The sequence below is a fragment of the Oncorhynchus clarkii genome, chromosome 1, assembly GCF_045791955.1.
Source record: "Oncorhynchus clarkii lewisi isolate Uvic-CL-2024 chromosome 1, UVic_Ocla_1.0, whole genome shotgun sequence".
NCBI lineage: Eukaryota > Metazoa > Chordata > Actinopteri > Salmoniformes > Salmonidae > Oncorhynchus > Oncorhynchus clarkii.
In genome coordinates this window covers 46,499,286-46,571,374 of record NC_092147.1, presented here as the reverse complement: position 1 = coordinate 46,571,374, position 72,089 = coordinate 46,499,286, and the positions used below count along the sequence as shown (strand labels likewise).

Sequence of the window (72,089 nt, the reverse complement as noted above, 5' to 3'; positions counted from 1 at the left end):
CTTGCTTAACCTCTACGAGATCGGTGTCCCTAAACCGGTTGCTCAATATGCGATAATGTGACTAGACAACTTGTATACAACAGCCAACCTTCCGGGACATAGACATATCTTATTCGGGCAGAAAGCATACATTCTTGTTAATCTGACTGCAGTGTCCAATTTACAGCAGCCATTACAGAAAAAAATACCATGCTATTGTTTGAGGATAGTGCACAACAAAACACTTTTATCACGGCAACTGGTTTGATACATTCACCTCTGAAGGTAAATAATGTACTCACATTGAGTAATCTTGCTCTGATTTGTCATCCTGAAGGTCCCAAAGATAAAATGTAGCATAGATTTGTTTGATAAAATCCATTTTTATATTCAAATGTAGGAACTGGGGTCTACAGTTTGACACCACTGCTGTCTCTGGCTCCACACCCACCCTGCCTATGCCATCTAGATGTGTGAAAGTTAGTGTATTTTCTGTAGGGAAGCTAATGATTCATCATGTATGACATTCCTGGGAGTGTTTAAACTTAAATGTTTTATTACCTTAGCATTTTATATGTTCTCTATAATTATGTACTTGAATATGTATAAACTGACCAATTCTGCACATTTGGGCAAACTCCTGGCAGACTTGATACAAAATATTGTGTTGTGATGTAATTATTCACTTAATCAGTCTGAAACGTTACACACACGGCTGCCATCTTGTGGACAAAATATAAATTACACCTAGGATCCTAACTCAAGGTAATGTGTTATATTCTCCTACATTCATTTCACATTTCCACAAACTTCAAAGTGTTTCCTTTCAAATAGTATCAATAATATGCATATCCTTGCTTCAGGTCCTGTGCTACAGGCAGCTAGTTGGGTATGTCATTTTAGGCCAAATTTGAGAGATTGGGTGTGCCTTTCGGGCGGCGCGCAATTGGCCCAGCGTTGTCTGGGTTTGGTTGGGGTAGGCCGTCATTGTAAATAAGAATTTGTTCATAACTAACGTGCCTAGTTAAAGTAAAGGTTAAATAAAAAAAATAAAAAGATTCTCTGGTCTGATGAAACCAAGATTGAACTCTTTGGCCTAAATGGCAAGTGTCACATATGGAGGAAACCCGGCACCATCCCTACGGTGAAGCATGGTAGTGGAAGCATCATGCTGTGGGGATGCTTTTCAGTGGCAGGGACTGGGAGACTAGTCAGGATCAAGGGAAAGATGAACGGAGCAAAGTACAGAGAGATCCTTGATGAAAACCTGCTCCAGAGCGCTCAGGACCTCAGTCTGGGTCGAAGGTTCACCTTCCAACAGGACAACGACCCTAAGCACACATCCCCCAAAAATGCCCTAGTGGCTTCGGAACAAATCTCTGAATGTCCTTGAGTGGCCCAGCCAGAGCCCGGACTTTGAACCTGATCGAACATCCCTGGAGACTTGAAAATAGCTGTGCAGAAACTCTCCCAACCTGACAGAGCTTGAGGGATTTTGCAGAGAAGAATGGGAGAAACTCTCCAAATACAAGTGTGCCAAGCTTGTAGCGTCATACTCAAAAAGACTTGATGCTGTAATTGCTGCCAAAGGTGCTTCAACAAAGTATTGAGTAAAGGGTCTGAATCCTCATGTAAAGGTATTTACATTTTGGGATTTTAATATATATTTTTTAAATCCATTTGCTTTTTCATTATGGTGTATCATGTTAAGATTGAGGATTATTATCATTTAAAAAAAAATCAATTCTAGAATAAGGCTGTAACGTAAGAAAATATGGAAAATATCAAGTGGTCTGAAAACTTTCAGAAGGCAATATATACAGCCTAAATCAGTGGTTCCCAAACTTTTTATAGTCCCGTACCCCTTCAAACATTCAACCTCCAGCTGTATACCCCCTCTAGCATCAGGGTCAGCGCACTCTCAAATGTTGTTTTTTGCCATCATTGTAAGCCTGCCACACACACACACTATAGGATACATTTATTAAACATAAGAATGAGTGTGAGTTTTTGTCACAACCCGGCTCGTGGGAAGTGACAAAGAGCTCTTATAGGACCAGCTCAAAAATAATAATATAATCAATCATGTTGCTCTTTATTACATATAAAACCTTATTTGTTCATCAATATGGTGAATAACTCACCACAGGTTAATGAGAAGTGTGTGTTTGAAATGATGAAAATAACTATGCAATGATGGGTTGTATTGGAGACAGTCTCAGTCTTAAATCATTTTCTACACACAGTCTGTGTCTGTATTTAGTTTTCATGCTAGTGAGGGCCGAAAATCCACTCTCACATAGGTACATGGTTGCAAAGGGCATCAGTGTCTTAACAGCTCAATTTGCCAAGGCAAGAAACTCTGAGCGCAGCCCTATCCAGAAATCTGGCTGTGGCTTCTGATTAAATTCAGTTTTCACAGAACCGCTTGTTGCAATTTCGATGAGGCTCTCTTGCTCAGATATTGGTAAGTGGACTGGAGGCAGGGCATGAAAGGGATAACGAATCCAGTTGTTTGTGTCATCCGTTTCGGGAAAGTACCTGTGTAATTGTGCACCCAACTCACTCAGGTGCTTTGCTATATCACATTTGATATTGTCCATAAGCTTGAGTTCATTTGCACACAAAAAATCATACAATGATGGAAAGACCTGTGTGTTGTCCTTGTTCATGCAGACAGAAAAGAGCTCCAACTTCTTAATCATAGTCTCAATTTTGTCCCGCACATTGAATATAGTTGCGGAGAGTCCCTGTAATCCTAGATTCAGATCATTCAGGTGAGAAAAAACATCACCCAGATAGGCCAGTCGTGTGAGAAACTCATCATAATGCAATGGTTATTAAAGAAGACTTTAAGCTTGTCTCTCAATTTTAAAAAATGAGGAAAAAACGAGAAAAAAACTCACCTAAATGCGTAGCTCTGTTGGAACATATAAATGTACTGTTTGAAAATGTGAAGATCTATATTTAATTTAAAAAACATTTTTTAATATAAAAACATGTTTTATGTGAATCACATTTTTATTTGGTGTACCCCGACGGCATTGCGCTTGTACCCCAGTTTGGGAATACCTGGACTAGAGCTACAAAATCAAATTTCTCCGGGTGATTTAATGCTTAATTAAACAATCAAAATAGTACCAACATCACAAAAACGTTCTGCAGAAAAATCCACAAAAAATGTCTACGACTGTGAAGCCATTCCCGTTAAACCTGCGTAGACTACAGCTATCCAAGTAATGTTTTTCTTTTTAGCTGAACTTTGCATCAATCAGAGAATTGTGTAATTGTCTAATATAAACATTTTTACTCATAGGGTTAGCCAAATGAGCATATGGTATTTGGTCCATCATACTCTTGTCAGTGGCATTAAGTCGAAGTCTTTTGTATGGTTGGATATTGGCCTGCAGTAGGTGTCATTAGTACTGTTCTTAATAACAATTACAGAGGTTAACAAATACTAACATATGTGCTATTGTCAATTATCTTCAGTTATTGTCAAACCCCTGATCTGTTTCTCATGTCCTTGTCTCGACACCTGGCTTATTTTTGCCTGGTGTATTTATCCCTGTCTTTCCTGTCTCTCTGTGTCGGTTCGTCTTGTTTGTTCAAGTCGAACCGACACAGAGAGAGTGTTTTTCTATTCTCTTTTACTAGTCCTCCCGGTTTTGACCCTTGCCCGTTTTTCTGGACTCCATTCCCGACTGCCTGACCCTTCTGCCTGCCCTGACCTCGAGCCTCCACGACCATTCTCTTGCCTACCCCTTTTGGATTGATAATAAACATCTTGGACTCTAAACATCTGCCTCCTGTGTCTGCATCTGTGTCTCGCCTTGTGCCCTCATAGTTATATTTGTAGACATAGAACAGATGTAACCTCGCTCTCAGTACAATAGTATTTCTCACTCAAGCTTATAGAAAATAAATATTGATAAGCGTTAGATAAATGGTACACAGGTAAGATGTGTGTGATCTTAATGGTCATTCGCTGTTGTGATGGACAGTGTGAGCAGTCCTTATGATCATAAACAAACCAATCGTATTTGATAGTTTGCCAAATTCAAAAGGCCTATTCCGAAGAGTTGCATTTTCCACAAACGTTTATTTTCACTCTGAAAAGCTGGAAAAGAACTTGTCCTTGATGTAACACATAATATAATATTAACTTTGTTGATAGGTTTGACATTCTCAGAAATTAGCAGTCGCAGAGTAGACCTTCTCGTTCCAGGACAACACAAAGACGAAATGTAACCGCTAAGTTTAGGGTTAGTCTTCTTAGGGCAGGAGTCCAGCGCTTCACTGCTGCAGGCGGTAAGAATATTTTAGTGCTATAGATTAATTTGCCACCGTTGTTGTTGTTGTTACATTCGTAAGCAGTATGCCCTTATTCAAAACCATATTTTTTTATTAACATTTGCCTTTTAGATGTCACTACCGCTCAGAGAATAGTGGTCCCAAGAGCATGAGCTGATGAGCTGATGAGGGTGGTCCCTCAAGAGAATTTCTCTGGCTGCTAATGAGTGCCATCCATTCCTCTGCAATATTTGAGGGACCTGATTGGCAACAATGCCTTTCTTGCAACTCTCAAGGTGAGTTACACTTTTACACCAACAAAGGCACGTTTGTTTATGGCAATATGTAGGACTTCAGTAAGCAGTGATTTTTGTATGTTATGTAATGTGTCCTTTATTTACTGTTTATCTTCTGTGTGACAGCACTCTATGATGGCGTATACAAGCAGGTGGGCTGCATGATTGCTGTCTGTCTGGTACATAGGGGGTGTAGAGCCACAATTTCTTTCAGAGAGGCTATACAGGCACGTGTGTGGCCTACAACCTCCTGTGCCAGAACTGAAAGAAATTGTGGAATATGACTTCAGAGAGAAGTTGGAGAAGGTAAGTCACTTTATACTGTGATGGGTGTGATGTTACTGTTAATTTGCAGTAAAAAAATATTAGGCTTGTAGTTGTTTATGAATACTTTTCCACGTTTATTTGGTTTCCTTTTGTTGGCAGTCAATCTTTTTAAGGGTATTGATAATCAGTTTAGTGTTTTGGTAATTTGTCAAAAACACTGTTATTGAGCTATCTAAGATCCAGTTAGCACAAACTGTTGACGATCCACAGGAAGCGGTCATGGAGGCCTCCGAACAACTAGTCATGTTGGGTTCAATGCGATACATTTGGACATTGGAGGAGAGGGATGCCCTGGTGGAGTCAGCCACAAAGTTCTACTTAAAAAGCAGGCTCCGGCATGTTCTTGAGCCGTGAGTTTCCATATATCTAAGGAATATCATAAGCTGAGTTAAATTCTTCAGGGCAAATTCATTATGTGGCTTTTTTTTTAACTTTATAGATTCGTAGAGGGTCTGGAGTGTCTAGGTCTCCTGCCTTACATGAATAGACACTCAGGCCTCTTCAGAGAGGTTTTCATCTACACTGAGCCTCTTTTGGCCAAAGACAAAGCTTCTCTCTGCAAAGCAGAGCTCTCCCCACCTGGTACCAATCAAAAAGCAATAGAGAGCAGAATCGTATGTTTCTGAAGGGACTGACTGCTGGAGGTGGAAAGTTAGATGCAAAACCCATGATCATTAAAGTTACACGGCCCACGTCAAAATGTATCACCTAATCACTCTCACTGCTGTGGGACAGCATTTTATAGCCTTGTTCTTTCATGGCCCCCCTAAGAACGTAATAGATCAATTAAATCCCTAACTACTTTCACTTAGAGTATTGTGTTCTCCAATAAGTGTTAATTATGGACTTTAATGCCCCCCCCCTTATTTTTTCAGAGGGGAACGCATACCATTTATTAACGCTGGAGGAGGTTCTCATTTTCACTTCGGGGGCTTCGGCCATTCCTAGGCGGGAATTCCCAGTGGAGCCAAAGCTACAGTTCTTACACAAACAAGAGAATGAGGCTGCCAGGATCTTCCCGGAAGCAAATACATGCAGCATTGTTTTAAGGCTGCCAATACACCCTAGTAAAGTTCGGAATACTGCAGCCAATGTTAATTGGTGATGTGTCCCAAGAGGATTGATATATTATGAAAGTTTCAGACAGGATCGGCCATCAGCAAAAGAAAGTTGTTTAGCGAAGGTTTTCAAAAACATTACAACCAACCAGAATCGGTTGGACACAGTAATACATAATGCAGCTTTAATAAATGTATGATTTCTTAGTAGAGTGAGTAAACTGAGCATTATGCTAAGTAGTTAGGTCATGTATGTCAACTGACTATAATGTTACAATATGTTCAATGTTACCATAAATAAATCTTACAGTAAATATGGACAACATTTCATTTACTTGTGTTACGGCAATAAAAGACACTGTAGTTGGAACATAGGTTGTGGTGCAGCAAGTTGATGAGGAAAGTGGAGGTGCACTGGTGGGACTTTGAGTGAGATGACTGAGGGCAGAAATGGATCTCAGGGTGCCCAGGAACGTGAAGCTGCTGATCATCTCCATGTCAATGTACAGTAGATGGGAGAATGGTCAAGTCTCACCATCTACTTTGTTTTGCTTAGGCTGAGGCTGTTGTCCTATCACCATTATGTCAGATCCCACAGCACCTTCATGTACTCGTGATCAGGTGTACCATGGTATTGTCGTCAGCATGTTTAGGTGTTGCGTCCATTCTGGGGATACACATTCTTGTGATAATGTAAAAAATTTAATTAGTTTTACAGGGTTTACACCCAGAGGCCTGAGTCTGCTAACCAGTTTGTGGGTCAGGATGGTGTTGAAAGCAGAGCTATAAAAGAAACCACGCTCTGACGTAGGTAAAAATGCATATTTGACAAATGTGTTGGGACAATAGGCAAACTGGAGTTGGGCAAGTTAATTTTTGCTGCCATGTGCAACACGATATCTATTGTTCCAGTTTTTAAAATCGATATCGACTGGGCTGCAGTGAAGATGGTAAGAAGCTTTGATATCATGGGGACCTAACTTCTAACGTCCTTTCCTGGTACACCCACACAGACACCGCTGTCAAAAATGCCAACCAGCGGCTCTCCATCCTACGGTGGCTGAAGACGTTTTGCCTGACGTCAAACATTAACAAGAGTGTCGGATTGAAGTGCCTGGAAAAAATGTAAACAGAACCATAAGACCAGATCCCTTTTTTTAAATATTTACTGGCACAGTGGTTTTTAAATAATTCCTAATTGTAGTCACTTTCAATTAATTTATTGACTCCAAGAACCGTAGATTGTTTGTAGTTCATTACATTAGCACACAACTGACATTAAACGTTGCTTGACAATAGATTGGGATACATGTTTTAATAGCATTGGATATTTGATTGGGCTTAATGTTGCATACCTTGCCGTGTTGCGCATTCCAACCAGGTCAGAATCACCAGAATTAACTGTGATACTTGATGAATCAGGTCTTCTCTACTGCTTTATCAGCCTCTCCCTTGCCCACTCCAAGCTCCCCTTCATGGCTCCCTTCTGCAAGACACAATTGTGTGAAAATAAAGCAGAAGGAACCCTATTCCTTTGTAGCAGTACTATATAGTACTGGGTATATGCCTGAAGTTGTTATTTTACCCTAATAGGCATTGATGGAATGTAAATATTCAAAAAATGAAGTGAACGTCCACATTAAAGTCTATTCCGTTCGAAAACTGATATGTTGTAGATGTTAGCAAAGGTTTTACAAGGTTGTCACTGGACAAATTTGTTTTATGTGAGCTTTTCAGTGTCTTCATGCTAATCGTGAGCTAGCGCAGCTAACGCTAGCATTGAAATGACAGCCAGTCAGGCTGAAGAAGTTGCCTACCTTCAGCTGTTGTTTTGCTTAAATACAAGGTTTTGGGCTAAAAACGTAACTCAAAAACATGTCCTTCAATGCTGGCCGATAAGTCACATTTAGGTAGCTTGTCTTCCTTTAGTCTATGATAAAGCAAAATAGAGACAACATAGTACAAAAATCAACAACTACCAGGATTATGAGTAGGGTGTTTTTGGAGTATCTCTGTTGTCTAATCTATATATGCCTGGCCCTGCATTCAAGCAACAATCTTGCTAGCATGTAATTTACCTCGATAATGTTAACATAGTCCAATGTGTTCCCATGGCTGTTGTAGTTGATGTTTTTTCATCAGAGCTTTTAATAAAACACAAGATGGCGCCGTTCACTGCGGTTAGCAGTATGGCCGGGCAGAGGTTGAGGCTAACTATAATATAATATGGCCAGGGTTCGAGGCTACCTACGTTAGCTAAATTAGCTAGCCATTATCTGACTTAGTTTATGCTAAGCACGGCTGATCCTGGTGCTTGATTGTTAGCTGAATTTTATAGCCAGTGATGAGAAACAGATCTTTCCACTGCAAACTAGCTGATAAACATTATGATTCAGTAACAACAATTTTCAAAGACAAAATTGTTATATTGTGAAGGTTCATACTCTGCTAGCAGTGGAAAAGGAAGTTCCTTCAAACTGTGACATCTGGTTGAAAGGAGGACCTAGGGAAATTGGATGGTAAAAACATTAAAGAACGGCTAAATTAGCATGTGTCCGTGTATATTTCGCAGCTGTAGGGTTAATTTGACATGTGCAGGACCGCTTGCAGACGTTTATTTAGCACATGCTGGACCACCTGCAAGCACATTTGCACGAGCTTAATTTAGCGAGTGAAGACGCTAATTTAACGCGTGTATGTGTTCAGCTTACTTTACATAAGTAGCGTTAAAAAATATTGTTTTGACCACGTGCTTTATGACCCAAACAGCGTTCCATAGACTGCTGCAACTGGTGGTACACGACTCCAGGATTTTTGTATTCGACCCTGACTCCTGTGTTCCCAAAAACATGCTGAAACGAATGCGCACACACGTACACACCACCTCATTATTGCATTTTCATACTAGGAATAATACATGTGTATTCTAGAGAGGACTTGCATGTGCATGATGCTGCCCATTTGCTTATCAACTTATAAAAAGGCATATTTTATTTGAATACATGTGTATAAACTAGAATATTTCAGTGACATTTCTGCTGTGCGCAGCCTTGACAGCTCCCCTGGTTTTAGGCATCGCACTCTCTTCGCTGATAGGCATATTCTTTGACGATAGCTTGTGTAATTTAAATAGCCTAAAACCAGAGAGGAAGAGGCGAAGTAAACAGGTAAGTTATGTGTTATAATAATTAACACTGTAAATTTTTTACAAAAAAGAAATGAAAGACAAAACAAGAACCCTGTCTAACATGAATAAATTAGACTAATTCAATCCCTTCGACAGGCGCATAGGCCTATGTCAAAATGCAATTAAAAAAACAACAGTAGCACCAATTACACATTTACAAAAATTGCAGGGTTAACTCATGCCCATTCACAGAGACAGCGGAACAATGTTTTCACAGTTGGGTGCAGAAAAAAAGTTCCAAACAACCAGTTGACTGGTTTTAAAGAAATAAAAAACTGTGAAAACAATCAAACAAATATTTCTCATAAGATTTCAGTTTGCCTTCAAGAAAAGGTTCCTGGAGTATCCTTTAGGCGTTCTTCAAATTGAAACGGTGGGGGTACCCCTATAAGTTCTTTGAAGAACCCTTTTTAATGGATCCTCAAAGAACCTTTTGAAGAAAATTTGAGTATTTTAAAAAAAATACACCACCAGCCCAGTTATCATTATTATTATTCATTATAATATGCATAATAATAACAACAACACAATCCTCTAGTTCTCAGTATTTGTTATGATTTTAGTAGCAAAGTCCAATGGGTATATCCTCTGGCGTGTTGATGCTCTCCGTATCCATAGCCAGAATGATTTTGCAGCGAATGGTGATCGAGCAGGTTTCCTGTTATATTCATCAGAGGTGTAGGTATATGCCTCCTTGTCTGTATACCTGCAGACAGACACAAAAGTGAGCATTTTTGGCGGCTCAGGGCGGCTCAGGGCAGACGGGAGACTCTGGCGGCTCAGGGCAGACGGGAGACTCTGGCGGCTCAGGGCAGACGGGAGACTCTGGCGGCTCAGGGCAGACGGGAGACTCTGGCGGCTCAGGGCAGACGGCAGACTCTGGCGGCTCAGGGCAGACGGCAGACTCCTCTGGCGGCTCAGGGCAGACGGCAGACTCTGGCGGCTCAGGGCAGACGGCAAACTCTGGCGGCTCAGGGCAGACGGCAGACTCTGGCGGCTCAGGGCAGACGGCAGACTCTGGCGGCTCAGGACAGACGGGAGACTCTGGCGGCTCAGGACAGACGGGAGACTCTGGCGGCTCAGGACAGACGGGAGACTCTGGCGGCTCAGGACAGACGGGAGACTCTGGCGGCTCAGGACAGACGGGAGACTCTGGCGGCTCAGGACAGACGGGAGACTCTGGCGGCTCAGGACAGACGGGAGACTCTGGCGGCTCAGGACAGACGGGAGACTCTGGTGGCTCAGGACAGACGGGAGACTCTGGCGGCTCAGGACAGACGGGAGACTGGCGGCTCAGGACAGACGGGAGACTCTGGCGGCGCTGAGCAGGAGAAAGGCTCTGGCGGCGCTGAGCAGAAGAAAGGCTCTGGCGGCGCTGAGCAGGAGAAAGGCTCTGGCGGCGCTGAGCAGGAGAAAGGCTCTGGCGGCGCTGAGCAGGAGAAAGGCTCTGGCGGCGCTGAGCAGGAGAAAGGCTCTGGCGGCGCTGAGCAGGAGAAAGGCTCTGGCGGCGCTGAGCAGGAGAAAGGCTCTGGCGGCGCTGAGCAGGAGAAAGGCTCTGGCGGCGCTGAGCAGGAGAAAGGCTCTGGCGGCGCTGGACAGACGGGAGACTCTGGCAGTGCTGGAGAGGAGGAAGGCTCTGGCAGCGCTGGACAGGCGGGAACACCTGTAGGGAGAAGACGGAGAGACAGCCTGGTCCAGGGGGCTGCCACCAGAGGGCTGGTGCGTGGAGGTGGAACCGGATAGACCAGACCGTGCAGGCGCACTAGAGCTCTTGAGCACCAAGCCTGCCTAACCTTACCTGGTTGAATGCTCCCCGTAGCCAGGCCAGTGCGGCGAGGTGGAATAGCCCGCACTGGGCTGTGCTGGCGAACTGGGGACACCATGCGTAAGACTGGTGCCATGTATGCCGGCCCGAGGAGACACACTGGAGACCAGATGCGCAGAGCCGGCTTCATGGCACCGGGCTTGATGCCAACTTTAGCCCGGCCGATACGAGGAGCTGGGATGTAGTGCACCGGGCTAAGCATGCGTACTGGGGACACCGTGCGCTCCACCGCATAACACGGTGCCTCACCAGTACAATGCCCTCTCTCTCCATGGTAAGCACGGGGAGTTGGCGCAGGTCTCCTACCTGACTTCGCCACAATCCCCGTGTGCAAGAAATCTTTGGGGCTGCCTCTCGGGCTTCCTTGCCAGCTATGTTCCCTCGTATCGCTGGCTCCTCCCTCCGGCTGCCTCTGCTCTCCTAGCTGCCTCCACCTGTTTCCATGGGAGGCAATCCCTTCCAGCCAGGTTCTCCTCCCATGTGTAGTAACCCTTGCCATCCAAAACGTCCTCCCATGTCCAGGAGTCCTGACATCGCTGCTCCTGCTGCTGCTCCCCGTTACCACGCTGCTTGGTCCTTTTGTGGTGGGTGTTTCTGTAAGGGTTTTCGTCGGGAGAAAAGAGAGGAGGACCAAAGCGCAGCGTGGGAAGTGTTCATGATGATTTTAATAAAAGAAAGCACTGAACACTGAATCAAAACAAAAAACGATGACGTGTATTTACAAAACCGAAACAGTACCGTGTGGCCCAAACACTCACACGGAAACAAACACCCACAAACCAAAAGTGAAAACCAGGCTACCTAAGTATGATTCTTAATCAGGGACAACAATTGACAGCTGCCTCTGATTGAGAACCATACTAGGCCGAACTCAAAAACCAACATAGAAAAACAAACATAGACTGCCACCCCAACTCACGCCCTGACCATACTAAAACAAAGACAAAAACAAAGGAACTAAGGTCAGAACGTGACAGCTGTGCTGTTTTGTTGTTCATTTGTTCAGTCATTTCATTCTCAACCAGGATGTCTATGGAACGCCATTTGGGTCTTTGCATGTCAAAAAATATACTATTTAACACTATTGGACGTGTCAAATAACACTATTTGGTGTGTCAAAAAAGCTTGTTGATCAATCAGGACATGAATATAGCTAACTATATAGCTAGGTGTAATCATCTAAAATAGCCCTTATTTATAAGACAGTTCTTATTTTTCAGTTAAGTGTCTGCACCTGTTGTCCTTTCAAGATGTGTCTGTACTTGCACTCTGTGAAGCATTTATTTGGGCTGCAATCTGAGGTGCAGTTAACTCTAATGACTGTATCCTCTGCAACAGAGGTAACTCAGGGTGTTCCTTTCCTGTGGCTGTCCTCATGAGAGCCAGTTTCATTATAGCGCTTGATGGTTTTTGCGACTGCACTTGAAGGAACTTGCCAGATTCTTGACATTTTCCGCATTTACTGACCTTCATGCCTTGACCTTTTCACACATACCAACAAATGGGTATAATTATTCTACAGTGGTCTCTGCAGCGTACACCACTGTAGAATGTGGTTAGAACTTCAAGTTTCGGTTGATGCAACAATCAGCAATTGAGCTGCCCACACTTCTCTCACAGAAACATTTTGCACAAACACGGTCCTTACAAAGTTATGTCCAGAATGTGACCAGTTTATTTTTGGATGCAATGTTCAGACATTCACAGAAGTAGCTACAGCATAACACAATCATCCAACCTGGAAAATGTAGGCTACATTTGTCCTAGTGCTAACGGAGAAAAAAATTGACATAACAAGTGGTCATACCTTTCGTCTGACAGAAACTACAATATGAATTAGCTAATAGCAATTACTATTTATAATGAATCACATCATGGGTGAGCTCAACATTGATGTAAATAATTGAGTAAAACACTTTCTAGAAATCGAAAGTAATCCGACGATGGGTAGTTTGTGCGTGCCGCCATGTTTGTTTTTTTCGCAAAAACCAAAGATAAGAGGAGACAAGATGAGTTTTGTATGTTTATAGTATGCATGTATAGTATGCATGTTGAATGGGGTGTGTCTTCTAAGATCATTCACTTCCCTTCATTCACTTCCGGAAGTTTACCCGAAAGATGAGTGAGAACCATTCCTTCAACTCATTATAACATCTTTGGTCTGACAGATCTTTGGTCTGACAGCTGGCAAATAGCATAGCATTATCTCAGTACAACCTAAAAAAGTATTTTACACACATCATAGGTGTCCATTACAATCTATGCAATAATCACGATGCATTATTTGTCACCAGTACTTGAAAACATGTGAATAAAACTGTAAATACATTATGCTACATACATACTGTATACGCCTACAGTAGAAACGACAACACAATATACAGAAAATAAGGAACTTACTGTGATAGGAACGCACACATGTCCAAAGTTATTATTTGTAAGGAAAACAACAAGGAGGGCAATGCGAGCGCCAGCCAGAACATTTCCAATTTGTGCAAGACTGTGCAAATGTCTGCAAACATGATCTGCGCAAACATTGGTGAAGTGCGTGGGCTCTCCTCGAAGAGAGAAGTTTGTCCTGCTCAGTAAAGCCTCAAACATAAATTGTCCGCAACATTGAAATGGGCTACTTCTATGTGAATGAATGAGGAGGCGGAACAAACCTTAATTAAACTGTTAGAAAATACTTGTTAGAAAATATTTTGAAATTGACAAGTTGAAACACAGTTTATAGATAATTAGCAGGCAGCGCGTGTTAACTGTCCTGTTGCGTAATAAACACATAAAACAACTCACGCTGGGGTGACCGTTAGATATTTTAGAACTCACATATGAAAAGGTTAACGTAGGGCTATCTTCTGTATACCACCCCTATCTTGTCACAACACAACTGATTGGCTAAAATGCATTAAGAAGGAAATAAATTACACAAATTAATTTTTAACAAGGCACACCTGTTAATTGAAATGCATTCCTGGTGATTTCCTCATGAAGCTGGTTGAGAGAATGCCAAGAGTGTGCAAAGCTGTCATCAAGGCAAAGGGAAGAATATAAAATATATTTCGATTTGTTTAACACCTTTTCGCTCGAGCTTGACAAGCCCTACTGTCTGGTAACGGTATGGGAAGTAGCTACCTTTTAGCCAATATCAGGGTGACAGTCACGGTAAGCACACGCATAAAACACATGAAGCAACAGTACATCTATCAACAATACCTTTACTAAAAAATAAAGAATTGCCAGTTTTATAACTGAAAATGTACACTTATTTGTGTAAAACTAAGTGAGATAGGACTCAGACTCATCCTCTGGCTTAAAAACATAAGTCCAAACTCTCCCAGTATCATAGCTCAATTTCTTCCGTGGTAAGAAACGGAAGAAATAAAAACCTCAATCAAAACCGTCTAACTAGAGCAGAACGCACCCACTTTACATTCAACACGCCCACTACTTTCCCTAAGATCTTTATAACTAAACCAAGATAGGCCACAGCCAGTCGTTTCAAATTTGAAGAAATTAGTCATAGTTGGCAGAACAAGCAAGGAGGTAGGCAGAGCCAAGCACGAGCTAGCGAGATCCTATTGGCGCGTTCTAGCATATATTTTCATATTTCCGTTAGGGAACGCCTACTCTGTGAGACGCGAGTGTGCTGTCTAGCTCCCGCCTATCCTTTCTTTGGATTGGTGGATACTTCTCATTATTGTATCTTGATTTTAATATTCGATGAGGGTTGTTATTTAACTAGGCAAGTCAGTTAAGAACAAATTCTTTACAATGACGGCCTACTGGGGTTAACTGCCTTGTTCAGGGGCAGAATGACAGATTTGTAACTTGTCAACTCAGGGATTCGATCCAGCAACCTTTCGGCTACAGGCCCAACGCACTAGGCTACATGTCGCCCCCTTTTTCAGGAAAAACCTTCTCAAACCTCAGTAGCACTGATAAACTTAAACTTGTTCCTCTTTTCTACAGATCAACCTTTTGGCCTCAATCACTATGCCTACCTTCACATTTGCTTTGATACCATAGTGTGAGGGACCCAATACTCATCCCACTCTATATCTATAAACTCAGACTACCAATCGATCGAAGATTTATCTTTGCAGCTCTCACATTGGAGAGGAAGTTACCACTATAGATACTGATCTAAAATCATTTTACATGTTACTACCTCACGGTGAAGGTTAGGATTTTGAGGTAATCTGATTGGAGGTAATCTGATCTGTGTCTAAAGACCTATTCGCACATGACGAGTATTACTAAATAATTTTGGTTATGTAATTATAACCCCAGAATGTCCGTTATTCCAGAGCACGATTCGGACGGGACTATTTTTTTTCCAAACTGCCACCTCTAATTCTTTCTCTTTTTTCAATAAATTGACAATTCTGTCTGAAGCCTGGAGGTTCCATCAGCCTTCAGATGTGAGCCAAACAGCGCACTTGCACTTTATATGCATTTTTAGGCTATGGATGAGAAAACGAACTTGTCATTTCCAAACGTTTAGCTCAGTTGTATGCTGCTTTGCGATCTATTAACAGCAAGGGTTGCATTAAATAGACGCAATTTTTGTTTATGATGCATTTGGCTATGTTCAATTCATTCGCACAAAACGTATTTACAAAAGCATTCACTGTGAAAGTTGATACATGTACTATAGGCCCTTCATATATATACTATATTCAGCACTTCGTTTAATTTATCGAATCAGTTACTGTTTTCTTACTCAAACCGCGAGCAACATCTGTCAAACTCAGACATTTCTCAGGGATGTCGATTCGCACCGGGCAAGTATTGTCAGAGGACTTTGGAGTTTGCCAAAAAAAACAGTAGGTTATTCTGGCTGGAATTGTTACTCTCCTGCCATGTAAAAATTACTGACATGGCAGATTTGAACGGCACTAAAATGACAGATGTGCTGTTTTGTGCTTGTGCACATAATTACGTTACCCCAATAAAACGAATCCCGTCCGAATATGGCTTTAAAGCTGGGTAACTACTCCAAGTAGTGGAGAAATGAAGTGGTTAATATCATTATTGGCACAGGCAAAACAGATAGCAATAAATACTTGTGGAAATATTAAATAACGTCGAATATAAGATAAAACATCAATGTCTGTCTATTTTGTTCATATTTTAAGCAGATGGATTGTTTCCCAGCAGCCAGAGTGATTTAATTTGTCAAGCTCCGTGACTTCGGAAACACCCCTCTCCGCCCACCTCCAGTCTACTGTCCCGAGAGTGGAGTTTGCGCAATGTTATCAGCTCCGCCATTGACGGAGTCGCTGGAGAAAATTGCACATAGCCTGTCGCGTTTGTTCTTAGTAAGTATTCGACGTCTAGATCATGTATTCTCACAACTGAATTTAGTGTCGTTAATACATACGGTTGTTTACATCTACATGATTGGATTTGCATAAACTGTACGGCAGAAGTTGTCAAGCCTCCTGCATCGTTAGCTAGCTTACGCACACCTAGCCAGCAGCGAGCGTGTCGTGCACGGCTGCGTCGCCCGTGTGCTCCACTCCATGGATCCAAGAATCGCCTGGTTCCAGCCAGAACAGCTCGGCCCTGCCAATAGCGCGTGGATGAATATTTGGGAAACGACACAAGGTCTGGGCAATTTGAGTTTGAGTAATCATAACAACCACGGCTCTGCTGTGTGGAACACGCCCACCACCAAGACGAGCCCTAGTACAACGGTATCAGTGAACTGGGGCACGGGCAACGTGATTCAGAACGGAGTCCCCGACGCTGTCACGAGCAGCAGTGAGACGAGGATGCAAGGGACGATCAATCCAAAAGGCGATAATGAAATAGAACATAAATTCGACCTATTGGAAGCAAATATCAACCAGCATCCTGCGGGGAGGGGTAGTAGTGGACCTTGGGTAGTGGGTGGCACTGCGTTCGGTAGCTGGAGAGAACGAGAAAGAGAATGTGGACTTGGGAACAGACGGAGAAGAGACAACCGAGCGAGCACTTTCGGATTTAACCGCAGTTTATTGAGTATTGGCAGTAACTCTGCAGTGGACGACGCTGGGTGCCGTGGAGTTGGTTACACAGGCACGCCTTGGAAAACCAGGAACTACTCTGCAGGGATTTTGGGGTAAGGAAGGATGCCTGGGGCAGCAGAACTCCTCTACACACACGTGTCATGTTTGAACTGGCAGGATGTCAATGTATTACAGAACACAGGGAGGGACATTGGTGTGTGTTTTGCCAATAAGTTATGAGCCACCTGATAAGTTGATCTACATGAGGAGATTTCTCACACAGAATGATCACATATTGCCTGTCTTTTCTAGCTCGTCAGTGATAAAGATGACTTTCGTTGAACATCATATGTACTATTCAGCAGCAGTTGTTTACAATATGTGAAGTCTTATCATAAGACTCGTGCAAACACACATTTGGGATCATGTGAGTTGAAAGAGTTGGGTGCCCACATTAGAGTAGACTGCTATTATTATCCTCAGTTTTGTTTCCTTCCTCAGAACATGACCAGGTAGATCTGAACTGGCACCACACAAGGCTAGCTCAGCTCTGTTACATTCCAATGACTCATCTGGTTCAGACTCCACAAACTCCTTCCTACTTGACATACTGAGAAGTTCGTGGTACAAGTGTTTTTCAGTGAGAAGCGTGCATTCCTCAATTTTCCATTTATGATTTTATAATAGTATGGGCTCTTTGAATTATGGATATTTCATCGCTATCCTATATAGTTTCAGAATCAGAAGTAGGTCCTACACCCGAAACTATTAAAATGGCTAGGGGCCCATTCTATGAGCTTTTCAGTTAACCCCACCACTGATCTGAGACCTGAACATGTAGAAATGAAACCACCCTTTTCATTTTAATCTTATCTCCTCTGCTGTATTAATAGCCTAGCGCAGGGGTCTCCAACAGTACCAGTAGCTCGCAGCACACCTATGAGTAGCTTACCAAACAATTATGTTCCACTGCAAACTGTCATAAACAAATCTCACAAGTATCAGACCCTGCAAGTTCCCAGCTACTTACTAATCAATGCAACACTGACATTATCCAGGGCTTGACATTCACTTTTTTTTTTTTGCCTTTGGGCAAGTAGGACTGATTCTTTACTTGTCTGAAAGCTCAAGTCACTTGTCCCCCCCCCCCCCCCCCAAAAAAAAAGGTGACACTTTTTTTGTGTTTTTGTACGATGCAAGGAACCACTGTACAAAATAACCTTAATTATTGTCACTGGTATTGACAATGGGAGGCTGCTGGCCTCTTATCCCATGTATCATATCTTCTGCTGTTGTGGCCTTGAGCAAGGCACTTAACCCCCCACAAATTAAAATACTACACTGATGGGCAACTGATTCAAAACCATGTGGTCTGTCAACCCTCCATTTGGAGAGCTATTATCCAACCCTGCTCAAACACACCAGTCAGTTTATCAAGGTCCAGTTGATTGCCAGATTTAGAAAAAAAAAATTTTTTTACAATGTGATGTTACCCCCAATCGTTCTCCTTAATGCTGAGAGCTAAACTGAGATGCATCATGTCCCATTTTTACAGTCGGACTCACAACCTTCCAATCTCAGGGCAGACACTCTAACCACAAGGCCACTGAGATGGTCAGTTAGGCTATTCTAATAATATATATTTTTACTTTGTCAGAATTACATGGCCAGTATTGAATAGAGGAGAATCCGAGCCAATTTTGAGTGCTGCCCTAAATGCACCACCATCAAGCAGCTTAGGAAAGAGATCCTCTGTCTGTTAGCTCAGCTGCAAAAAAGGATAACATGCTTCTGAGTAAACCTCTGTAACCCAGGCAAATCGAATCTCAGTTTTAAATGCCTCCTATAGCAAAGCTGTTGCTGAGTCGGGCGGTGTTGATCTGTCCCAATCCAACGGACAGATGTAAAAGCTCAACTCCGCGGCCCACGGGAGACTGGACACTCGCAAGGCGTAGAGGATTGGGGAGGCAGTCTGGGCACACTTTCATCTATACGAAAGATCCAATCCATCTATCTAACAGCTTTGCCCCTCTTGAGACGGACCTACCAGCCCCAGGAGTCTGCACGGATCCTGGGTGTATACTAACAGCCGGCAGGTGCCCGGTGGCACCCTCCCTAACAGCCACCACAGTTCAGCAAATCGCTTCCCCATCAGATTCCATCAACACCATTATTGTGGGCAGCTCGACGGTGAGATTTTGGCCTGCTTACGATCTGTGGACTGACCAAGGTCCACTGTCACCCAGGAGCCTGTGTCCATGACATCAACTCCCCCCTGCCCACGGTTCTGGCCAACTACTCCAATATTGACACCATTGTCACTCACACAGGTTTTAACAACCTTTTTTTTTAGGCGATCTGAGAAACATTTTCCAAACACCCTCGCTAGCACAGGGAAGATAATAATTATCTATGGCCCCCTCCCGTGTTGCCGAAGGGGTTCGTAACTTTTCAGCTGACTCTTTACCCTGAACGAGTACACGAAGAAACTTTGTAATGACAGGAATGTTTATTTTTGTGACAACTTTGATTTGCTGTGGGAGCAACAAGCACTTTTTAAAAGAGACAAGATTCGCCCTAACCGCAGCGGTTCATGATTATTTCCAGCAACATCGCAAACTGTTTTGAGACTGACGGACAGGGTCTATTAGTGCTCCAGTTCGCCCTGTCAGAAATAAGCAACAGAGAATTTGGAAAGCCTATCAACTCCTGTTGAAATGGCACTATGGTTATTGTGAGTAACCTAATTTTATGTTCCTTTTAACTTTGCCTTCTAGTGAGTTTATACAAACTGTCATCTCCTACCACTCTGATAGATAAGAGACTGTCAGAAAACATGGTTGTAACATTAATTAATTAGTTATTCCAACCAATCCCCCCTACCCAGACAACAGCTTTTCATACTCTATCATAAAAGGGAATAGGGGGGGGGGCAGCAGCCTCTATTTTTTTTTTTACAAATGCTCTCAGCTGTAAGACCATTTGTTTGGCGACTTTGGGTCTTTTGAGCATCATGCTGTACTGTTTAAATTTCAGGCACCCGTGCTTGCCATAACCCCGTATAGGCCACCAAAACACAGTGGTGTAAAACTACTTAAGTAGAAATACTTTAAAGTACTACCGTAAGTAGTTGTTTTGGGTACTTTACTATTTATATTTTTGACAACTTTTACTTCACTACATTCCTTAAGAAAATATTGTACTTTTTACTCCATACATTTTTCTTGACACCCAAAGTATTCGTTTCATTTTGAATGCTTAGCAGCACAGGAAAATGGTCCAATTCACGCACTTATCAGCAGAACATCCCTGGTCATCCCTACTGCCTCTGATCTGGTGGACTCGTTAAATAAACACACATGCTTTGTTTGTAAATCATGTCTGAATGTTGGAGTGTGCCCTTGCTATCCACAAATTTAAAAAAATTGCGTATAGTGCCGTCTGGTTTGCATAATATAAGGAATTTGAAATACTTTTGATACTTATGTCAATTTTAGCGATTACATTTACTTTTGATACTTAAGTATATTAAACCAAATACATTTTAAACTTTTACTTAAGTAGTATTTTACTGGGTGACTTACTTGAGTCATTTACTATTAAGATATCTTTACTTTTACTGAAGTATGACAATTGGGTACTTTTTCTACCACTGCCAAAACACTGCCCCACTTTCTTTACTGATTTAACTGAATTATTGTCTTTGAGAACTATGTTAAAATAACTGTTGGGTGCATTTAATATTCATGTTGACCAAGATACTGACTCCATAGCCATTTAATTTCTGAATCTTTTGAGCTCTATGGACTTTATCCAGCATGTTCCTTGTCCCACCCATAAATGCGGCCATACTCTGGACCTGGTTATTACCAAAGGGCTTTCTATTGACTTATCCTCTATTGTTGATGTTGCTTTATCTGATCACCACTGTGTATTCTTTTACTACCTTGTTGCATATTGCACAGGGTAATACAGAACGCATTATTAAGAAACACTATCTTACCTGTGAAGTTGCTACATAATTTATTGGAGTGTATGAACAATACTCCACCACCTATTCTGCCTTCATCTTCTGATGATTTAGTTGATCACTTTAATTGCAAAATAAGGGCAACTTGGCATATATAACAAGGCAATTTAGAAATGCCAGACGGGCTCATTTTTATAACTTGCTCACTATTTATCAGAATAATCAGATAGTGCTCTTCTCGACCATTGATGGCTTGATAAATCCTACCCCCGCAAATCTTTGAACTTTCCTCCACATCTAAATGTAATGAGTTTGCGCCATATTATAGAGAGAACTTAAATTAGGCTGGGTATCAGTCAAGCAAGACCCGGTGAGAATTTTGATATGTGTCCTAGGCTACCACGCAAAGGGACTATGGATTTATTTTCCCTGGTTGGCACAGACATGCACTGGAAAGTGATATCACAACTTAAGCCTTCTACCTGCCTTCGAGGCTATCCCCACCACCTTCTTCATATCTGAAGAAGTGCAAGCTATTGTTAATCTCTAACTGTTCACAGGCACTTTCCCCACTGCACTAAACTGCTATGGTGAAACCCCTTCTGAAAAAAAGTCATCTAGATTCTTCTGATTTTAGCAAATTTTCAGCCAATTTCCAACCTTCCATTGTTAAGCAAAAATCTGGAGAAACTTGTTATTTTTAAGTCCCAACTTTATTTTAGAAAAATTCCAATCTGGTTTTCGTAACACCCACAGCACAGAGAAAGCCTTAGTTAATGTGATTTTTAGCTGTTTGGCATCTGTGTTGGCTCTATCTAGTTAGTCTCGTACAGTGCATTCAGAAAGTAGTCAGACCCTTGCCCTTTTCCCACATTTTGTTACATTACAGCCTTATTCTAAAATGGATTAAGCTGTTTTTTACCTCACAATCTACACACAATACCCCATAATGACTAAGCAAAAACAGGTTTTTGAAATGTTTGCAAATGTATTAAAAATAAAAAATACTCAATTTACATAATTATTCATTATAGACCCTTTACTATGAGACTTGAAATTGAGCTCCAGTGCATCCTGTCTCCATTGATCATCCTTGATGTTTCTACAACTTGATTGGAGTCCACCTGTGGTAAATTCAATTGATTGAACATGATTTGGAAGGCACACACCTGTCTATATAAAGGTCCCACAGTTGACAGTGCATATCAGAGCAAAAACCAAGGAATTGTCCGTAGAGCTCAGAAACAAGATTGTGTCGAGGCACAGATCTGGGGAAAGGTACCAAAAAATGTGTGCAGCATTGAAGGTCCTCAAACACATAGTGGCCTCCATCATTCTTAAATGAAAGAAGTTTGTAACCACCAAGACACTTCCTAGAGCTGGACGCCAGGCCAAACTGAGCAATCGGGAGAAGGTCCTTGGTCAGAAAGGTCACCAAGAAACTGATGGTCACTCTGACAGAGCTCCAGAGTTCCTCTGTAGATATGGGAGAACTTCCAGAATGACAACTATCTCTGCAGCACCACCAATCCTTCATGGTAGATTGGCCAGATGGAAGCCATTCCTCAGTAAAAGTCACTTAGACTCTCAGACCATGAGAAATACGATTCTCTGGTCTGATGAAACCACGACTGATGTCTTTGGCCTGAATGTCAAGCAAAACATCTGGAGGAAACCTGGCACCATCCCTACGGTGAAGCAAGGTGATGGCAGCATCATGCTGTGGGGGAATGTTTTTCAGTGGCAAGGACTGGGAAACTAGTCAGGATCGAGGGAAAGATGAACGGAGCAAAGTACAGAGATCCTTGATGAAAACCTGCTCCAGAGTGCTCAGGACCTCAGATTGGAGCGAAGGTTCACCTTCCAACAAGACAACAACCCTAAGCACACAGCCAAGACAACACAGGAGTGGCTTCAGGACAAGTCTCTGAATGTCTTTGAGTGGCCCAGCCAGAGCCCGGATTTGAACTTGATTGAACATCTCTGAAGAGACCTGAAAATAGCGGTGCAGCAATGCTCCCCATTCAACCTGACAGAGCTTGAGAAGATCTGCAGAGAAAAGAAACTCCAAATACAGGTGTGCTAAGCTTGTAGCGTCATACCCAAGGAGACTCGAGGCTGTAATCACTGCCAAAAGGTGCTTCAACATAGTATTGAGTAAAGGGTCAATGGAAAGGCTCTCAATACCTACAGTTGAAGTCAGAAGTTTACATCCACTTAGGTTGCAGTCATTAAAACTAGTTTTTCAACCACTCCACAACTTTCTTGTTAACAAACTATAGTTTTGGCAAGTCGGTTAAGACATCTACATTGTGCATGACACAAGTAATTTTCCAACAATTGTTTACAGACAGATTATTTCACCTATAAATCACAATTCAAGTGGGTCAGAAGTTTATGTACACTAAGTTGACTGTGCCTTTAAACAGCTTGGAACATTCCAGAAAATTATGTCATGGCTTTAGAAGCTTCTGATAGGCTAATTGACATAATTTGAGTCAATTGACGGAGTACCTGTGGATGTATTTCAAGGCCTACCTTCAAACAGTGCCTCTTTGCTTGACATCATGGGAAAATCAAAAGAAATCAGCCAAGACCTCAGAAAAAAAAGATAGACCTCCACAAGTCTGGTTCATCCTTGGGAGCAATTTTCAAATGCCTGAAGGTACCACGTTCATCTGTAGAAACAATAGTACATAAGTATAAACATCATGGGACCACGCAGCCGTCATACCGCTCACGAAGGAGACGCATTCTGTCTTCAAGAGATTAACGTACTTTGGTGCGAAACTGCAATCTATATCCACAGTAAAACGACACCTATGTCGACATAACCTGAAAGGCCGCTCAGCAAGGAAGAAGCCACTGCTCCAAAACTGCTATTTAAAAAAGCAAGACTACGGTTTGCAACTGCACATGGGACAAAGATTGTACTTTTTGGAGAAATGCCCTCTGTTCTGATGAAACAAAAAATATAACTTTTTGGCCATAATGAGCATCGTTATTTTGGGAGGAAAAAGGGGGAGGCTTGCAAGCCGAAGAACACCATCCCAACCATGAAGCACGGTGTGGCAGCATCATGTTGTGGGGTTGCTTTGCTGCAGGAGGGACTGGTACACTACACAAAATAGATCAATAGATCATGAGGATGGAAAATGATGTGGGGCTATATTGAAGCAACATCTCAAGACATCAGTCAGGAAGTTAAAGCTTGGTCGCAAATGGTCTTCCAAATGGACAATGACCCCAAGCATACTTCCAAAGTTGTGGCAAAATGGCTTAAGGACATCAAAGTCAAGGTATTGGAGTGGCCATCACAAAGCCCTGACCTCAATCCTATAGAAAATGTGTGGGCAGAACTAAAAAAGCGTGTGTGAGCAAGGAGGCCTACAAACCTGACTCCGTTACACCAGCTCTGTCAGGAGGAATGGCCCAAAATTCACCCAACTTATTGTGTGAAGCTTGTGGAAGGCTACCCTAAACATTTGATCCAAGTTAAACAATTTTAAAGGCAATGCTACCAAATACTAATTAATTAATTAATTAATCTACTGGCAGGAAGACAAACAAGAAGACATGTATTGTAGAGCACATCACTTTACCTGGTCTTTCAAGTGATGAAGGGGGGTCAGCTGGAAACACTCGTCATTCAACCTATAGAATGTTGTTTTACATTATAATTAGTTATTATTAGTGGCAAGTTAAAATGTATCGTAAACCAGAATGGATGAACTAATTATTGTTCAACCAATAATGTTATTATGAGTGATAACTGTTGTGTCACAAGTTTCTGCCTGTGAACAGTGTATTTGGTGCATGGTGGTGGAGACGGTCTGTCAGAGGCTGAGGGTGGAGAGACCGTCTGCTGGCAGGAAGACAAACAAGAAGAAATGTATTGTGGGGCACAACTTTATATGGGGTTCAAGTGAGGAATGGGATCAGCTGGAAACACTACTCATTCAACCTAATAGAATGTTGTTTTACAGTATACTTATAGTATTTCTTATTTTATATAGATTTGCTTTTCAATGAAAGAAGACAGCAGCTGATTGACCCATTGACTGTATAGGGTCAACCATGACTAGTTTCACAAAACTATTTATTGTTTTGTGGTCGACCACTACTGGAAACTAACGCTCTTCTGTACATTGTGCTGTAACGTACAATTGACCTTATTTTAGCGTCCCAAAAACGTAACACTGCTCCAAAAAATAAAGGGAACACTTAAACAACCCAATGTAACTCCAAGTCAATCACACTTCTGTGAAATCAAACTGTCCACTTAGGAAGCAACACTGATTGACAATAAATTTCACATGCTGTTGTGCAAATGGAATAGACAACAGGTGGTAATTATAGGCAATTAGCAAGACACCCCCAATAAAGGAGTGGTTCTGCAGGTGGTGACCAGACCACTTCTCAGTTCCTATGCTTCCTGGCTGATGTTTTGGTCACTTTTGAATGCTGGCGGGGCTTTCACTCTAGTGGTAGCATGAGACAGAGTCTACAACCCACACAAGAGGCTCAGGTAGTGCAGCTCATCCAGGATGGCACATCAATGCGAGCACATCTGGGACATCATGTCTCGCTCCATCCACATCCACATCGTTGCACCACAGACTGTCCAGGAGTTGGTGGATGCTTTAGTCCAGGTCTGGGAGGAGATCCCTCAGGAGACCATCCACCACCTCATCAGGAGCATGCCCAGGCGTTGTAGGGAGGTCATACAGGCACGTGGAGGCCACACACACTACTGAGCCTCATTTTGACTTGTTTTAAGGACATTACATCAAAGTTGGATCAGCCTGTAGTGTGGTTTTCCACTTTAATTTTGAGTGTGACTCCAAATCCAGACCTCCATGGGTTGATAAATTTGATTTCCATTGATACTTTGTGTGATTTTGTTGTCAGCACATTCAACTATGTAAAGAAAAAAGTATTTAATAATAATATTTCATTCATTCAGATCTAGGATGTGTTATTTTGGTGTTCTCTTAATTGTTTTGAGCAGTGTACTTCCAGGTCAACTGTAATATGAATACCATTGTAAAGCACAATCATTGACGAGACCATCATGCTGCCCGTCTCTCCATGATTGAAGAAGGCGATGAGCTCCGTCAGGTCTTTTTAACAATGGAAGGTAGGGAAGCAAAACCTACTGCGTGATAGGGAAAGGGGGGAAACTGCATTCTTCACTCGATATGTCCAACTTATCACCTCTAAAATGTAAATAAAACACTATAAAGAGTTTTTATATAATGTGTCATTACATACCTACAGTTGAAGTCGGAAGTTTACATACACCTTACCCAACTACATTTAAATTCAGCTTTTCACAATTCCTGACATTTAATCCTGGTAAAAATTCCTTGTTTTAGGTAAATTAGGATCACAACTTTATTTTAAGAATGTGAAATGTCAGAATAATAATTGAGTGATTTATTTCAGCTTTTATTTCTTTCATCACATTCCCAGTGGGTCAGAAGTTTACATACACTCAATTAGTATTTGGTAGCATTGCCTTTAAATTGTTTAACTTGGATCAAATGTTTTGGGTAGCCTTCCACAAGCTTCCCACAATAAGTTGGGTGAATTTTGGGCCATTCCTCCTGACAGAGCTGGTGTAACGGAGTCAGGTTTGTAGGCCTCCTTGCTCACGCACGCTTTTTTTAGTTCTGCCCACACATTTTCTATAGGATTGAGGTCAGGGCTTTGTGATGGCCACTCCAATACCTTGACTTTGTTGTCCTTAAGCCATTTTGCCACAACTTTGGAAGTATGCTTGGGGTCATTGTCCATTTGGAAGACCAATTTTCATTTTACTTGCTCATGATGCATCTATTTTGTGAAGTGCACCAGTCCCTCCTGCAGCAAAGCACTCCAACAACATGATGCTGCCACCCCCGTGCTTCACAGTTGGGATGGTGTTCTTCGGCTTGCAAGCCTCCCCCTTTTTCCTCCAAACATAACGATGGTCATTATGTCCAAGCAGTTCTATTTTTGTTTCATCAGACCAGAGGACATTTCTCCAAAAAGTACGATCTTAAAAGGAACCACCAGCCCCATGTGCAGTTGCAAACTGTAGTCTGGCTTTTTATGGGGTTTTTGGAGCAGTGGCTTTTTCCTTGCTGAGCAGCCTTTCAGGTTACGTCTGTGTAGGACTCGTTTTACTGTGGATATAGATACTTTTGTACCTGTTTCCTTCAGCATCTTCACAAGGTCCTTTGCTGCTGTTCTGGAGTTGATTTCCACTTTTTGCACCAAAGTACGTTCATATCTAGGCGACAGAATGCGTCTCCTTCCTGAGCGTACTTGATGAACGTGGTACCTTCAGGATGAACCAGACTTTTTTCTGAGGTCTTAGCTGATTAAAAAAAAAAATTAAACATTTTTTCCCATGATGTCAAGCACAGAGGGCCTGAGTAGGTAGGCCTTGAAGTACATCCACAGGTACACCTCCAGTTGACTCAAATGATGTCAATTAGCCTATCAGAAGCTTCTAAAGTCATGACAACATTTTCTGGAATTTTCCAAGCTGTTTAACCTCTCTAGGGGATGTGGGATGGTAGCGTCCCACCTGGCCAACATCCAGTGAAATTGCAGAGCGCCAAGTTCAAAAACAGAAATCCTCATTATAAAAATGTATAAAACAAGCAAGTGTTACACATCGGTTTAAAGATTAACTTCTTGTTAATCCAACCACGGTGTCAGATTTCAAAAATACTTTATGGCGAAAGCCTACCATGTGATTATGAGAAAAGCTCCCAGCAGACAAACAGTTACCAGCCAAGTAGAGGAGTTACACAAGAAATAGCGATAAAATTAATCACTTACCTTTGATCTTCATATGGTTGCACTCACAAGACTCCCATTTGCTCAATAAATGTTTGTTTTGGTCGATGAAGTCCCTCTTTATATCCAGAAACCTCTGTTTTGTTCGTGCGTTTTGTTCAGTAATCCACAGGCTCAAAGGCAGTCACACAAGCAGACAAAAAATCTGAAAAGTATCAGTAAAGTTCGTAGAAACATGTCAAACGATGTTTATAATTAATCCTCAGGTTGTTTTTAATCATAATAATCAATAATATTTCAACCGGACAAAAGCTTCGTTAATATAACAGAAAAACAAGAAAAGCGCGCTCTCGGTCGCACGCATGGAAAAACCCCTGGGGCACGGCGGTGTCCACTCATTTTTCAGAATACAAGCCTGAAACAATTTCTAAAGACTGACATCTAGTGGAAGCCATAGGAAGTGCAATTTGAGTCCTAGGTCAATGAAATCTGTATAGGCAGTCAATGGAAATCCACAAACCTAAAAGAAATCCCACTTCCTGGATGGATTTTTCTCAGGTTTTCGCCTGCCATTTCAGTTCTGTTATACTCAGACATGATTTTAACAGTTTTAGAAACTTGAGTGTTTTCTATCCAAATCTACTATATGCATATCCTAGCTTCTGGGCCTGAGTAGCAGGCAGTTTACTTTGGGCACGCTTTTCATCCGGAGGTGAAAATAGTGCCCCCTACCCTAGAGGTTAAAGGCACCGTCAACTTAGTGTATGTAAACTTCTGGCCCACTGGAATTGTGATTAAGTGAAATCTGTCTGTAAACAATTGTTGGAAAAATGACTTGTGTCATGCACAAAGTAGATGTCCTAGCCAACATGCCAAAACTATAGTTTGTTAACAAGAAACTTGTGGAGAGGTTGAAAAATGAGTTTATGACTGCAACCTACGTGTATGTAAACTTCCGACTTCAACTGTGTTTGAAGGTTTGTGTCGAATTTGAATCCGGTTTTTAGGGCAGTGCTAAAGTTGTCTTCAGAAGTTAACAGCGGCTTTTGAGAGTCATGATGGCTTGCAGTGATGACGCAATAAATGTATGCATTCAGTTGTACAATTGACTAGGTATCCCACCTGTCCCTTTCTTATTTTTAAACTGCGAGAGAAGTGTAACACCTGGTGGAGAGAGGCTGTACAACACAGAATGAGTTGCATTATGCGTGCTGTACGTTACGTCATGACACTACACAATTTAATGTACAGCGTCGGAGGGGTTTTCTCCAATACTATCGGGCCATTACATTTCAATCAATGCTTGAATAGAAACGTAGTTCACACCCCAGACTTTGATGCCAACACAGTCGCTACAGTCCCATTAGTTTTTTATTGCAGTCTCGTTTGAATGCCGTGGTTGCGCAAATTTGTATGGAGTGGGGTTAGTCAACAACAGTAGCTAATTCCAAGTAATTCAGGTAGCAAATGTTACACAGAACCATCGGGACCATATAAAAATAAATATGTATACATATATTTTATGTGGTACTGTAATTCAGCGTTTAGCTGCCATAGTACACATGAAACTAAATAAACTTATCATTGAATCTTGGCGTGTTCTTTGCCAGTTGGGGTCGCGCAAGTCCTTTAACTCACTGGACCTAGTTAGCTAACTAGCTAGCAAGCAAATGATAGCTAGCTAACTGTCACTGTTAGCTAGCTATGTAGATCATGTGCTTTCCTAGTCTTAGCTAGACTACCAATGTTTTACAAATAAAAACACTAGCTAGCTTAATTAGCTACCTAATATCACATCGGCTAGACCCTAAACATATTGCCTTAGCTAGCTCGCTAGGCTATAACAGTTAGCTAAGAGAGCTAGTTGGCTAACATTAACAAAGAAACTTTGACAACCATGGCCAGTCCAGAAATTAAGCTAGCTACAATGTCACAAACTAATTAGCGACAGCGACGAAATACACTGCTACAAATACAATAGCTGCAATGACCTATTTTGGACTTTTTGGTATCTTTTCCGGCTGGCTTGGCAGGCTTGAGCTGCAAGGCTGACGGCTCAAGCAGCAGAGGCCACCACTGCTGCATCGTGTTTTTTTGATTCCTTTAGAGGTAATGCTAGTTCCCTATTAAGGATACTTCAGAAAGCATTGATGAGGGTAATTTGCGATACATGTATGCTGCTATTTGCTATGTTGAAAATTACAATCACAGATTTGTAAAACAGACCGGAAATAGTAGCCAATTGTTGACTTGGTGATGTGAGGTCTCAATCTTGAATTAAACTTTGTCTATGTTCACGTTCAGCAAAAATGTGGCATGCAAACTTGGGTTATGACAAAGAAACACTGTCAAAGTTACACAGTTGGTGATAGTTATATTTTGTTCTGTCTTCTCAGAAAGCGCAGGCAACCCATAACTACTGTCAAAAGATCCATGCAGGAAATTGTTTGATATCTCATACGAGGTGTGCAAAAATAATACATGTGACATTAAGCAGACGCTTTTATCCAAAGCGACAGTATTCATGCGTTCATGGCCCCGGGAAGTGAACCCACAATCATGACGTTTCGAAAGCCATGATTTTTTTTCCCCATTGACTGTTATGGTCGTTATTTATTTGGCTATTTTAATAGGCTATAGACTACAGTAATTCAACATGCATGGTTGTAGGGTCTATCACTCTTTCAGCCAAGGTGACAGATTATCAAATGGAAGATTTTGGCCTACTTTTTTTTTATTTTTAGAAAATACAATTATTCTATGTCCTAGGCTACAACAACCCAGTGTAATGAGGAATGTATTATTGTTAGTATACAATTTGTCTAGGCTGTAAACTGCAGTGATGTAGGCTAATTTTGAATAACCGCTCAAATGTCCTTTTGTGTTTCATGCCGAAATAAAGCCCTGATTTATAAAACCATTTGGATCAGTTATGGGTTTATTCTCGACCGTTTACAAGGTCCAGAAAGTGAAACTAGTCCACTCATATGGTGTATTTTGTCAGGATGTATCAGCATTTACAGATGGGCCTACCATAGAAAAATAGGCTATAGCCTACGACACTGATGTGATGTCTGTTGTGTATCATGTATCCCAAGTCGTCCTATAATTAACGTGGCCTCCACCATATGCATAACAATTGTCAATGCCATTTCATATTAGGCCAGCGTTGGCTGAATGACTGAAATGAATATAATTAGTGTGAGTGGGGTTCCAAAAAACATCTGTAGTAAAATCTAATTTATTTTTATCATAGATTCTCTAGGGGCCTTCTCCATCTGATAGCCTATAGGCTGAACATTTGCTAGCAAATTCAACGTGAGATTATTACATTAATTTGTTTTTGTTCTTCCATCACCTGCCGAATAAAAACCTCATATGGCCCTACTATTGAAAATGTTAATTGTGCCAGATATGCTGATGTGGACTTGGCCCGAGTACCATTAGTCGGAACCAAGAGTAATATGATTCTGCCGTACTCGGGAAGAGCTCTGTATGAAGCATTCCAAGTCGATGCAGAGTCTCAAACGTAATAGGCCCGAACCCACCGGGTTGATTGGGTATTAATGCCCATGATTTTGGAATGAGATGTTTGACGAGCAGGTGTTCACATACTCATGATATGCACTACATGACCAAAAGTAAGTATAATGCCTTCAGAAAGTATTCAGACCCCTTGACTTTTTCCAAATTTTGTTACGTTACAGCCTTATTCTAAAATGGATATTAAAAAAATACTGCAATCTACACAATACCCCATAATGGCAAGGCAAAAACAGCATTAGACATTTTTTCAAATCTATTAAACATCAAATACAGATACCTTATTTAGATAAGTATTCGGACCCTTTGCTATGAGACTCAATTGAGCTCAGGTGCATCCTGTTTCCATTGATCATCCTTGATGTTTCTACAACTTCATTGGAGTCCACCTGTGGTAAATTCAATTGATTGGACATGATAGACAGGTGTGTGCCTTTCCCTATGTAAGGTCCCACAGTTGACAGTGCATGTTCGAGCAAAAACCAAGCCATGAGGTCGATGGAATTGTGCGTAGAGCTCAGACAAGATTGTCTCTCGGCGCAGATCTGGGGTAGGGTACCAAAAACATATCTGCGGCATTGAATGTCCTCAAGAACACAGTGGCCTCCATTTTTAAATTGGAAAAGTTTGGCACCACCAAGACTCTTCCTAGAAATGGCCGCCCAGCCAAACTGCGTAATCAGGGGAGAAGGGCGTTGGTCAGGGAGGTGACCAAGGATGCGATGTTACGAATCCCTTTTGGCCTGACAATCTAGGGGGGGATGGTAACGAGACCCGTAACATGACTCATGCAAATTATAATAGTGAGAACGAAATAACCATAGACAATTAAATGACCGTCAAACACTCATGGTTTATTTGAAAACACACGGTAATGGGGGGAGCAGGAAAAGGGGCTGAGCTGGACCCAAGGAAAGGAATAATAAGTATCCAAAAACACCCCTAAGCTAGACTAGCCTACTTCACCAACCGCTAACTAACTAACCAAAAATACAGTTGGTGGTAATCCCAGTTCTAACTAGTGTTTTTATACAAAGTATTCCTACGGGTAATGTATGCCCATGGGCGACTTATCTTGGTACCCCCTTTTCCCACCGTCATACAAACACCATAACAAAACCAATACTCACAGGTGGGGACAAAGTGACATGTAGATGCAAAAACCAAACAAGAGATCTACAGACAGATGGCATTGACAGAGAGATTGAGCTCTAGAGGAAACAACTGAATGGGTTTTTAAACCAAGGGAAAGGGAATGTGATAGGGTAATGAAAACAGGAGGAGGTGTGTTCTGATTAGCGACTGATTGATGACTGATTGGGGAATGATGATTGCCACCTGTGAGGAGGGGAGAAGGAGAGAAAATAAATACACACGCACACACAGACACACACAGGATACACACACAGAATACCTGTATCCATAACAGTCACTCTGACAGGGATCCAGAATTCCTCTGAGGAGATGGGAGAACCTTCCAGAAGGACAACCATCTCTGCAGCACTCCACCAATCAGGCCTTTATGGAAGAGTGGCCAGACGGAAGCCACTCCTCGGTAAAAGGCACATGACAGCATCTAAAGACTCTCGGACCATGAGAAACAGGATTATTTGGTCTGATGAATCCAAGATTGAACTCTTTGGCCTGAATTCCAAGCGTCACGTCTGGAGGAAACCTTGCATCATCCCTACGGTGAAGCATGGTGGTGGCGGCAACATGCTGTGGGGATGTTTTTCAGCGGCAGGGGGTGGGAGACTAGTCAGGGTCAAGGGAAAGATGAATGGAGCAAAGTATAGAGAGATCCTTGATTAAAAACCTGCTCCAGAGCCCTCAGACTGGAGCAAAGGTTCATCTTCCAACAGGACAATGACCGTAAGCACACAGCCAAGACAACGCAGGAGTGGCTTCAGGACAAGTCTCTGATTGTCTTTGAGTGGGCCAGCCAAAGTCCGGACTTGAACCCGATCGAACATCTCTGGAGAGATCTGAAAATAGCTGTGCAGCAATGCTCCCCATCCAACCTGACAGAGCTTGAGAGGATCTGCGGAGAAGAGAAACTCCCCAAATACAGGTGTACCAAGCTTGTAGCATCAAAGGTGCTTCAACAAAGTACTGAGTAAAGGGTCCGTGTACTTATGTAAATGTATATTTCATATATATATTTTGTGGGAGGGGGATAAATTAGCAAACATTTCAACATGTTTTTGCTTTGTCATTATGGGGTATTTTGTGCAGATTGATGAGGAGAAAAAACAATTTAATACATTTTAGAATAAGGCTGTAACGTAACAAAATGTGAAAAAAGTCAAGGGGTCTGAATACTTTCCGAAGGCACTGTGTAGCATTTGTATCTATTATTTGTTGTTTTATAACTTCGTCATGAAATGAGCAGCAGCAGCTCAGAACCATCGCTAGACTGACACTACTGACACATTACTCACTCGCTAGATATGCAATTAAAGTGCCAAATCAAAGAAAACAAAATACCAGATGTAAAACAAATTGTGTGTTGATGTGATTTAAGCATTGACATGGACTCAACATTCCAATTCCATTGTTTCTTTATTAACAATTGTAATTTTGAAAGTGCGAAAACAGAAAATTACAGATTTTGTGGGGGAAATCTCAGATTTTTAGTTTATTAACCATTATTTTACCGGGTATATTGACAGAAAACAACAGTGTACACAAAGGACCTGGGGAAGAGTTGCAAGGGAAAGGATAAGAATCTGCCTATTTGTAAGAAATTTAAAGTAGCTCTCATGCTAGAAAAGGTTGGAGACCCTCGGCCTAGCGTAATGCAGCAGATAACCGTTTCTTGTACACCATGCAGAAGAGGGTTATTCTAAAGTGCTTTATTACTCTGGATGACATATTGAAAAGCAGCTGGCTGGGCTGGCGCACATTACATGTCCTCCTGGGAATACGCACTGCTGCTCTTTTAGTATAGTTGCATATGTGTCCACTAGAGTGTATTTATAGTAACTCCCTGCTCTGTAATCACAGGCTTCATAGCACACTGACAGACTGAAGGCCACTTCTAGGCTACATACTGTAGTGCTATGGGATTAGTTGGCTATAACAGAAACCTATCAAATGTAATGGGGGTCTGGCCTACCTGTTTCTCAATACGCTCTAGGCTTTATATAAACAGTTTTAAATGAATGAATCGTATGAAAAGTTTGTAGGTTGTTTGTTTTTTCAGTTTCATGGCTTTGCCAGGGAACCCCTGACTGCATTACTATTTAGGGATTTCACACGTGTTCTAACCACGGTGTGTGTGTGTCTGACTTTGTAGGCTCCATGAGGAGATCCAGGACTTCTATGCCTACATGTCTCCACGGCCGGAGGAGGAGAGGATGAGGAGGGAGGTGGTGGAGAGGATAGAGCGGGTTATTAAGGACCTTTGGCCCACTGCTGACGTAAGTCAATCCCTTTCACTGTCGTAAAACATGTAAAACCCCCTTGACCGTTGACTTCCTTGTCCAGTTATTTATCGGATTTGAAATGGTGTAGTAATTCTGATTTACATTTGGATACCAATGGATTCCAGTATGATAATGTTGTAGCTTCTGGTTGCTGTTAGGGATGCAACGAGTCACCAGAACGCATTGGTCCCCGGTTCAAATGTTTAAAATGCGAGTGCATCGGTCCGCGGGAGCCTAAAACTTGAAGCATGCATCGGTAAGAAAACCAATTAAAACATTAGGAATCGCAGGTTCGCAAATGTTTTTTACTATTTTTTTCTCTCTGCCTTATGACGAAATACCTTTAATCTGTTGTGATTTGAATTCATGCGTCCTCTCCTTCAGCCTATCACATTTTTATGCATGTTAACACCGTATGACATTAATCTACAAGTCAGATGAGAACTGTGCGCACAGTGCGGGAGACGCAGCTGCTCACACCAAGGAGAGGAAGGCCTACCCTATCCCTGTTTTTATATTTATAGGCGACATCTGTGTGGCACCTTCAGCATTCAGATGTTTGAAAAAATGGCTTTTGTAATATTAAAAATAGGCTTTATTAATTGAGGGGCAACCCCATGTAAGTTGTTGTGCCAATGTTACCAAATGCGCTGTGGAAAATTGTGTTTTACCGGCAGAGCTGTGTAGACTACCGGAATGAACACAACTCACATCTTGCTGATTGCACATCTAACTGCTGATTGGGGTTTTTCGATTGTCATGTTCACCGTACAAAATATTTTTGGTAGTTCTGCTTTAAAGAGTCATTGCATTTGGTAACGTTTACATGAACCTTGTAAAGGTGGAATTTCATAAGGACAGCAATCATTTTTGCAAGCAGGACTTGTCGGAACGGGAGAAGCAAGCAGCTCTCCTCAAAGTTCCAAACGGTCAAAACCATTCGCTCTGAGACTGGTGAAATCCAAAGCTGTGTTATATTAATAGCCTATGTTTTCATAGCTAATTTCTAAAGATAAATATTGACATATTACTAGCTCAAAGCATTTGACCCTTTCCAGCCCGTCCATTAAAAAATCGGAAACATGTTTCCAATGGTTGTCAATGTCACTCCCTAAAAACACAACCTTATGGAACAATCCTTGGATAGCTTTTCAGAATTCACCAATAAATTGGTCCACATGGAAAACTAAAGGCATAGAAGTAGTACAAAACATACTAACAGGAAATACATTAATTTCCATGACAATATAAAAAGAATATAATATTGGAACCCAAAATTTTTAAAACTGTTGGCACAAGATGGAGGGAAAGTTGGTGCATAGCTAACAAAATAACAGTTAGCGAAAATGTATGTTAATCCAGTATAACCTAATGTATAGAATGTATTATACAAATTCTACAGCATAACGGCAGAGTCATGTATTAAGTATCAAAGTAAGAATGACTCAATAGGTCATGCTTTCTGGGAGTGCTATAAAGTCCGGAAGTTGTGGGCAGAGGTAAGAAGTTGGCTGTCAGAAGTATTACTGAAGTATTCCACTGGTGATTGTGGAAGCCAGGTCATCTGATGCAGCACTCAATCACCCTCCTTGGTAAAATAGCCCTTACACAGCCTGGAGGTCTGTTGGGTCATTGTCCTGTTGAAAAACAAATTATAGTCCCACTAAGCGCAAACCAGATGGGATGGCATATCGCTGCAGAATGCTGTGGTAGTTATGCTGGTTAAGTGTTCCTTGAATTCTAAATAAATCTGTGTCACCAGCAAAGCACCATCACACATCCTCCTCCATGCTTCAAGTTGTGAACCATACATGCGGAGATCATCCGCTCACCTACTCTGCATCTCACAAAGACACGGCGGTTGGAACCAAAAATCTCAGATTTGGACTCATCAGACCAAAGGACAGATTTCCACCGGTCTAATATCCATTGCTCGTGTTTCCTTTAGTAGTGGTTTCTGATTCACGCCACCCTGATTCACGCAGTCTCCTCTGAACAGTTGATGTTGAGATGTGTCTGTTACTTGAACATTTATTTGGGCTGCAATCTGAGGTGCAGTTAATTGCCAATTTCTGAGGCTGGTAACTCTAATTAATGAACTTCTCTGTAGCAGAGGTAACAATGGGTCTTCCTTTCATGTGGCGGTCCTCATGAGAGCCAGTTTCATCATAGCGATTGGTTTTTGCGACTGCACTTTAAGAAACTTTCAAAGTTCTTGAAATGTTCCGCATTGACTGACCTTCATGTCTTAAAGTAATGATAGACTGTCGTTTCTCTTTGCTTATTTGCGCTGTTCTTGCCATAATGTGGATGTAGTCTTTTAGCCAATAGGGCTTTCTTCTGTACCTATCTCATACCTTGTAACAACACAACTGAATGGCTCAAATGCATTAACCTCTACGAAATTCCCCAAATTAACTTTTAACAAGGCAGGTTAGTTGAACTGCAATTTGTGACTACCTCATGAAGCTGGTTGAGAGAATGCCAAGAGTGTCCAAACTGTCAAGGCATAGGGTGGCTATTTGAAGAATCTCAAATTTCAAATGTATTTTTATTTGTTTAACAATTTTTTGGTTACTACACGATTCCATATGTGTTATTTCATAGTTTTGATGTCTTCACTATTATTCTGCAATGTATAAAATAGTAAAAATAATGAAAACTTGGAATGAGTAGGTGTACATAAAACCCCTCTTTTGATAGGTTACAATGTCTTCATCAACGATATATGATTGGTTTAGTGGTTCAGGGGCGGGAATTAGGCTTTCTCTCAAGGTAAAACTCAACACGAAAATGGCTCATTTGACGCTGCTGGCGCAGGGAGACGTTTCTCCCCCACTCAATCGGATAGGGTATGAACTTTGGCAGCGCCACCATGCCGATTTGGACAACAATATCAAGGTAAGAAACTGTATATAATTTGTTTTATGTTGGTAATAATAATATTTGCATTTTAGAGTACTTTGTCCGATTGATAAGATGTTCGTCTGCAAAATGAGCTTTTGACGCCTGGTGAGCTAACTATCTACCAAGCTGAGTAGACTTGAAAAGTAAAATCCGCTTGAAAGTGAGTTGACTATTTCTAGCTGAGGTAAAAGTTAATATCCGCTCAATGACGACGACAATTTTTGAAGTACATGAAAAGCTTTATTAAGTGAATCAAAGCTTTTAAAACATATCCTCAAACTAGGTGGCAAACTAGCAATCTAGCTATAACTATGATGACTAGTTAGCCTGTGTTGGTCTAGTCAGTCACTCAAGATGGAATGGAGCAGGGTATGCTAACAGTACTTGATTTATCTCTCCTCTTGCCTTCTTGATGTTCATGTTTTCTTTGATAACTGTACAAAATAAAAATGCATTTCTCATTAGGTATTAGAGCTTAACTAACGTAAACTCACCCCATTCCGTACAAATGTGCGCAATTGCAACATTCAAACGAGGCTACAAAGAAAACTAATGGGACTGTAGTGACTGTGTTGACGTCAAAATCTGGGGTATGAACTACGTTTCTATTCAAGCATTGATCGACATGGTAATGGCTCTATAGTATTGGAGAAAAGTTGAGAACTGACCCTCCTTTACATCTTGACGTGTTATGTCATAACGTACAGCATGCATAGAGTAGAGCTACTGAGTTGCCTCAAGCACGCCAGAAGAATGAGCGTCCCTGTTTCTATTGTCATAAAGTGGGACATATGATTAATGATTGCTTCCTGCTAAAACGCAAACAAGGGATGCCTCTTCGTGCCAAGCCACAGGTGTTGGGCTAATTCGTACGGTTGTGAAGTCTGAAACTAAACAGGTTCCTCAGGGTAACTGTAGTTTGAAAGTCCCAGTCCCCGACCGCAGTTATGAATCGTTCATTTGAGGGGTTTGTGTCCCTAATGAATGACGAAGCGTCTCAGCGTCCGGTTAAAATCCTTAGAGATACTGGTGCGGCGTAATGACATGTAAATAAAACACTATAAAGAGTTTATATAATATTTTAGAGGCGATAAGGTGATAAGTTGGACAGATCGAGTGAAAAAAAGCAATTTTCCCACACAACATCTCTCCTTCTCACTATCACGCATTAGTTTCACTTCCCCACTCAACATTTAAAAAAATACCTGACTGGGCTCATTGCCTGCTTGAATTATGCAGAAATGGGGAGCGTTTAGGTCATGTAATTGTTTCTGTTGGAAAGGGGAGAAATTGTGCTTTACAATGGTATTGACATTACAGTTGATCTTGGAAGTATTACATTTTTGGGGTGCTAAAATAAGGGCAATTGTACGGACCAAGGCGATGTACGAGTTTACGTGAGTTTACGTTAACTGGCTAGTGATTTTATATTTTGACCGTAGCTAGCCAGCCAAACGAGAGAAGGGTGCTGAGAAGGAATGTACAGTGTTTTCGGAAAGTATTCAGACCCCTTGACTTTTTCCACACTTTGTTACGTTACAGCCTTATTCTAAAATGTATTAACTTGTTTTTGTCATCAATCTACACACAATACCCCATAATGACGAAGCAAAAACAAGTTTTTAGAAATGTTGGCTAATTTAGAAAAATAAACTATCACATTTTACATAAGTATTCAGACCCTTTATTTAGTACTTTGTTGAAGCATCTTTGGCTGAGATCACAGCATCGCCTCCCGGGTGGCGCAGTGGTTAAGGGCGCTGTACTGCAGCGCCACCAGAGACTCTGGGTTCGCGCCCAGGCTCTGTCGTAACCGGCCGCGACCGGGAGGTCCGTAGGGTGACGCACAATTGGCCTAGCGTCGTCCGGGTTAGGGAGGGTTTGGCCGGTAGGGAAATCCTTGCGACTCCAGTGGCGGGCCGGGCGCAGTGCGTGCTAACCAAGGTTGCCACCAAGGTTGCCAGGTGCACAGTGTTTCCTCCGACACATTGGTGCGGCTGGCTTCCGGGTTGGATGGCGTGTTAAGAAGCAGTGCGGTTGGGTTGTGTATCGGAGGACGCATGACTTTCAACCTTCGTCTCTCCCGAGCCCGTACGGGAGTTGTAGCGATGAGACAAGATAGTAGCTACTAAGTAATTGGGGAGAAAAGAAGAGAAAAAAGAGAAAAAAAAGATCACAGCATCAAGTCTTCTTGGGTATGACGCTAAAAGCTTGGCACACCTGTATTTGGAGTTTATCCCATTGTTCTCTGCAGATCCTCTCAATCTCTGTCAGGTTGAATGGGGAGCAGCTATTTTCAGGTCTCTCCCAGAGATGTATGATCGGGTTCAAGTCCGGACTCTGGCTGGGACACTGAAGGACGTGATGTGACTTGTATCTTGGCTGTGTGCTTACAGTCGTTGTCGTTGTCCAGGTACTGAGCGCTCTGTAGCAGGTTTTCATCCAGGATCTCTCTGTTCTTTGCTCCATTCATCTTTGCCTCAATCCTGATCTCAATCCTCTCCCAGTCTCTGCCACTGACAAACATCCCCACAGCATGATGCTGCCACTACCATGCTTCACCGTAGAGATTGTGCCAGGTTTCCTCTAGACGTGACATGTGTAATTCAGGCTAAAGGGTTCAGTCTTGGATTCATCAGACCAGAGAATCTTGTTTCTCATGGTCTGAGAGTCTTTAGGTGCCTTTTGGCAAACTCCAAGCAGGCTGTCATGTGCCTTTTTACTGAGGAGTGGCTTCCGTCTGGCCACTCTACCATAAAGGCTTGATTGGTGGAGTGCTGCAAAGATGGTTGTACTTCAGGAAGGTTCTCCCATCTCCACAGAGGAACTCTGGAGCTCTGTCAGAGTGACCATGGGGTTTTTGGTCACCTCCCTGACCAAGGCTCTTCTCCCACGACTGCTCAGGTTGGCCGGGCGGCCAGCTCTAGGAAGAGTCTTGGTGGTTCCAAACTTATTCCATTTAAGAATGGAGTTCACTGTGTTCTTGGGGACCTTCAATGCTGCAGAAATCTTTTGGTGGCCATCCTCAGATCTGTGCCTCGACACAATCCTGTCTCGGAGCTCTACGGACAATTCCTTCAACCTCATGGCTTGGTTTTTGCTCTGACATGCATTGTCAACTGTGGGACCTTATATAGACAGGTGTGTGGCTTACCAAATCATGTCCAATCAATTGAATTTACCACCGGTTTACTACAAGTTGTAGAAACATCTCCAGGATGGTCAATGAAAACAGGACGCACCTGAATTCAATTTTGAGTCTTATAGCAATGGGTCTGATTACTTATGTTAATGAGGTATTCCTGTTTTTTTATTTGTAATAAATTCGCTAAACTTTCTTAACCTGTGTTTGCATTGTCATTATGTGTAGATTACTGAGGATTGATTTTTATTCATTACATTTTAAAATAAGGCTGTAACGTAACAAAGTGGAAAAAGTCAAAGCGTCTGACTGCTTTCCGAAGGCACTCTATGTATGTACTGGCATTCTCAACTTTCCTAATATTAAGCTGTTGTTTATTTTTACAACAGGAGTATAGCCTACCTGGCTGGCATGAAATGATAATGGTCCATTCCAAATCAAAACACATATCTATAAAGTAGTATATGTAAAGACAAGATTAAATCAAGAATAGTCTGATGGGTGACAATATTAGCCAATTGCTTGTGAATTATATATTATCACTTGTGAATGATGCCCAGCATAAGAAACTGACTTTTGTTTTGCGAATTTTTCAGAATCATAGTCACACACCTCTTGTAGCCTAGCCCATAGGCCTATATGTTTTGATAAGGTTTTTATCACAAATAACTTTTAAAAATGAAGCACATTAGGCTCTAAAACCTTGTAAAGCAGACTGGCATACATAAGCAGTGAAGCTAATTGTCACCATAAAAATGCACCTTTTATTATAAAAGCATAATGTGCCTTGTCACCTTTTGCGTTCACTTTTGATAATGGTGTTTTACTGCTAATGAAACATTTGCGCTTATAGCCTACTGCAATGTGTGCGTTGCTGCACTTATAATGTGAAGAAATAAACTCTTAGGCAACAACATTTTAAGCTAAATGTTCTGATCTGTTGCGTCAGACACATTGCCTAATTATTTTTTTGCTAGTGATTGTATTAATTGGGGATCTATTGCATCCCACAACTGTCCCAGACCTATGTTTGGAATATTTATTTCTAGAAACAGAATAGAATAGGTTGACTTTTGTACTATGCGGGATAGTAGATTGACATATGCTAGTGGTTTTGCTGTTCGTTAGGCCTACACATCTTGTTGTCTGACAAAGTAAATGTGGAGAGTTCTTTCAATATGAACCTCGGAATTGGATAAGGGTGCGTGCAGTTGCGTCCCTGATGTGTCTGTCTTCACTTGTAGCCTGTGAGAAAGACCCGGTCACGTGATGGGGAGCCATGTGAGTGAGAGGTGCTTAGGAGCGCGCAGCACTCTGGCAGAAGGGCATAACGCAGCACTCCGGGCCAAGGGCATGGATTGTTTTAGTGTGCATTACGGCCACTATCAAGTGCTTGTCTGCTAAATGAACTAGTTTAGCCCACAGCCATTTGGCATAGCCAGATCAGGACCTAACATAAGGACAACTTAGAGTATGCTATTCTAGACTACATTTTCTTCATATCATGCTTCTTTAGACCGGTCTAAAAATAATGAATTTATTGTGAAGGTGTAGGCTATATTACATGGAAAATTATTATTATTATTTTTTTAAATGGTGGATGTTCCAAAGGTTTGCATCAGTGGCTTGTAGACTGTGTGGAAGCCAGGAGATGCTAAATGTGTTTGTTAATTGTCAATTACCGTGAGGCCGGCAGTTATTTGCTTGACAATCACCGGCTGACAGAATTTTGTGACCGCCACAGCTCTAGTCTGGAGGAAACATGGCACCATCCTTATGGTGAAGCATTGTGATGGCAGCATCATGCTATGTGGATGTTTTTCAGCAGCATGGACTGGGAAAATAGTCAATATAATGCATTTCAGAATGAGGCTGTAACGTAACAAAACGTGGAAAAGGTCAAGGGGTCCTAATACGTTCCGGCTGGCTAGTCGGCTCCATAGACAAACATTGGCAGTAGAATGGCCTTACTGAAGAGCTCAGTGACTTTCAATGTGGCATCGTCATAGGATGCCACCTTTCCATCAAGTCAGTTCATAAATTATCTGCCCTGCTAGACCTGCCCCAGTCAACTGTAAGTGCTGTTGTGAAGTGGAAATGTCTAGGAACCACAACGGCTCAGCCACGAAGTGGTAGGCCACACAAGGTCACAGAACAGGGCCGCCGAGTTTTGAAGCACGTAGCGTGTAACAATCGTCTCCTCGGTTGCAACACTCACTACCGAGTTCCAAAATGCCTGTGGAAGCAACGTCAGCACAAGAACTGTTCATCGGGAGCTTCAGCCTAAGATCATTGGACTTTGGAACAGTGGAAACGTGTTTTCTGAAGTGATGAATCACACTTCACCATCTGGCAGTCCGACGAGAGAACGCTACCTGTCCTAATGCATAGTGCCAACTACATTTTTCTGGAGGAGGAATAATGATCTGGGGCTGTTTTACATGGTTCAGGCTAGGCCCCTTAGTTCCAGTGAAGGGAAACCTTAATGCTACAGTATACAATGGCATTCTAGATGATTCTGTGCTTTCAACTTCCTGTTTCAGCGTGACAATGTCACTGTGCACAAAGCGAGGTCCATACAGAAATGGTGTGTCGAGATGATAAGTTTGGAAGAACTTGACTAGCCTGCACAGACCTCAACCCCATCGAACACATTTGGAATACGGACTGTGAGCCAGGCCTAATCGCACAACATCAGTGCCCAACCTCACTAATGCTCTTGTGGCTGAATAGAAGCAAGTCCCCACAGCAATCTTCCAAAATCTAATGGAACGCCTTCCCAGAAAAGTGGAGACTGTTATAGCAGCAAAGGGGGGACCAACTCTATATTAATACACATGATTTTGGAATGAGTAGCTAGTTATATCCCCAAAGCCATGTAGTCATCCCCTGATGACGTTTGAGAAATTTACTGGACTCATAAATGTTGGGTGCGTAACCTGATTAGGGCGTCCACCCACAGTGCTCAGACTGACACAAATCACATTTTAGAATATGGTAATTATTTATATTAACATAACAAATTCTGATGTGCACTTTGGACATGTTAGAATAACTGTCCATTTACTTTTCCTCAGCCAACAAGACAAGTAACAAATAGCAAAATCACTAGCTTATGTCAATCTATTCTAGAGAAGTTTAGGCTACCTATTCGATTGGTCAGCTTGTTGAGAAATAAATGGCCTTTTCCAAACAGACCCTGGGACAGTTGTACAACCTGTAGGCCTAGGCTGCAGTACATTAAGTAAAATAACAACTTTAAAAAGCAACGAGTCTGCAACAGATCAGAACGTTTGCCTCACATGTATTAAAACATTCAAGTTTCAAACGTTGCTTATTGCAAAGTGGTGTGTGATGTACTGATGAAGCCTGCCTTCCATTGCCGTTTGATGCATTCAAAAAAAATGGGAAATTGGAAATCTTTGACTTCTGACTTCAGTTCGTTCAACGATAACTGAGAAAAAACGAGCACCGACTGGGGAAAAGTATTTTTGAACTGTCATCCAACTCGGAATTTCAACTCAGGAACTCTAGCTTTCCGACCTGCAGATCACTGACGTCATGATTTGAGTTCCCAGTTGTCCTTGCAATTGGATAACGTGTGGATACACTAATCACTTTCATTCATGATTCCCATTTTTATGTACTGAAGTGTATTCTGAATATAACTTTGTCAATCTTAAGCTATTCTTCGGCGGGGTTGTCACTGATTTTACATTTGAAATGTAAATTTTCCTTGTTTGTCTTTGAGTTTTAGAAATGGACAGAGGGGACCAGTACCATCGAATAATGCAGTCCCTGTCTATGAGGAGGACACTGATGGCAAATGAGCTGCGGGTCATTGCCGCGCAAGTCCTGTAGGATGAGGACGACAATGAAGCCATGGCCTTAAAGGAATATATCCTATGATGCTGAGCTACTCGGAGAAGACGAGGCTAAAGAGAATGAGATCAAGGAGCCAGAGGAAGTGGAGCCACCGGCTGAGGCCTCTCAGCCAAGCTCTTCAACTGGAAGGTAACTATAGATGTGTTAGATTTATCAGGCCCGATAATAGATAACAATATCTTCATGCAGGTGTTCATGCAGGCATTGGTGGTGGTGGTTTGTGGGTTCCCAAATAGTCAAGGTTGGGGTCTTGTTTTGGGAGTGCCCGTCGTATGGTGATTCCGTCAAAGCATGGCTTGAGGTTACACCTACAATATTCTACCGGTTTCTTGGACTGCTCGTTTACATGGGATTTACCGAACTGCCGGACCTTCATCGGTACTGGGGTGCAAAGTCTCTTCAGGGCTCTCTTGGGCTAGAGCTTTAATGTTGCGTAATCGCTTCAAAGCTCTGTTGGCTGCTTTACACGTTGTGTATCCTGCCACTGAGGATAATGCAGATAGGCTTAGAAAACTGCGGTCCTTCCTGGACCACCTGAAACAGACCTGTAAAAAGCTGTATCAGCCAAAGCGAAGTGTAGACCTAGATGAGTGCATGTTCAAAGGGGCGATCAGTATTTGAAAGGGTGGCCATCTAGGTGGGGATTTAAATGAAGCATCATTGCTTCATCTGACACAGGCTACACTTCAGGTTTTAAAGGTTTACATATGGGGATGTGTGTTGGCGTAGGATAGGGGGCAATGTATTTGCCATGCAGTAGAGAGACACACATACTGTTACTTGCCTTCCCAATTTTTCCCAGTGCAAATGATTCCACTCAAGTATTGGAAGGTGGTCCGCCAGCCTCCTGTAATCCACGATTACAACAGACATATGGGTGGGATTGACAGGTTTGATAAGTTGAAATTTGATCCGTTGATCAACTCCTCCATTGTTTTGCAGTTATCAACAGTTAACTTTTGTTCCAGGAATGGCAGCGTAATCACGCAGCACCTGGCAAGGAAAATGAGCAAATTGGTTACTGCCAGATTGCATTCAGAGACGCTTTCTCATCAGTTAGGAGGTAATTGTGTTAATGACCGGTATCTTTTGACAGACCTATGTCTGTGAAAACTGTAAGCTCATCTTTTCACACACAGCACGTGCCCAGTCTACAGGCGCCCTCTATAAATTGCTCGCTGTGTTTCCTGTGTCACAGGAAAGTTAAAAGAGAACAGGACCCGGTTTGTTTGTGTGGCATATGATTTTGCATCGTGGAGGACCGACATTGTTTTAGGTTGTGGCACTCATCTGAGTTCGACTCATAGCAGAAATAGGCACTAGTAAAGGGACTCGGATGTAGCCCAGATGTTCACTAGTAAAGGGACTCGGATGTAGCCCAGATGTTCACTAGTAAAGGGACTCGGATGTAGCCCAGATATTCACTAGTAAAGGGACTCGGATGTAGCCCAGATGTTCACTAGCAAAGGGACTCGGATGTAGCCCAGATGTTCACTAGTAAAGGGACTCGGATGTAGCCCAGATGTTCACTAGTAATTCCTTTTCCTGCATGTCCCTTCACCTGCATGTCCTTTCTTCCTTGGATATTTTCCCTTTCTTTTCTGAGACATCCTGCATACCAACCTCCCTTTATGTTTCATTCATGATTCTAATGGCCTTGGGGATGTAAAGGACTTGTAAATTGTAATGAGTGTAAAATAATGTTGCGTTTTTGGAATTGTTCCTGTACTGATTATTTGTGTAATAGAGTAAATGCTAGTTGAATGTAGAAATGGAAGTTGTAAAAGCTAATAATTATTGTTAAATGCCTTATTTGTTCATATTTTGTCATTCCAGTTCAATTCTGATGAAAGTAGCCCTGAAATGAATGTTGTGTTATGGTTATGATAGCGGTTTTAAATGGCTTCATTTTCAGGTTTGAATGAGATAATGTATTCCGCTAAGATTATTCTTTCAATAAAGTTCTTGTTTTATTAATATTATATCACTCGTTTGTCTTTTCTTATCATATGTAAGACTAAATGCTAGTTGTAGTTTTTGGTGCAGATACAGTTGAAGTTTACGTACTCAGGTTGGAGTCATTAGAACTCGTTTTTCAACCACTCCACAAATTTCTTGTTAACAAACTATAGCTTTGGCAAGTCGGTTAGGACATCTACTTTGTGCATGAAACAAGTAATTATTCCAACAATTGTTTACAGACAGATTATTTAACTTATAATTCACTGTATAACAATTCCAGTGGGTCAGAAGTTTACACACACTAATTTGACTGTGCCTTTAAACAGCTTGGAAAATTCCAGAAAATGTCATGGCTTTAGAAAGTTCTGATAGGCTAATTGAGTCAATTGGAGGTGTACCTGTGGATGTATTTCAAGTCCTACCTTCAAACTCAATGCCTCTTTGCTTGACATCATGGGAAAATCAAAAGAAATCAGCCAAGACCTCTGAAAAAAAATTGTAGACCTCCACAAGTCTGGTTAATCTTTGGGAGCAATTTCCAAATGTCTGAAGGTACCCTGTTCATCTGTACAAACAATAGTACGCAAGTATAAACACCATGGGATCATGCATCCGTCATACCGCTCAGGAAGGAGACGTGTTCTGTATCCTAGAGATTAACTTACTTTGGTGCGAAAAGTGCAAATCAATCCCAGAACAGCAAAGGACCTTGTGAAGATGCTGAGGAAACAGGTACAAAAGTATCTATATCCACAGTTAAACGAGTCCTATATCGACATGTTGTGGGGGTGCTTTGCTGCAGGAGGGAATGGTGCACTTCACAAAATAGATGGCATCATGAGGCAGGAAGATTAGTTGTCAAAATGGCTTAAGGACAACAAAGTCAAGGTATTGGAGTGGCCATCATAAAGCCCTGACCTCAATCCCATAGAAAATGTGTGGGTAGAACTGAAAAAGTGTGTGTGAGCAAGGAGGCCTACAAACCTGACTCCGTTACATCAGCTCTGTCAGGAGGAATGGGCTTAATTCACCCAATTTATTGTGGGAAGCTGGTGGAAGGCTACCCTAAACGTTTGACCCAAGTAAAACAATTGAAAGGCAATGCTACCAAATACTAATTGAGTGTATGTAAACTTCTGACCCACTGGGAATGTGATGAAAGAAATAAAAGCTGAAATTAATCACTCTCTCTACTATTATTCTGACATTTCATTTTCTTAAAATAAAGTGGTGATCCAAACTGACCTCAGACAGGGAATGTTTACTAGGATTAAATGTCAGGAATTGTGAAAAACTGAGTTTAAATGTATTTGTCTAAGGTGTATGTAAACTTCTGACTTCAACTGTATGTGTTTAATATACTATCCACATAAGAAAGTGTCTGATCGCAGAACATTCTATAGAATTTGAGAAAAAATACCATTGGTCACTAAAACGTCGGTAAACCATTCACAATAAAATGTATTTAGATTTTTATTTCGGATCAATCCTTACAAAATAAGGAAGACTCAAATTTCGCCAAGTTTTTCCTCGATCGTCATGAGAGAATATTGTAAATTGCAGTTGTTTTGGAGAAAAGCATTGATTTTTGTGTAAGATACACATTGTCACAGGTGTTTTTTCTTGACTGATTTCAAGTTTGATTGAGGTGGTGCTATTGTATATCATACCATTTGAAATAAATGTTTTTGAGCTTTGAAAATTTGTAACATGTTTTACTATAAATGTTTGACCCCAGCAAATTATTCTAACTTATGCACACCGAGGTCATGGTCCATCAAAATATAGAACATTCCACTGGGCAGGAAATGGTTTTAATCTCCTATATGACAAATTAATCAGTGGTGCATTAGGATTTCCGATAAGTTTGAGGACAAAAACAAATTGCACAACCTAATCAGATTCACATTCTCCCATATCGCTCAGCTCACACACTACGTCATTCTCTGTCACACACACACACTGAGCTCAGACAGATCCAGCTGAGCTCCATCAGCATCAGATATTAATTTAGAATGTAAAATGAACGTGTTAATGCAGCAATTGTTAGTGCATCGTATCAAACCGAATGGCATCAATTCGCTCCACCGATCAAATCGAATTGTTTCAAACTCGTTCTTGTATCGAAGCCCATGTATCTAGATGCATATCGATTCGTGCTTGGAAGGAGAGATGCACCTCCCTAGTTGCTGTCATGGAGTTTTATATGCATTGTCACAATCTAATTTACTAATGCTGTGAACAATGCTTTGCAGGTTCAGGTATTTGGGAGTTTCAGCACAGGTCTCTATCTACCTACCAGGTAAGCTGTCCTTCCATTTCAAGTAATTTGAAAATGTTTCATAACTGTTATATTCCACCTTGGCATGAGTTTGTGATAATGTGATTATTTGTGTTGCAGTGACATTGACCTGGTGGTGTTTGGGAAGTTCAGGGAAGGAGACAGCCTCCCACTGTGGAGGTTAGAGGAGGCCCTGAGGAAACACAAAGTGGTGGAGGAGAATTCTGTCAAAGTGCTGGACAAGGCCACGGTTGGTGTTTTGTGTCCTGTCTGTGGAGGAAAGCCTGTTAAGTGTGTGTGTGTGTATGTTGTGAACTATAATTCCGTGTCTGTATGCCTGTCAAATCTGATCTCTCCTTGTCTTCAGGTGCCAATCATCAAACTGACAGACTCTCTCACGGAGGTCAAAGTTGACATCAGTTTCAACATGAAGAATGCTGTCAAAGCTGCTGCCCTCATTAAAGATTATAAAAAGGTACAATGCTCCCAGTGTGTGTGCTTGCACACGCATACGTGTGTACGTACGTATTTGAGCTCATATCTGCAATTCTCCTGGTTTGAAATGTTGTTCTAATGTTCTCTCTCCCTCGCTCTCTCCTCAGAAATATCCCGTGCTTCCATACCTGGTGCTAGTCCTGAAACAGTTCTTATTACAAAGAGACATGAATGAAGTGTTTACAGGAGGAATCAGCTCCTACTGCCTCTTCCTCATCGCTGTCAGCTTCTTACAGGTGGGTCGGTGGCCTTCGTCTCTATACTGTATTCAGACCGTTTGCTATGAGACTCGAAATTGAGCTGAGGGGCATCCTGTTTCCATCAATCATCAGTGATGTTTCTACAACTTGAATTTACCGTTTGTAAATTCAATTGGTTGGACATGATTTGGAAAGTCACACACCTGTCTATATACAGTTGACAGTGCATGTCAGAGCAAAAACCAAGCCACGAGGTTGAAGGAATTCTCCGTAGAGCTCTGACACAACCCTGAGACAGGGTTGTGTCGAGGCACAGATCTGGGGAAGGGTACCAAAACATTTCTGCAGCATTGAAGGTCCCCAGGAACAACGTGGCCTCCATCATTCTTAAATGGAAGAAGGTTGGAACCACCAAGACTCTTCCTAGAGCTGGCTGCTCGGCCAAACTGAGCAATCGGGGGAGAAGGGCCTTGATCAGGGAGTTGACCAAGAACCCGATGGTCACTCTGACAGAGCTCCAGAGTTCCTCTGTAGAGATGGGAGAACCATCCAGACGGACAGTTATCTCTGTCAGCATGGGCATGTTTTTCAGCGGCAGGGACTGGGAGACTAGTTAGAATCGAGGGAAAGATGAACGGAGCAAAGTACAGAGATCCTTGATGAAAACCTGCTCCAGAGCGCTCAGGACCTCAGACTGGGGCGAAGGTTCACCTTCCAACAGAACAATGGCCCTAAGCACACAGCCAAGACACCGCAGGAGTGGTTCGGGACAAGTCTCTGAAGATCCTTCTGTCGCCCAGCCAGAGCCCGGACAGAGCCCGAAGCCGATTGAACATCTCTGCAGAGACCTGAAAATAGCTGAGCAGCATCCCTCCCTATTCAACCTGACAGAGCCTGAGAGAATCTGCAGAGAAGAATGGGAGAAACGCCCCAAGCTTGTACCATCATACCCAAGAAGACGCTGCCAAAGGTGCTTCAACAAAGTACTGAGTAAAGGGTCTGAATACTTATGTAAATGTGCTATAGCTGTTTTTTTTTAAAATTTTATACATTTGCAAAAATGTCAACCTGTCTTTGTGGGGTATTGATTGTATTTAATCCATTTGGAATAAGGCTGTAACGTACATTTTTGGGGGGAAAAATCAAGGGGTCTGAATACTTTCCTAATGCACTGTATCATAATTATTACACTCCCAATCTTGTATTCTAGTGAAATTATTATATGAAGGATTTTCTCTGCCTTTTCTCAACCATTGAGAGCAAGGAGTAATTACTTCTGTACTGTTGACTAAACTTTATTGATCCCCAGAGGGGAAATTGGATTTGTCACCTGCAGTATAGTGTTCTTAAGGTAGAAACAAGTTATAGGCTGTATTGTGTGTGTGTGTGTTTCAGCTCCATAGCAGAGAGGACGCCTGCAGTCCCAACGCCAACACTGGCGTCCTGCTCATAGAGTTCTTTGAGCTGTACGGCCGCCATTTTAACTACCTGAAGACGGGGATCCGGATCAAAGACGGGGGTTGCTACCTCTCCAAAGACGAGGTCCAGAAGAGCATGCTGGATGGATACAGGCCATCCCTGCTCTACATCGAGGATCCACTGCAGCCAGGTGAGCCCTGGCTCACACACACACCTTTAGTTTGTCTAAGATTGCTTACTGCAGTGTTTCCCAAACTCGGTCCTCGGGACCCCAAGGGGTGCACGTTTTAATTGTTTCCTAACATTACACAGCTGATTCAAATGTATAAAGGCTTGATGATTAGTTGATTATTTGAATCAGCTGTGTAGTGCTATGGCAAAAACCAAAATGTGCACCCCTTGGGTTCCGCGAACAGAGTTTGGGAAACCCTGGCTTGCTGCATACGGTGGTCAAAATATGGTAGCAAGCTAGCTAGCTATGATGTCTCTGAAAAGTACGCATTCAATGAAGTGTCTTGTGCTTCAGAGTTCTGCCATAACTAAGACATCAGATGTAGTTGTTTTATAGAGATGTTTGAGAACTCTTATGGTAGGCCAGATGCAATAAGCAGCTGCCAAGTTTATGTTTGTACCTGACCGTGAGCGTTTGGTGTTTGTCCTGTGTTGCCCAGGTAATGATGTGGGCCGTAGCTCGTACGGGGCCATGCAGGTGAAGCAGGTGTTTGACTATGCCTACATGGTGCTGAGCCACGCTGTGTCACCCATCGCCAAGTACTACCCCAACAACCACAGCGAGAGGTACAGGGCAGGGCTGGGACTCATGGGGGAAGGTTACTGTCACATAATCAGTAGTGATGGCAGAAATAGACGATAGGTACATATTATTTTTGGACAATATTGGATCGATATTTGACTCCCATCCTATAGCTTGCTCTTCGTCTTCTTTTTAAATAGTGAGCCAACATTATTCCGCACTTTTATTTCCCTGACTGATCAAAACGTGTATTTTTTTTATTTTTTTCGGTGAGGGTTTCAAATCACAGACAGGCAAATATCTTCCAAAAGTACTGTGATCCACCACCCCCTCTCAGCGACCAGAAAAAAAACTCTCCGCATACCACCCTTTCTATGTGGGCCTGAAAGCAAAGAAAGTAAAACATATATATATATATAAAAATAGGTATATAATGTGCCTTCAGATAGTATTCACGCATGCGCATACCGATAGGGGAGTGAGTAGCTCTGTTTTGTACCGATTAAACTGTGGTTATATGTAGAAGCCAGACAAGAGTTCAACTTAAGTGTCTAAAATCGCTAGATCAATATATCCTTAAGCAACTGGGCGCAAGTGAGTGGTCAGTTATGTACAACAGCGAACCAATCAGTTGGTAAAGCGATGAGGCGACAAGAGCCCAATGAGCCATTGTTTTCCTCAGAGGAAAAGACGAGGAACAATCTGGAGATGCAAATTAGAGTAATGAACAGCTAAAGGAAATCCAGAAAACATTGCTAAAATGCTCTCAATGCTCATCAAAACAAACTGTCACAATCTGTTGTTAAAAAAAATATTTGTGCTCGAAAGGAAAGTGGAGTCTATCATGTCAGACATGTTTATACAAGGTTTGCGCATAAATGCCAGACATTGAAATTAGCCTTCTGGAAACAAGGTTGCAAACTTTAGGAGATGAACTGGAACAGAAAGAAAACAAAATGAGATGAAACATGGGAATATTGTCCTTCCCGGAAGATGTGAACAAAGGAGACCTTTCCAGCTACGTGGTATCAGAGGATATCAGAGGAGCTTGGCGTGGATGTATCACCAGAGGATCTGGAACGATGCCATCGGATCAGTGTGAAACAGAAGAACGCTAAATACCCTTGCATGGCAATTTTCAAGCTGGGGAACTATCAGACCAAAGTCAACATTCTGATGGCACGGGAGGAAAGGAGATCAAAATCCACGGCCAGTCCATTCGTCCAGGACCTGTCTGCTAAGCAATATATTCCCATCAGACAGCCACTGGAGGAAAAGGAATCAAGTCTCAACTTTGCTTCCCGGCAGTGCTGTGGGTATGGAAGGGAACACAAAAGCTGGAATTCACAAGCACTGACGAAGCCCTAAACCGTCTGCAAGAGACCTATCCAGTTGAAGGAGAGCCCACTGCCCTGAGGAGAGGGCAAGGCGGGGAAAAGCAATAAGCACATACAGTGATGTCTAAAACCAACTTATCGTAAATTGAGACCATATTCTTTCCCATTTCCCCCAATACAACCTAAACTCTACTGTCCCCAAGTAACTGTTCTTCTCTAGGAAGTAATGATAGAAGTACCGATGCCAATGGACTACATGGACACAGAAAAGACAATACAAAAGACAACATTTAACACGTATGTCAATAACTGTTGTATGGACGTGTGTGTGATTGTGTGTGTGTGTGTCTGTGCATATGAATGGGAGGGTGAAGGAGGGTGAATATGAGGGTGGGAGAGAATGGGTGGGTGGATGCATAGGGTATATGTTGTATGTGAATAAAGGAGAATGGATAAGTCGATGGGTGTAAATGTGTCTGAGAAGAGGAGATGGGGAAAAGATGGGGAAAAGAGGTTGGGATAAACTTTCCCTGGACGCGTAAGGGGGGCATGGTTCGGAGGTGGTGGGGTAAGGGTGAGAGGTTGGGACAAGCTTGGGTGGGGTAAAGGGGGAAGAATTGGGAAATGGCGGTGGAGAGGGAAGGGTTGGCTTGGGAGAGAGAGAAGGAAGGATTTAACTATACTACAATGTAATTGTATTTATTTTTGTGACTTGCAAACCTGCTGTAAAATGAATGAGTTCTGGAGAAATTAGCAGAGAATGTCGAGTCATTATTGTTCCTTGTTTGTCATTATAGCTAAGATTCAATGGTGGTTATTGGTGAGAGTGTAGAGGGGCTCTATCCACGGTATTGTGTAGAGGGGCTCTATCCACGGTATTGGGATGGGGTGACTGGGATGGCATCTGACACTTCTCTGACGTATGTGTGGGGCTCTACTCATCCCACTTCGGTCTCTCGGTGGACCCCACTCTCCCCAAGTAGTCCCCCACCAGCCACTATACTTTTAATTTACAAGGTAATACAAACTGACCACAGATCTTATGTGTCCGTGTTCCTCCAATGTATGTACAATGACATAACCCAGTCTTCTGGATTTTTTTGTTACATTAGGAGAGGAGTTGGAGCTTGAAAGCCCTAAAACGGCATAGCGCCACAAAGTACAAAGAAGTACTTTGCTTTGTTTCCTGTGTCTTCTCGGTTAAATGTCTGCTCAGCCCACATGCTCACACACTATATATGTAATGTATATAATAACTATGTATTCATACTATGACTATCCCATTCCACGGAAGGCCCACCGCCCTCCTATGACATGTCGGCTAAAATGTTTTATCTGGTTTGTCAATGATAGGCGGAACAGACAAGGTTGACTTTGATTCTATTCAAGTAATAACTTGAAAAGGTCACGGGCTTCATGATAGGAAAAAAAGCATATGGTTCTTAAACACTTAGAGATTGTCAGCTGTAGTAACAGCAGAGGTGTAGGCATCCTGATATATACGAATACACCCTTTTTTCTTATATCCCAGCAAACGGACTAAGAAGGTCGTTTTCTAATGTTGAATTGTACATATATGGTGAAGAATACACATTGTTTTCATTGGAAGTGAGTAATTGTTTTACTCACGTTGGCCACGGTGAAGGAGAGCCCACAGGCTTTGGTAGCGGGCCGTGTCAGTGGCACTGTATTGTCCTCAAAGCGAGCAAAGAAGTTGTTTAATTTGTCTGGGAGCAAGACGTCGATGTCCACAACGGGGCCGGATTTCTTTTTATAATCCGTGATTGACTGTAGACCCTGCCACATACGTCTCGTGTTTGAGCTTTTGAATTGCGTCTACTTTGTCTCTATACTGGCGCTTTGCTTGTTTGATTGCCTTGCGGAGGAAATACACTGGAGGGAGTAGCTGCACTGTTTGTATTCGGTCAGGTTTCCGGTCGCCTTGCCATGATTAAAAGCGGTGGTTCGCGCTTTGTTTTGCGCGAACGCTGCCATCAATAAACTGTTTCTGGTTAGGGGAGGTTTTAATAGTCACAGTGGGTATAACACCACAGATGCACTTGCTAATAAACTCTCACCGAGTCAGCGTATATGTCAATGTCGTTGTCTGAGGCTACCCGGAACATATCCAAGTCCACGTGATCTAAGCAATCTTGAAGCGTGGAATCTGATTGGTCAGACCAGCGTTGGATAGACCTGAGCACGGGCTTTTCCTGTTTTAGTTTCTTTTGTTTCAACAAAATGGAGTCATGGTCAGATTTGCTGAAGGGAGGTTGGGGGAGGTGAAGACAGAATTTGTCTAGAACATTATAGTTTACACATGTTCCACCACTGACATTCAACATTATGATGGGCTTGTGGTGTTCGGGGCCGTGGTGTGGACAATTGGTACAGCAGTCCCACACTCTTCTAGCATCTGCTCTCCAACAGCACAGGGGCCTGTGGCACAGTAAGGTCGAACAGGAAGGGGATGCGCCGGCATTCAGATGCAGAGAGGGGAGGTGGAGTTCAAGGAGAACGGTCAACAGCTCGCAGTAAAGTGGCATGACAAACGGGCCATGTCCTCTCCACTGTCCAATCAGCAACCTTGTCGGCCACAGGGAAAGTGGATCACCTGAATGGAGAGAGAAAGATCAAACCAGACTGTGTGTTTGACTATAACCTCAAAATGGGGGCAGTGGATAAGGCGGACATGATAAACAGCTTTGTGGAATGCGCTCTGAAAACTACCAAGTGGTATAAGAAGATATTTTTTCCATCTGATCGACACTGCTGTCCTCAATGGCCACATAGTTTACCGCCAACTGACAGGTGAGATGATTACTGAACAAGGTATTTTTTTGTAATTGGACGTAGTTCACATACAGTTCCATTATGCAATTATAGTGACAATATCTCACCCACCTACCCACTGCCTCATCCTCTCCCTTTCCTCATCCTCCACACTCCCTCTCCCCCATAGGTAAAGTAATTACCTACCAAAAGTACAGAGAGAACCTAATGAGAGCGCTGCTGGAAGGAGCACCACACCCCTCGACGCCCATCCACTAGGGGCTGTGCTGCTGCAGACAATCCCCTACGCCTCGCTGCACGGCATTTTCCCTACGAAGTCCCTCAAACTGCTACTCAAGGTAGTCGCACACGGAGGCACGACAAAGTCTGCCTGTCTGGCGCCAGGAGAAGGAAACCGAGGTTGACAAAGTACATGTGTTCAGCTTGCGACACTCCCCAAAGCATGGTTGAAACACAGAGGTGTATCACATGCTCAAGCACTATTGAGCACATCTGCAGCAATTAGTGACTGACTGACCTGACAGGTGACTTGACAGGTGACCTGCTATGATGCTATGCCTTTAGGGGTGGGGTGTGGAAATGCAGTTGTTGTTCAATAACTGCATGAATATGAAATATGGGTTATGCATATTCATAAGTTGTCAGTCTTTTCTTGCAGTTTTTTTTCTCCTCTAGCAAAACAAGTTGTTCAACCGCCACCAATACTTCAATAAAATAGACGACTATTACATATAGGCCTATGTGTTTTCTTGCTTGGTTTTCATCCATTAAAACTGTTGAGGGTACGCTAGCATACAAAAGCTGTCCTCAATCTTCACCTCAAAAGATGTCCGGCTCCATTTATGACATTGGCAAATGATGTCCAATACGGTTTGTATGTGTGGTTTTTGAAAGTACAGAATAAAGAGGAATGATTTTGTAATTAGAATACAATGTCAGGATATAGCAATACAACAATATTACAAAGAAGTAACATAACACTGCTTTCAAAAAAAATAATACATCGTATTGACCAAATCCTAAATATGAGTTATAGAGCAGTAAGAAACGGTAGCTGTTGTGCTCCACAATTGTGCAGGGCAGGACAGCGCTATGCTAAACGGGCCGAATGAAAACCAACCATAGTCATAAGGCCAGGGTAGCTTCAAAAGGACAACACAAGCTAATACTTCTCTGACGCAATTATCATTTGTTTTACAGAGCTAATAGAAGAATGTAGCTAGCTACGTAAGGACGATTGTGTATAACGCCATAAAGGTTATGAAATAAGTGACGTTACCTCACGTGTCCGCAGTTATAAGGAATACACACAAATGATGCTCCTTACATATACAGTGAGCTACAGTAGAAACGACATACAGAAACTATTATAACATAATAAGGCACTCATTTTGATAGAAACGCAAACGTGTCCAAAGTTATTATCACGTAGTAATGAAAACAACAATGAAGGCAATGCTGTCACCAGCTGGAAAATTCGGCTCAGTAAATGCCTAAAAAAATTTAAAAAGTGAAATGGCCTACTTTTATACGAATTAATGAGGAGGCAGAACACATCTCCATTCGAACGGTTAGAAAATAAAACAAGTTAGAAAAGCTTTTGAAATTGACAAGTTGAAACAACCTGTAAGTAAACGCAGGCAGCGCGCCTTAGTTTGAGGGCATGACACATTCCATGGCACATGGTTTATGAACTGATATGCAAAACAACGGCAGAATCAAAACTTAAATTATTAAAGAAAAATTCTTGCAACCAATGGAATGTTATATTCAGTAGCAGTCAAAAGTTTGGACATTCAAGGGTTTTTCTTTGACTATTTTCTACATTGTAGAATAACAGTGAAGACATAAACTGTGAAATAACACGTGGAATCATGTAGTAGCTAAAAAAGTTTTAAACAAATCTAAATATATTATATATTTGAGATTCTTCAAATAGCCACCCTTTGTCTTAATTACAGATTTGCACACGCTTGGCATTCTCTCAACAAGCTTCATGAGGTAGTCACCTGGAATGCATTTCAATTAACAGGTGTGCTTTCGTAAGTTCATTTGTGGAATTTCTTCCTTAATGCATTTGAGCCAATCAGTTATCAAATCAAATCAAATGTATTTATATAGCCCTTCGTACATCAGCTGATATCTCAAAGTGCTGTACAGAAACCCAGCCTAAAAGCCCAAACAGCAAGCAATGCAGGTGTAGAAGCACGGTGGCTAGGAAAAACTCCCTAGAAAGGCCAAAACCTAGGAAGAAACCTAGAGAGGAACAAGGCTATGTGGGGTGGCCAGTCCTCTTCTGGCTGTGCCGGGTGGAGATTATAACAGAACATGGCCAAGATGTTCAAATGTTCATAAATGACCAGCATGGTCGAATAATAATAAGGCAGAACAGTTGAAACTGGAGCAGCAGCACGGTCAGGTGGACTGGGGACAGCAAGGAGTCATCATGTCAGGTAGTCCTGGGGCATGGTCCTAGGGCTCAGGTCCTCCGAGAGAGAGAAAGAAAGAGAGAAGGAGAGAATTAGAGAACGCACACTTAGATTCACACAGGACACCGATTAGGACAGGAGAAGTACCAACCCAGAGCACCAACCCAGACAGGATGACCACATCAGTGAATCAACCCACTCAGGTGACGCACCCCCTCCAGGGACGGCATGAGAGAGCCCCAGTAAGCGAGTGACTCAGCCCCTGTAATAGGGTTAGAGGCAGAGAATCCCAGTGGAAAGAGGGGAACCGGCCAGGCAGAGACAGCAAGGGCGGTTCGTTGCTCCAGAGCCTTTCCATTCACCTTCCCACTCCTGGGCCAGACTACACTCAATCATATGACCCACTGAAGAGATGAGTCTTCAGTAAAGACTTAAAGGTTGAGACCGAGTTTGCGTCTCTGACATGGGTAGGCAGACCGTTCCATAAAAATTGAGCTCTATAGGAGAAAGCCCTGCCTCCAGCTGTTTGCTTAGAAATTCTAGGGACAATTAGGAGGGCTGCGTCTTGTGACCGTAGCGTACGTGTAGGTATGTACGGCAGGACCAAATCAGAGAGAGAGGTAAGAGCAAGCCCATAGGTAGGTTAGCAGTAAAACCTTGAAATCAGCCCTTGCTTTGACAGGAAGCCAGTGTAGAGAGGCTAGCACTGGAGTAATATGATCCATTTTTTTGGTTCTAGTCAGGATTCTAGCAGCCGTATTTAGCACTAACTGAAGTTTATTTAGTGCTTTATCCGGGTAGCCGGAAAGTAGATGATTGCAGTAGTCTAACCTAAAAGTGACAAAAGCATGGATTAATTTTTCTGCATCATTTTTGGACAGAAAGTTTCTGATTTTTGCAATGTTACGTAGATGGAAAAAAGCTGTCCTTGAAATGGTCTTGATATGTTCTTCAAAAGAGAGATCAGGGTCCAGAGTAACGCCGAGGTCCTTCCTTTATTTGAGACGACTGTACAACCATTAAGATTAATTGTCAGATTCAACAGAAGATCTCTTTGTTTCTTGGGACCTAGAACAAGTATCTCTGTTTTGTCCGAGTTTAAAAGTAGAAAGTTTGCAGCCATCCACTTCCTTATGTCTGAAACACATGCTTCTAGCAAGGGCAATTTTGGGGCTTCACCATGTTTCATTGAAATGTACAGCTGTGTGTCATCCACATAGCAGTGAAAGTTAACATTATGTTTTCGAATAACATCCCCAAGAGGTAAAATATATAGTGAAAACAATAGTGGTCCTAAAACGGAACCTTGAGGAACACCGAAATGTACAGTTGATTTGTCAGAGGACAAACCATTCACAGAGACAAACTGATATCTTTCCGACAGATAAGATCTAAACCAGGCCAGAACTTGTCCGTGTAGACCAATTTGGGTTTCCAATCTCTCCAAAAGAATGTGGTGATCGATGGTATCAAAAGCAGCACTAAGGTCTAGGAGCACGAGGACAGATGCAGAGCCTCGGTCCGATGCCATTAAAATGTAATTTACCACCTTCACAAGTGCCGTCTCAGTGCTATGATGGGGTCTAAAACCAGACTGAAGCATTTCGTATACATTGTTTGTCTTCAGGAAGGCAGTGAGTAGCTGCGCAACAGCCTTTTCTAAAAATGTTGAGAGGAATGGAAGATTCGATATAGGCCGATAGTTTTTTTATATTTTCTGGGTCAAGGTTTGGCTTTTTCAAGAGAGGCTTTATTACTGCCACTTTTAGTGAGTTTGGTACACATCCGGTGGATAGAGAGCCGTTTATTATGTTCAACATAGGAGGGCCAAGCACAGGAAGCAGCTCTTTCAGTAGTTTAGTTGGAATAGGGTCCAGTATGCAGCTTGAAGGTTTAGAGGCCATGATTATTTTCATAATTGTGTCAAGAGATATAGTACTAAAACACTTGAGCGTCTCTCTTGATCCTAGGTCCTGGCAGAGTTGTGCAGACTCAGGACAACTGAGCTTTGAAGGAATACGCAGATTTAAAAAGGAGTCCGTCATTTGCTTTCTAATAATCATAATCTTTTCCTCAAAGAAGTTCATGAATTTATCACTGCTAAAGTGAAAGTCATCCTCTCTTGGGGAATTATGCTTTTTAGTTAGCTTTGCGACAGTATCAAAAAGGAATTTCGGATTGTTCTTATTTTCCTCAATTAAGTTAGAAAAATAGAATGATCGAGCAGCAGTAAGGGCTCTTCGGTACTGCACAGTACTGTCTTTCCAAGCTAGTCGGAAGACTTCCAGTTTGGTGTGGCGCCATTTCCGTTCCAATTTTCTGGAAGCTTGCTTCAGAGCTTGGGTATTTTCTGTGTACCAGGGAGCTAGTTTCTTATGAGAAATGTTTTTAGTTTTTAGGGGTGCAACTGCATCTAGGGTATTGCGCAAGGTTAAATTGAGTTCCTCAGTTAGGTGGTTAACGGATTTTTGTCCTCTGGCCTCCTTGGGTAGACAGAGGGAATCTGGAAGGACATCAAGGAATCTTTGTGTTGTCTGTGAATTTATAGCACGACTTTTGATGTTCCTTGGTTGGGGTCTGAGCAGATTATTTGTTGCAATTGCAAACGTAATAAAATGGTGGTCCGATAGTCCAGGATTATGAGGAAAACCATTATGATCCACAACATCCATGGGACAAAACTAGGTCCAGCGTATGACTGTGACAGTGAGTGAGTCCAGAGACATGTTGGACAAAACCCACTGAGTCGATGATGGCTCCGAAAGCCTTTTGGAGTGGGTCTGTGGACTTTTCCATGTGAATATTAAAGTCACCAAAGATTAGAATATTATCTGCTATGACTACAATGTCCGATAGGAATTCAGGGAACTCAGTGAGGAACGCTGTATATGGCCCAGGAGGCCTGTAAACAGTAGCTATAAAAAGTGATTGAGTAGGCTGCATAGATTTCATGACTAGAAGCTCAAAAGACGAAAACATAATTTTTTTTTTGTAAATTGAAATTTGCTATCGTAAATGTTAGCAACACCTCCGCCTTTGCGGGATGCACGGGGGATATGGTCACTAGTGTAGCCAGGAGGTGAGGCCTCATATAACACAGTAAATTCATCAGGCTTAAGCCATGTTTCAGTCAGGCCAATCACATCAAGATTATGATCAGTGATTAGTTCATTGACTATAATTGCCTTTGAAGTAAGGGATCTAACATTAAGTAGCCCTATTTTGAGATGTGAGGTATCATGATCTCTTTCAATAATGACAGGAATGGAGGTGGCCTTTATCCTAGTGAGATTGCTAAGGCGAACACCGCCATGTTTAGTTTTGCCCAACCTAGGTCGAGGCACAGACACGGTCTCAATGGTGATAGCTGAGCTGACTACACTGACTGTGCTAGTGGCAGACTCCACTATGCTGGCAGGCTGGCTAACAGCCTGCTGCCTGGCCTGCACCCTATTTCATTGTGGAGCTAGAGGAGTTAGAGCCCTGTCTATGTTGGTCGATAAAATGAGAGCACCCCTCCAGCTAGGATGGAATCCGTCACTCCTCAGCAGGTCAGGCTTGGTCCTGTTTGTGGGTGAGTCCCAGAAAGAGGGCCAATTATCTACAAATTATATATTTTGGGAGGGGCAGAAAACAGTTTTCAACCAGCGATTGAGTTGTGAGACTGCTGTAGAGCTCATCACTCCCCCTAACTGGGAGGGGGTTACACAGTTACACAGTTATGCTGTGACAAGGTAAGGGGGGTATACAGAAGATGGCCCTATTTGGTAAAAGATGAAGTCCATATTATGGCAAGAACAGCTCAAATAAGCAAAGAGAAACGTCAGTCCATTACTTTAAGACATTAAGGTCAGTCAATATGAATCATTTCAAGAACTTTGAAAGCGCAGTCGCAACAACCTTCAAGCGCTATGATACAACTGGGTCTCATGGGGACTGCCACAGGAAAGGAAGACCCAGAGTTACCTCTGCTCTAGAGGATACGTTCATTAGAGTTACCAGCCTCAGAAATTGCAGCCCAAAAAATGCTTCACAGAGTTCAAGTAACAGACACATCTCAACATCAACTGTTCAGAGGAGACTGCGTTAATCAGGCCTTCATGGTCAAATTTCTGCGAAGAAACCACTACTAAAGGACACCAATAATAATAAGAGACTTGCTTTGGCCAAGAAACACGAGCAATGGACATTTGACCGGTGAAAATCTGTTCTTTGGTCTGATGAGTCCAAATTTGAGATTTTTGGATCCAACCGTTGTGTCTTCGTGAGGCGGATGATCTCCGCATGTGTGCTTCCCACCGTGAAGCATGGAGGAGGAGGTGTGATGGTGTGGCGGTGCTTTGCTGGTGACACTGTCAGTGATTTATTTAGAATTCAAGGCACACTTAACCAGCATGGCTACCACAGAATTCTGCAGCAATATGCCATCCCATCTGGTTTGGGCTTAGTGGGACTATCATTTGTTTTTCAACAGGACAATGACCCAAAATACACATCCAGGCCTTGTAAGGGCTATTTGACCAATAAGGAGAGTGATGGTGTGCTGCATCAGATGACCTGGCCTCCACAATCACCCTACTTCAACCCAATTGAAATGGTTTGGGATGAGTTGAACTGCAGAGTGAATGAAAAGCAGCCAAGTGCTCAGCATATGTGGGAACTGTTGGAATAGCTGGTTGAGAGATTTCCCAGAGTGTGCAAAGCTGTCATCAAGGCAAAGGATGGCTACTTTGAAGAATCTAAAATATATTTTGATTTGTTTAACACTTTTTTGGTTACTACATGATAGTATGTGTTATTTCATAGTTTTAAGGTCTTCATTATTATTCTACAATGCAGAAAATAATGAAAAACCCTTGAATGAGTTGGTGTGTCCAAACTTTTGACTGGTACTGTATATATTTTTTGTTACAATATTAAGTGGGGAAAAAGATTGCACATGTGTGTCCCCTTTTCCAACCTGTGGTAACATTGTTTGTTGTGTGTCCTGCAGTATACTGGGCAGAATAATCCGGGTGACTCAGGAAGTGGCAGAATACAGGGACTGGATCACCATGAAGTGGGCTGATCTATCACTGAACTCCCTGACCTTAAACGGTAAGGAGATGAGACATTTTACAGCCCATTTTATATAATTGTTTTTTAATAGATTTTCACAGTTATCCAGTCCAAGTACAACACTATATCAAAACAGTGTAAACTTGTCTTGCCCCACATTTCTTACTGTTTCCCCTATGTCACAGGAAATGATGTCACGTTGCTGGTGGAGCCTCAGCAGAAGTACGAATGCAACAACAATCTCTCTGAGGAAGGGGCAGAATCACCAAGCTCCTCCTCTCCTCCTCCTTCCTCTCCATCCTCCTCTTCATCATCCTCGTCGCCGCAGTCTTCATCAGCTAGCTCCAGCGATGCTGTGGGTGCCTTGTGAAACCGAACGTGTTCTCTCCACACACTTTGCACCTTAAAGACCAGGGGCTGTATGTGTCAAGTGATACTCTGAGGAGCTTAATACCTACAGCCCCAGTGCTGACCTTTCCTTAGCAACTATGATGTAAAATCTCTAAAGATAGACTAATATTTTAGAGCTATCAGAAAGGTCCCTTAGGCAATCTACCCTTTCATGTGTTAGAAGTTTGAGATACCTGTCGTTAAGCTGTATTTTGCCCTTGTTTGATTGGATGCTCTGAACCCTCCAGGATTCGGACGGAAGCCCCTGTAAAACGGTGTTGCCGCGTGGCAGGCGGGGCTTATCCGCACACAGAGCTGCTCCCCTAGGATTGACCAATCACAGGGCTACAAGTTCCTCTTCCGGAAGCCACGTGAGCCACTCGAACAAGAGCAAGGTAGGTGACTAACTATAGCATTGCTCACCAACCGGTCGGTCGCGATCGACTGCTCGATCTCCAAGGCATCCGTAGTCGATCACCAAACGTTTCTGTAAAAAAAACAACAATAAAACCTTGCATTCCTATTTTATTTTCCGATTAGCTCTGCTGGCGGTAGGTGCACTTGATTTAGCAGACCTAGTGCCAGGAAGCCAAAGTGTTCCCATTTCGAATCATTTCATGTGTCTGACGGTAGAGCTTACCCTGCAGGCCTACCGTGGCCAATCCGATAGCTCAGATCACTGTGTCTGCACAGTTTCCTCAAGCCATTTGTTGTAAAAATAAGCCTCTAGTGCACAGCAAATTGAGACTGAGATTTCCAGACTTGACTAGAGAGATTCAATGAATACAGCAAAGAGCTGCTGTTTTTTTAAATTAAGTTCATGTGTAAGTTGTTATTCAGCACCGCCATCTTGCTCAACACTTTTTTATAAGCCATAAAATGTGTGTTCTCCGTACTTTCACTCATGCTACAACCAGTACTGCAGCTGCAATGAGTGAGTATAGCAAAGTGTTTAGATAAGTTTGCGTTGTTATTATTCGAGGCAGAGGCTTGTCTTTTTTTAGTATCAAGGAATATTTTACTTTCTCTGTTCATAAGAGTAGCAACTTGAATTGCTGCACGATTCCGAAATAATGCAGTGCGACTTGAGTTTCGCCATCAGCTGGAAGACTTTGTCTCAGTGAGAGGGGAGGTACGGTGAGTTGGGTGAGAGGCCGTTATTCTCCTCTCTCCCTCCCCTCAGACTGACCATCAGATGCAGGCCATCACACCAGTAAAATAAAATAAAAAGCTAAGGCCTGTTATATTCCGTGAAGTGCCCTTTTAATATAGGCCACATGGAAAATTAAATAAATCAGACTGGCTAAAGGGCCAAAATTCAACACCATCTGTGACTTCTAGGAAGACAACACTTAACCCTGACATTTCTACAAGTTCTCTTTGCCAGTCAACTTCGGTACAACATACACTCTCGTGACTTCGGTTGAAGGATCTACAATGAAATCTGTGCCTCGCTGGAAGCAAACCTTCCACAGGTGGTAAGCGTGAGGCTTGGATTCATTCCTTCAATTATGCCGCTCTTCACCTCTGTTAACAGGAATAATTTACGCTACATAAACAAACAATGGAACTCGAGACTGTCTTTTCGTTGCTCCAACTGAACTGTCCCTTAGTGTTAGAGCATAATCTCCCACTGGATGTTGTGGGCTGAAGTTTGTATGGTTCTAATAAGTTTCCTAATCACAAACAATTAGTTAATCTTCTAATTGCTGGGCCTGATTTTAGCAGTAAGTAAGATGGCTAATGCCACTGAAACAACGAAGGCAAACAAGCTGGGTTTGGTTTCACGAACATGCCCCAATGAATAGAAAGATACTCACGTTGGTTGTCTTGTATGTCTCAGCTCGGTGCATGATCAGGCTGCCTTCGTTCAAATCAGTTTGTGTGTGAGACTAGGGGATGTCTGGCACTGTTCCCCTACTAGTCCGCGGTCCAGGTTCTGTTGACAATCGTGTAGCATTCTTTAGGGGCCTTGGTGTTTCCGATAGTGACATTCTCTCCCGGTGCCCGTATCTCGGATGAGTCGGTGTTGCGGAGTCTGATGTCGGGTCAAATGTCTCCTGGCTTCTGTGGGTATCCCCTCCCCCCCCGCTGCCTGTGTCTGGGTTCAGGCCCCACCTCTGTGATCCGGTCCTACATAGACTTACGAGACCAGGCTAGCTAACACATGCTGCATAGCGTGCTAGCCTGGTTAGCTAACTTGCCAAGGTGAGCTAGCTACTACTAGCTTTTCCTGTCTCCCCCGGGTGGAGTTGCTTGGGTAGCTCTCATTTAGTATAAGTAGCGCTATGTCAATTAGTTATTCTAAATTTACTGTGCTGCGGTCAGAGGCTAGCTAGCTTAGCTTAGACTAAAGAGCCTCCTGACTAACTTTGGCTATCATGCATAACTTCCAGTGAATTAAGCTTACTAGCATTCCCCCAGTGCTATGGCAACCCCATCCTTATTTTCTATTCCTGGAGTTGGGAGGGGTAGACCGAGCGGAGCTTGCATGCTCCTCCGATGAGGAAGTAGCCCCTGAGCAGCTGCACCACAGAAACATTGCTATGACGACAGTGCTCCCACATTTTGCTAGGTCAAACAGGATACTACGTCAGTCATTGCCAGAGCCCTCTATGCCCGTAAGAGCTGGGCTTCAGGCAAACCTGGGCACATAGATTGTGCTAGCCACTCACCTGACGCATCTTGCAGCCAATGCTGCTCACTTCAGGTGTCCCTGTCATTCATATGGGCCATGGCCCAGTGGTGGAATCATCTGCTATTGTCAGGGAGCTCTCATGGGCTGAGTTGTATTCCGCAAGGTGATCACATCAGACGCATCCTACGAAGGCAACTCTGCTCATCTGCGTGAATATGCCTTAGGCATGCTGCAAGGAGGCGTGAGGACTGCAGATGTTGCCAGAGAAATAAATTGCAATGTTCGTACTGTGAGATGCCTAAGACAGCGCTACAGGGAGACAGGACAGACAGCTGATCGTCCTCGCAGTGGCAGACCACATGTAACAACACCTGCACAGGATTGGTACATCCGAACATCACACCTGCGGGACAGGTACAGAATGGCAACAACAGCTGCCCGAGTTACACCAGGGACGCACAATCCCTCTATCAGTGCTCAGACTGTCCGCAATAGGCTGAGAGAGGCTGGACTGAGGGCTTGTAAGCCTGTTGTTAGGCAGGTCCTCACCAGACATCACCGGCAACAACGTCGCCTATGGGCACAAGCCCACCGTCGCTGGACCAGACAGGACTGACAAAAAGTACTCTTCGCGTTTATCGTCAAAGGAATGAGCGTTACGCCGAGGCCTGTACTTGATTTGGAGGTGGAGGGTCCGTCATGGTCTGGGGCGGTGTGTCACCTCATCATCGGACTGAGCTTGTGCCAAGGCTATGTGCCCAGGTTTGCCTGAAGCCCAGATTGCAGGCAATCTCAATGCTATGTGTTACAGGGAAGACATCCTCCTCCCTCATGTGGTACCCTTCCTGCAGGCTCATCCTGACATGACCCTCCAGCATGACAATGCCACCAGCCAAACTGCTCGTTCTGTGCGTGATTTCCATGGCCATGGCCAGCGAAGAGCCTGGAACTCAATCCCATTGAGCACATCTGGGACCTGTTGGATCAGAGGGTGAGGGCTAGGGCCATTCCCCCCAGAAATGTCTCCGAACTTGCAGGTGCCTTGGTGAAAGAGTGGGGTAACATCTCACAGCAAGAATTGGCAAATCTGGTGCAGTCCATGAGGAGGAGATGCGCTGCAGTACTTAATGCAGCTGGTGGCCACACCGACTGTTACTTTTGACCCTCCCCCTTTGTTCAGGGACACATTATTCAATTTCTGTTAGTCATAAACGCAGTTGACAGTGAGAGGACGTTTCTTATTTTTGCTGAGTTTAGCAGCAAGAGGCAATGCTTACCTAGCAGTGTACGCGCCCACTCCACCAGGGGTCTGTCAGCGTCTTGGGCATTGTTTAAAATGTTGACTGTAAGAGATATTTGTGATGCGGGGGGGTTGGGCATCACCACACACTTTCGAGTTTTATTGCTTGGATGTCACTGCCCTCAGTGTAGCCCACAGCATGCTTACGGCTGGGTCTGGGGGAAAGTCACTAGGCAACGCAATACCCAGACTTCCGCATCTGGCAGGGTCAGGTCTGGGTGGTCTGCCATGGGGCGTTTTCATTTAGTATCTGTTGGCGTCCGTATGGGGCGTGATTATTTCCCCATAATATGTTGTACTGACATTGAATGACTGAACGGTAAAGTAACGTTAAGACTATAACTACTTTTCCCTGAAGGAGGGAATGAGGTACATCTGTTTGGCCCCGCGCCGCCCGTTCCTGGGCTCGGTGAAGAGCAGTATTAAATTGAAGGAATGAATCGGAGCCTCACGCTTGTCACCTGTGGAAGGCGGGGACTTCACTGGCCTGGACAGGTGTTATTGTAGATACTTCAACAGAAGTAGTGAGAGTGCAACTCCCCATAGTATGTTGTATGTAATTTCCCTACTTCAGGGAACAGGAGTTATAGTCATAACATTGTTTTCACCATCATTGCAAAGCCATAGTTTTGCTTTGACAAAGTCATTTCTGAATGTTATTTATTTCATGCAATTAGTGATTAATTTAGTCTGTCCCTCATTTTAAGATCAACTCTGTTATGTGAACTGAACTTTCATTTGGTATTTTTTTCAAAGCAACATTAAACATCTAATAGTCAAATTATAGTGTAAAAGCAGGTGAGCTGGTTCTACTCTTTTTGGCCCTTTTCTGGTGTTTTGTGGTGGAAAATTGAGCATCAACCCCATTACCCATAGGTAGACGGGCTATAATGTTTTTACAATTTAAAATGAATCTTGCTTTCAATTGCGTCTTTTCACAAGTGGATTTATGGCTGATTTAAGATGAAATCGTCAAGCTGTTACTTTATTTGCCATTTAATAGGCACTTATTATAGTATTATTTTTATTTATTTAACCACAGCAAATGGGAATACAAGTTTTTTAGAAGTTTAACATGTGCTCTTTATGACAATGTTAAAATGTGGTGATATCCCGTATTTACATGTCTCAAAAGACACGGAATTGGTGGAATGACCCTATATCAAACAAGCTTTAGTGTTAACTTAACACACATCCATGTATGTCACACTAAATGTTATTCCAACACAAATTTCCCATCAGGGGACAATACAGTTCATCTTGTCTTATGTGTTTTCCTGGCAACAGGTGGACAGAGAAAGTTTGACGTCTCGTCAGAACAGCCATGCCAACACACAGCCAAGCACAGAAACAGGACAGTCGTCATGCAGGAACCACCAAGGCAGCAGGCGGAGCTGTACGGGCAGGAGGAAGAAGCCTCAGCACCAACGCAAACCTGCGCCTGCGGTGGAGGACCTCTGTAGATAGGATGCGCCATGTCACAGAACTCAACTCCACTCTCTGCCGCCGAAACAAAGGCCATCGTGTTACTCTTAACAGGGCTTTTGGTCGTGATATTTTTAAAGCCAAGTTGGAAGGAGATTTCTCCTTTTTCTGTTAGTTGAATGGGCAGATTGACGCTATCCTCGTCTTGAGGGCACAGTCTTTCTGTAATTTGAACACACTGCCCATTGGAGGAAGGTCGTCTAGCCTGAACAGTTGTTCCTGTACTTTATGAAGTGGCAATACACCCTGGTGCATTGGTTGGGTCTATACTGGCAGTTAAACTTTACAGCATAAATGACAAGGGAAAATGTATGGTATAAAACTATGGATATTATTGCTATATTGGGCAAAATGCTTGCACTGACAACACGAGTTGTTGAAAATGTACGTATTTCAGCAACTCATCTACATTTGCAATGGAAAAAGTAGAGCAAAATGTTATTTAAAAAGGCAAAATGGAGGTTAGAGTGAGACAAAAAAAAAAAACTGGATAGGGATTGTATATTTTTCACCAGCTGAATTAAAATGAATATCGATTTGCCATCTCTCCTGGACTGGTCCAAGTGTGGGTTCTATAAGTGCCAACTCCAACCATCAGCAAAATAGATTACTACAGTACCATGTATGAGAGCACAAGATCACGAAAGGATCAGGCCAAGGGATCAGCCCAAATGGACCAGTTTCCGTGCATAAAGGGGATGATTTTTGTAATGATCTGTTCAATGGCTATTTCACAATACTGTTTAATCACCGTAATATCTTACAGTCTAATGTACCTACTGGTAGAATACAAAATGCCACAATATCTGCAATTTGCAAACTTCCTGTACATGAAAACATCAGTACTCCACTATTTTGCCTATTTACAAAATGATTTGTATTTGTTTATGTATTTATTTTTTTAGTATATTTATATGAATCTATAAATGTTACGCCCTGTGGATGGAAAGGTTAGGAATAGCCTGTATGCGTGTGTAAGAGAGGGTTCAGATGCACATTTTGTGCCGACTATCTCAGACGCCTCTGTCCTAAAAGTCTTACACCCCAGAATGGTTTTGGAAATTGTGTCTAACACTTTGCTTTTACGTATCCGGTGCTTTCAGGCCACTGATTGAAAGTCATTGGCTTTGTTCAATTTCTGTCTCTAGCTCTTACTTCTTCCTTGTCTGGCTTTTATATAAAAGGATTGGACTGGATCTAAACAATATGGTGATAGTTCCTCCGAGCCTTTAACGAGAGTGAGTTCCTCCAAGCCTTTACCGAGGGTGAGTGCAGCTTCTTCCCAAGTCACTTTCACCCATCTAATCCTTGCAGATCCGCCTAAAGAATATAGGCCCAACTTTGACAGTGCAAATAAATTGTGCTACTGTTAATTGAGAACATTATACACCTTACACACTGCATTCATTTTAAAAGTTACATGAAGTTTCAACAAGAGCACTACTTTTGACGTTATCAAAATGGCAGGTTGACGTTTATTGGGACGAATCTCGTCTTGGAAGTAGAGCGATTTCTGATAAGGTTAGCAGTGTGGTTGGGGGTTAGGGTTCAAATCAGATGTTGACTGTGGCTATGCCAGCTAGTGACTAGCCTGCAGTGGCCTCCAGTACATGAGTCATCCCAATAAATTCCAGCATCAAAATGTCACTAAGGGTTGGGCCACTGTTAGTCCTAGCATTTTCTTCTTTTTTTTTTCAAAAATGGTCCTCACAAAACATTTTGTGTGCAGTCCAGACATTTGTTCCAACCTTCAAGATAGCTCATTGTTTTACAAGTGATAATATATTGTAAAATAAATGCATATTTCCCATTGCCTGTTCATTATTATATGTGATTAGAATATAACAAAATTCATTGACTAAGGAATGTTTTTTTTTCTTCCTGTTTTTGTCTTTCACGGCAAATTTGTTCATGTGTTCACTGCCCAATCATTTCAACATTGAATTGGTTTTTCAAGCAGACGAGCCACCATCAAACATCCTAGAAGTCAACAAGATGATTATTTACATTCAGTATGCCATTGTCAATTCAATACCAGTCAACATTTCTCTCCGCGTTCCAACCATGAATGAATTTGAAGTTGGGAAAAGGGTTTTATTGCTGTGAACAGTAAAGCTGTTTTGTTGAATGGTAATTTTCCTTATCTTTTCTTAGCGTTGTCTACAGCAAGTGTACAATCCCTGCATTGAAGTTGTATTTTCATATGATTATTGATATTATTTAGCTAATTATATTTTTGTGGAAGATGAATAGATAAAAATGTCAAGAACCCTGAGGGTAAAAGTGGCAAGTGGGAAAATGTAAGTCTCTCATTATTAAAATAAACTTTTGAAAGAACTGCTGGTCTGTCTGCGTGTACATGTCCCATTTTAGCACTCTTTTGAAAACGTTCTCCCCAGTTGAAGTTTTTCCACAACTCTCCCATTGATGACATAAAATATTTTACAATAAAGTATAAATTGGGCACCAAAGAACAGCATCGCGAGGGAGAAGAGCCGAATGAGATACCATTGAATGCCTACCATTGAACGTCTGACTGACATGTCGTGATACCAACAACTGACTAACGTCTGCATCTTAAATAGCATTGAGCTATATTGTTAATCTGTGCAGGCTATTATAATACCGTAAAATTCAACTGCGTGAGGGTCTACTCATACAATTAGATTGTATTTATACTGAACAAAAATATAACCGCAACATGTAAAGTGTTGGTCCCATGTTTCATGACCTGAAATTTAAAAAAATCCAAGAAATGTTCCATAAGCACAAAATTATTTACCTTAAATGTACATCCTGGTAGTTAGCATTTCTCCTTTGCCTCACGCTTGTCACCTGTGGAAGGCGGGGACTTCACTGGCCTGGACAGGTGTTATTGTAGATACTTCAACAGAAGTAGTGAGAGTGCAACTCCCCATAG

At 42.4% G+C, this 72,089-nt stretch overlaps 1 protein-coding gene across 1 annotated transcript; it reads left to right on the top strand.

Moving 5' to 3' along the window:
• Positions 1 to 16,189: 16,189 nt before the first annotated feature.
• On the top strand, positions 16,190 to 71,506 carry LOC139408046 (terminal nucleotidyltransferase 4B-like). Its single transcript, XM_071151874.1, has 12 exons — positions 16,190 to 17,074; positions 34,565 to 34,688; positions 48,846 to 48,892; positions 48,992 to 49,121; positions 49,239 to 49,346; positions 49,474 to 49,602; positions 50,962 to 51,175; positions 51,657 to 51,783; positions 63,292 to 63,395; positions 63,542 to 63,711; positions 63,995 to 64,141; positions 68,972 to 71,506. The coding sequence occupies exons 1-12, from the start codon at positions 16,494 to 16,496 to the stop codon at positions 69,149 to 69,151; spliced, it is 2,061 nt and encodes a 686-aa protein (XP_071007975.1). The 5' UTR covers positions 16,190 to 16,493; the 3' UTR covers positions 69,152 to 71,506.
• Positions 71,507 to 72,089: the final 583 nt, after the last annotated feature.

Excerpts from the sequence above, each read along its gene's own strand:
- LOC139408046 (XM_071151874.1), top strand. The coding sequence starts at position 16,494 with ATGGATCCAAGAATCGCCTGGTTCCAGCCAGAACAGCTCGGCCCTGCC. Across the intron at positions 51,176-51,656 it reads CGAGGATCCACTGCAGCCAG|GTAATGATGTGGGCCGTAGC; the intron begins GTGAGCCCTGGC and ends TGTGTTGCCCAG. Across the intron at positions 63,712-63,994 it reads CAGCTAGCTCCAGCGATGCT|GATTCGGACGGAAGCCCCTG; the intron begins GTGGGTGCCTTG and ends TGAACCCTCCAG.